Here is a 72,089-nt window from a genome sequence, read left to right as displayed (position 1 = left end):
TGTTGCATATACCCAGCGAGCATTAATTCCTATCAGGGTTCTATCTTTGCAGACTCCTGCAAGCAGCCAGACAGTCTGGGGTGGGAATTGGCATCCAGGGAGAGAGGGAGGAAGTGCTGTGCTTGGGGCACCAGATTTGAACCCACCCCCTGTTTCGTACTGTATTGTTTAATTCAGTACCTTGACGGCCTCCCAAAGAGTCTTTGGACGCTTTCTGATGAATGTTTAGTGATCACCTTTTTTAAATCTTTATAATTCAAGGCAAGAGTTCCTACAAGAAAGAAATAATAAAGAGCAAAGACTAAGCAATTGATTTTAAGAATGCCAAGATAACTGTCTTTCAAAAGGTAAATTTCGCTTTTTTTATTTGAGGTTGCATCTCAGGATTTGACTCTTTTCTACACATACCACCAAATCATATAAAATAAAGAATAAGATTTAAATCAATTTTTTTTTCCTGAAGACAGTGCTTTTTGACTAAATCACTCAGTCAACTGGACCCAGCAAGTACTAGCGACTAGGTGCCTGGGACACTGAGCATCCCCCGTGAGATGAGGCACTGCTCTAAATGCTTTATGAGCATCAACCAGGGTCACCTTGAAGACAACTCTGTGAGGTGGGTACTTTTATTACTTTCTCCGTTTTCTAAATATTAGGGAGGTAGAGCACAGAGAGGTTAAGTCAGTTCCTCAAGGTCACAAAGCCAGCTTGAAACCCCAGCCATCTGTCTCTAGGACTCTGGATTCTTGGCCACTTGGCAAAATTCTCTCACCAAAAAAAATAGTTCATAGATCCAAATCACCACTTAAATTACTCTCCCTAAACAAGGGATGGTCTACAGTTCATTTTCAGGTTACATGGGAACCTGCATAAATGCGTGTGTGCCTGCTGTTCTCGGGGATTTCAGACCCGGGGCTGTCCCTCATTTCGCCTGCCTTGTCAACCACATTCTTCTATGACGGGACGCTCCCACTAGCATACAGACGTGCTCTGGTGTCTCCGGACTTTGGCCTCCCTCTTCTTGGTCCCACATCCCCTGACAGCCCCCCTCATCCGCTCAGGCCAAACTCCTCCAAGCAGCTATATTCACACGCTCTCTCTACGCCGTCACGCCCCATGGATGCTCCCACCTCTTATGAGTCTGCCTCCTTCCCAGCATCCTATGCTGTATTTCTTCTTTATGACTGATGGAGTAGAATTAGAGTGAATGGGTAGAAATGATGGGAAAATAGAGGTTAAGGTCAATAAAAGGAAGGCCTTTCTAATGATTAGAGTTATCTAAAAAAGTGAACCCCCCCAAAAAAAAATAAAAAATAGAAAAGTGAAACCCATTGATCTATAAGATAGTCATCTTCCGATTGTTCAAACACATGCCTTAAGTGGCAGAGAAGAAATTTAGATACTGGTGACTGATTGGACCGGATGACTCCCTTTGCACATTCTAGGACTCTGTCATAAAAGCCTTAACAAAATATACATTAAAAGCTTTCCTGGGAGTTCCCATCCTGGCGCAGCAGAAACAAATCCGACTAGGAACCATGGGGTTTCAGGTTCGATCCCTGGCCTTGCTCAGTGGGTTAAGGATCCGGCATTGCCGTGAGCTGTGGGGTAGGTTGCAGACGCGGCTCGGATCTGGCGTTGCTGTGGCTGTGGTGTAGGCTGGAGGCTACAGCTCTGATTAGACCCCTAGCCTGGAAACCTCCATATGCCGTGGGCGTGGCCCTCAAAAAAAAAAAAAAAGACCAAAAAATAAAAGCTTTCCTACTAAAATTTTTGTGTGAGGTAATAATGAGATAAACATCCATAAGAAGATTTCTCTCTACACTCTCATGCTTTGGAGATCTTGATTATGCAGAAAATAAAAATGTTAAACATTTCTTTTTATGATTAGAAAAAGTGTCTATTCCAAAAATCTAAATTCTGTCATATATTGATGAAATAATATTGATCTCAGAGTGAAAAGACTTTCATCAAATGCTTCACTATGAGGCATATTTTCTAATATCGTTGGTTTCTAGAATAATAAACTACATTAGCTATGGTTTTTACTCCTGCATTTAATTAATCTTTTAAACACACTGTAAAGGAGAAAAAATTACTCTTTAGAACATAACAGAAATGGCCTTCAAAATGTGAAAGGCTAAACAAACTGTGGCACATTCATGCACTAGAATATGACTCAGCAATAAAAAGAAATGAGCTATCAAGCCATGAAAAGACACGAAGGAACCTTAAATGCATATTGCTAAATGAAATAAGTCAATCTGAAAAGGTTACATACTGTATGATTCCAACTATATGACTCTGGAAAAAGAAAAACAATGAAGGTAGCCGAAGATCAGTGGTTGCCAGCAGTTCATGGGGGAGAAAGGGAGAGATGGACAGATGGAGCAGAGGGGATTTTTAGGGCAGTGAAGCTGCTCTGTGTGATACTTAAATGGTGGATATATTCGTACATAGACACCAAGAGTGAATCCTAACGCAAGTGATGGCTTTAGTTAATGACAACGTATCTTCATGGGCTCATCAACTGTCATAAATGCATCACCCTGAGGCAAGAGGTTAACAACAGGGGAAACTGGTGAGGGTGGGTGTGTGGGAGCTTTTTCTTTTTAATTCCTTTGGCCACGCCCATGGCATGTAGATGTTCCAAGCCAAGGACTGAACCCAAGTCACAGCAGTGACAATGCCAGATCCTTAACCACTAGGCTACCAGGCAACTCTGTGGGAATTCTTTCCACATCTGCAAAAGTGAATAATACGAGATTGTGACAATTTGATATAAACCATATGGTATTAAGTATCTAAAGACAAGAAGGGGAGGAGAAAGAGACAATATGAGTTCAAAAAAAAAAAAAAAAAAGCAGATCCAAAATCTGAAGGATTCTAAATTGGGGGAAAAAACTGATGAAAAGGATACAATCCAGGCTAGTGAAACAAAATGACTGAAGGCTCAATAGGAGAAACACTATAGGGCATGTGCATGGTGAACATTATAAACATTGCTTAAAGTACAGTGAAGAAGTTGACCTTGGCTGAGCTTAAGACTTACTGAAACATTCAACAAATATTTGTTTGGGCAACACACCGTGATATGATGATTGAGAATTTCCAGGTGTATGAGACAGCAACCCTGCTCTCCAGAAGGTTGCTGGAAGCTGAGAATTCCATGATCTCATAAAATAAAAGACAGACCGAAACCAGTGGGCCCTGGAAAAGGCTTTCTTGTTGTCCTACCCACTTGTTGTGCTAAGACTGAAGTGTGCAGCCACGATAATAGGGATTATCGTGTCCATCTCACTGCTTCTTTCGGCACAGAAATGGTGCTGTTTAGACCTGAGATGTTTCTTCCCTGTCTCTATTATTTTTCACATAAAGAAAATCCCTTTGGAGAAAAACATTCCAGAAAAAAAGGCCATTCTAGTCTCAGCTGGGCACTTCATGAGACAGTTCACATCAACCTGCAAAGTTCTGATGCTTAAAGTCAGAGGAACGAGAAACGATGAGACTGTATATCTCAGTTTAGTTCTAATTCTTGTGCTCTAATTCGCACAAAAATCGAACTCCTTTTTATATAACAGATATTTGCCTATTTGAGGACAATAACTGAGTGCTGATTTATTTCAGTGACTCTTCATTATATCATAGTTAACACACCCGTGAGTGACAAGAGTCCCTCTGTTCCACGTAAAAACTTGCGTTGGAAGCCCCCAGGTTAAACTTACACCCTCCTGCAAACACTTGTCCTTTGCTTTTCTCCCCCGTCATCAACCTGAAAGGAACTTGGTCATACTGAACACACCATGATTAAATGCATGACGACTGCCCAGACCAAAAATTACACATAACGTAAATATACATGAATACAATATAAATGTAAGAATAAAAGCTGTAAGTAAAATATAAATATACACGGACAGACTAAGAAAGAAGTTGTACATTTTACATAGCCTGAGCCTGAGCCCCTGTTTTGGCTGAATCTAGTTTTTTCAACTATTTCTTAGGAGAAATCTCTAAGATGTATCATTAGATGAAAGAAGCCACAAGCAGAAAATTATGTATTATACTATCATCCCAAGTCTTAAAAACGCAGATCTCTACATTTCCAGGCAGTATTCATTTTGCTACATTGTTTCCTCACCACGTGATCAAAGAGCATCAATGCTGTCACTACAGCACAAAGCCCAAGACTGAGTAATCTAAGCAAGATTTAAAGCCATGCCTTGCTGATAATCACTCACTGCTCAGAATGAAAAAACATCTTTAAATAACTTTAACTTTGTACCCAGAGCATTTAACACTCATACCCACCCGCATGCTGTGATAAACACGTAATTTCACATCAAAGTTGATAGATAGGCACTGCTAATGATAAGGGTTATTTCCAAACCACAAGTCCGATTCCATTTATTTACAATCACTTTGGTCCTGCGAGTGTATTAGCTAATCAACTCTCAGACCGTATTGCTTCAAAACTCTTAGCCCAGCAGGATGCTGACATCAGAAGCAAGGATGAGTCTTTCCATCATCGTCATCTCCGATTCAACAGAGTGTGTTTCCGGGGGATTACCTGGCTTACGGCAGCTAATGCAATTCAAAACTGAGTTGGCTGCTTAGATGGTCCACACATCCCATCCTCCTCAAATGTGTGCCAAGCCATTAAAACGTCCACAGGTATGTCTGATAAGAAGCAAAGTAGCCCAGGACGCCAAACTTCTACTCCCAAGGTGCCAAAAGATCAAGTCTGGCAATGCCACAAATAACGCTCACTCTCTCAGAGTAACTGAAAATGCTGTGTCAATGTGATCCACTGGCTTTTAAGGAATACTAACACTACTCCTGTCTCGGAACCTATAGGAACAGATAATCATCAGTGGGTATCGCCCCCAAAACATTTTAAGGAGAAGATGCAGCTTGTGCACAACTCTTGCTGTTTTCAACGTTCTCACAAATAATGACCTTTGGGAGGAGGTGAGAATGCCACTTTATTTTTTAAAAAGGCTTTAACATAATCTGAGTCTTATTTCTTAGAGTGCTGTGCACTCTGTCTCCCCAGAATCTGGTGTTTTTCACCAAGGTTATACTCAGCAGCATGTCCTTGGAAATGAAGCCCAAGTCTCAAGTTTAAGTGCGTCCTTTGTTCAGCCGTACTCACTCCCAGTCCCTCATGCTTTATACAGTCACACATGTGAAGGGAAATTCTCTGACCTCATAAGCCTGAAGAATACACTGTTTTCATTCCATCATTTCCAACAAATTTAAGACCAAAAAATTAGGGGCGGGAGGCAGGAAAGGAAAAAGGCTATCTTCTACATCAGAGTATGCTAAAGAGGAATAAATTCAAACGCTATCAGTTTTCTCCGAGCTGTTAGTCCCCAGCCTTTTCTTCCCCAGTGAACCCAACAGACTATTGGGACAAGATGAAAACTGTAACAAATATTACAAGTAATATTTCTCTTTCCGTGTTAGCCCTATTGCAGATAGTTTAAACGTCTAAGTGAATGAAAGCTAATCATTCTATTTCTAAAAGAATCTACATTGCTATTAAGAGCCAATCACATTAAAATAATCACACACAGTATAAACAGAATAACAGAGCCTTTATTCGAATTGGATAGATGGACAGATAGATAGACAGACAGATAGCCAAATAAATGGATATATGTACATATCTATATATCTATATCGATATAGATATCCAAAGAAACAAGCTTATTTTATGAAAGGCTGTTGTGATGAAATTAAACTAGAGGCAGCTGAATCATGGTCCCAGATTACATGGTTGTAATGGAAAGTGATTAAAAGAATTTCAGAGGGGATCTGCTAAGAGGTTTTTGGGGAAAAAGACTTCAGCTAGTTGCTGAAAATTCAACAGTTCTGTTAGCAATTTATGGACTTGATTATACCTTCAAAAGAACAATAACACAGGAGAAGATACGAAATTTTTATGATATGGAATAATTGGATTGGCAACCGCAGGTATAACAGACCTGTGAATAGGTATTCAAAGAAACAATTCATGGTGAACATAGATGAGTAACAAATTTCTTACAAGAGAAGATAAAATCTCATGTTTAAGGCTAATTCAAAGAACTGAGAAGAGGCTTCACTGCATTAAACCTCATCCTTGATTTACTCGTCATTGATTATAATATTTCAGTTTAAGGGCTTAGCATTTAAGTGAAGGAAGCAATTATTTTCTTAAAACTTATACACAATATCTTAAAAGATTCTAGAAAATAGACACAGCATAAACCTCTCCAGACTTGATTTATTTATTCAACTGTAGAAACTTCTCCAGAGTACAGAGGAAACAGAAATAGGTAAAAATCTATCTTTGTCATGAATTAGTCCAACATTAGCTATAAAGAGAAACAGAATAGAACAGAACAAATTTTCTCCTAGTTCTTTGAATCTTTGTTTCTTTGGAATGCAAAACTACAGTGTATTTATAAAGCAGTTTCTATGTCAATTAATGGGTATTATTTTACATATCACATTATATTTTTTCATCTTTTTAGGGCCACACCTGTGGCACATGGAGGTTGCCAGGCTAGGGATCAAACCACAGGCGTTGCCGCTAGCCTACACCACAGCCACAACAACACAGGATCTGAGCCGTGTCTGAGACCTAGACCACAGCTCATGGCAGTGCCGGATCCTTAACCCACTGAGCAAGGCCAGGATCAAAATGCGTCCTCATGGATGCTAGTCAGAGTCATTTCCACTGAGCCACTACGAAACTACAACATTATTATACTATTAATTTCTTGGCAGAACTTCACTATGCATTCTGCAAGCTGATTTGAGATGCTTTACCTACTTTCTAGTATTAAATATAACAAATTGTCTCTAGCTGCAATTATAACTAAGCAAATATTATTGAGACTGTATAAATCAGGCCAGTATTGTAATAAAAAAATCTTCCACTTTACTTCAGAAGTCAGTTAAAAAATCTAAATAACACGCAATAATACATTTTATAGTCAAATGAAATCTTTGATACTAACCATAAATTTTTTTCTGTCTTTTTTCTTAACGGCTGCACCTGCAGCATATGGAGGTTCCCAGGCCAGAGGTCAAATTGGAGCTGCAACTGCAGGCCTACCCCACAGCCACAGCAACACCAGATCCGAGCCCTATCTATAACCTACCCCACAGCTTCCAGCAGGGCAGATCCTTAACCCACTGAGCGAGGCCAGGGATCAAACCCGCAACCTCATGGATACTGGCTGTGTTCTTAACCTGCTGAGCCACAAGGGGAACTCCCTAACCATAAATTTTGACTTTATTCAATGGTATCAATCAATAAGAACTTGTCATCATTTACACGGAAACATCTTGGGCAAAATTTGCTGACAGATTTCTCTTCTTGGAACCAGTACAAGGCTGACTTGTGTGACACTAGGTTTTGCTAAGCAATCACTGTTTTATTCCAAAGTTCAGAGTAGACATCTAATCTGTGCTGCCATGTTGTTTCCTAAGACACCAGCAGGAAAGGCCTCAAGATGTGAGCGTGGTGCCCTGGCCAAGGACATGCCCCAAACTCAAAGTCCTGTATGTCTATGCAGGACTATTTCTACTGCAATCTTCGAAAATATGAGGCAATCAATTTCAGACAGAAATCTAAGTTTAACCTGCTTTAAAATAATGTTGTAGCAGATCTCTCATTGGAACGACTGCAGAAACAGCTTTAGAGTGTTGAAAGGAAAACATCTGCCATCCTAAAATTCAAAATCTAACAAAAATAACAAAGGTGAACTAAAGACTTCCTTACATAAGCAAAGTAACTCAAAACGGGCTCACAGACCTAGACGCAGAACCTAAACTATAAAACTTCGCCAGGAAAACAGAAGAATAATCTTCCTGATTTTGGGTTACGTAAAGATTAATTAGATACGATACACAAAGCACAGCCACAAAAAATTACAAATTATAAATTGAGACACATTAAAATTAGGAACTTCTACTCTGCAAAAGACACTGTAGAGAATGATAAAGGAACCTCAACGTGGAGGGAAATATTTTAAAATCTCCTTTTTTTTTTCTTGCTTTTTAGGGCTGCATCCTGCAGCATATGGAAGTTCCCAGGCTAGGGGTCTAATCGGAGCTACAGCTGCCGGCCTACACCACAGCCACAGCAATGCCAGATCCAAGCTGCGTCTGCGACCTACACCACAGCTCACGGCAATGCTGGAAGCTTAACCCGCTAAGCAAGGCCAGGGATTGAACCCACAACCTCATGGTTCCTAGTCGATTCGTTAACCACTGAGCCACGACGGGAACTCCAAGCAAACTAATTTTTAATGAGCAAACTATTGAAGCAGATACTTCACCAAGATACACAGAATGTCAATAAGCATGTGAAAAGATGCTCAATATCACTTGTCATTAGGAAACTGCAAATTAAAACCACAGTAAAATACTACTACACACCTATTAAAATGGCTAAAATTCAAAACACTGAGCACACCAAGTGTTAGCCAGGATGGGGAGAGACTGGAATTCTTGCTTGGTGCTGGTGGGACCATGAAATGATATAACCATTTTGGAACAGTTTATCCATTTCTTTAAAAAGTTAAATAAACACCTACTCTATGACCCAACCATTCCACTTCTAGATAGCTACCCAAGAGAAATGAAAACCTCTATCCCCCAAAGACTGGTGTATGAATACTCAATAGCAGCTCAATGCATAACAGCCAAGCCTGGAGACAACCCAAATAAATGTCCATGAACAAGGGGAATGATAAAGTGTACAAAGCAATTGAATATTACTTAGCAATAAAAAAGAATCCACTGTTGATAAACACAACATGAACGAAACGCAAAATAATCTGAGTGAGGAAAGGCAGACCGAACAAAAGTAGATAACACAGGTTTCCATTGATTTGAAATTCAAAAACTTCTAAGTAACTGACAGTGATATAAAGTAAATTAACGGTTGCCTACTGATTAGAGGAGCTTTCCAGCTCTCATGGGGAGCCCTGAGTTGATAGCTGGCATGAAAGTTTAAAAAAAAAAAAAAAGCCAGAAAAACATTTCCCATCCTTATTAAGTACCATTACCTCTTTCTGAATAGGAGCCAGAATGACCATGAAGACAAAGGGTTCATGTCCACCTTCAGCCCTCCCACCAGAGGTAGGAAGTACCGTAGCAGCCCTGACACCACAGCACACCAGGAGCTGTCCCTTTTTCCCTCTGACTGGGGACTGACCCACTTCCAGAGGACGGAGAGGCTGCATTGGAGACTTTCTCCTTACACCAACTTTCCCAGCTTGGCTGCCCTCCCGAGAGATAATCTAAGACAACTACTTGTGTGCGGCCAGGTCCTTTGGGTGGTGACCCTAGCGAGGAGCAGTGAAGGGATGGAGAGAAAGACACAGAATATGATATGAGCGTGTTATTGAAACTGCTGCCTTGGGCAAGCAGGACCTCTTGAAAAGCACAGAGAATGGTCGTCACAAAACTGTCTCGTGAAAGGCTAAGAGACAAGAACCTTTTTTTATCCATGGGCTCTTGTCGCCTGTGGTTGAAGGCTGACCCAAGTGGGTTAACTTACCAAGGCTTCAAAGCCGTGCAGGGGTGAGCTGAGAGGGCTATGGCCTCGGGGTCCGGCCTCTGTGTCCGCACAGTCAGATGAGCCTCGGGGTAGGAGGCAGAGCCGCCTGGCAAAGGCAGAGAAGAGAAGCTGTCAGGGAGAAGAGCGGATGCTCTGGTGGAACTGCCCCCCCGGCCCCCCTGTGGGTCAGAAGCTGGAAGGGATGCTGAGACTGTGAGTCAGGATGCCAAAGTCTTTTGACACAGCAGGACTACTAATTTCTTAGACATGATAACCAATTCATAGCTGCACATCCTTAATTCTGTTTGACCACAAGGGTTATCACAGGGGCAAATGGGCAGCAATGTCCTGGAGTCAGTATTGGTGAAATACCTACTCTATAACAAGTACTCTCATCCAGTCACATCTGACCAGGAAAATTATGTCACTGACTGCATTACTTTGCCAGGACTGCGCTAACAAAACACCACAGATCAGGTGGCTTCAACAACAGAATTTACTTCCTCACGGTTCCAGAGGCTAGAGGTTCGAGATCAAGGTACTGGCTGTGTCTTTACCTGGTCTTCCCTCTGTACGTGTCTGGATCCACAGCTCCGCTTTTTAGGAGCTCGCCAGTCAGAATGGGTTAGGGCCCAACCTTGGGACTTAATTTTAACTTAATTTCGCCTTATAACCACCCTATGTGACTGTTCAGATACAGTCACATCCTAGGGTCCTAGAGGCTAAGACTTCAACATGAGAATTTTGTGGGAGATACAACATTGCCCATGACATCAACTTTTACATCAAAAAATATCTGTAATATTTTGGAGTTCCCGTTGTGGCGCAGTGGTTAACGAATCCGACTAGGAACCAGGAGGTTGCGGGTTCGATCCCTGCCCTTGCTCAGTGGGTTAACGATCCGGCGTTGCCATGAGCTGTGGTGTAGGTTGCAGACGTGGCTCGGATCCCGAGTTGCTGTGGCTCTGGCGTAGGCCGGTGGCTACAGCTCCGATTCAACCCCTAGCCTGGGAACCTCCATATGCCGTGGAGCAGCCCAAGAAATAGCAACAATAACAACAACAACAAAAGACAAAAAAAAAAAAAAAAAAATCTGTAATATTTAATTAAAGTACTTATTTGATTTAATATAAAAGTCACCCTGGATTCCTAAAGACCAAGTCCCATGATAAACGCTTTGATTACCAAAAAGGCCACAGTCTGGCTGACCTCTATGATTAGATTTATGAAAACCACTGATGACTGGTATCCACTTATATAATAAGTAATAAAATAAATTATGTATATGGACATATATATATATATATATATATATACATAATTTGTCGTATTTACATCTAGTGGTTCAAAACCTTATGGCAAAGAATTAAACATACTTCATAATGAACAGTAGCTGACAGATACAATCTAAGAAGGATGGGATTTGCTGCTAAAGAGAGAAAGATAAACTAGCCTTGATGAGACAAAGTGAATTTTCATGGACAGGCCATTAGCACTTTCCTACTTGGGTCATACTTTTACAGGTCAGCATTTAGCATTACTGGGGAATCTGATGACTGCTTTGTCTAGGGTCTCTGTTTATTCTGGTGGACTCTGCTTAGATGGCCTTTCCTTGCCCTCTCCCCCTTTCTAAACGCTGCCCCCCCCCCTGCAGGCTGAATTCTCCTCATCATTTAGATTCTGCCTTCGAAAGGAAACCTGTGCAAACCACTCAGGCCAATATCTTACTTCTGAATTTCCATATTACAATCTTAACATTTATTGGGCACTTAATCGTCTTCATTCACCACGTATTTACTGAGTGCAGACCATGTACCGAGGAGCACTCTGTTCTAGATGATGGTGATACCAGCTGGGAATAAAGGAGACAAAACACCTGCTCTCACGGAACATTCCAGTAGGTGAGGTGAGGGAGACTAAACAGTAAACACGCGGGACGTGATCACAACTTCTAGGAAAGCAAGTAGAGCAGAGGGAGGACACAGGCCTCCCAAATGAGCAGTCAGGGAAGACCTGTCAGACGAGTCACCTCTGAGCAAGACGGCACCGTCTGTGGGCACCTGGGTCTGGGGGTGGGTGGCGATGGGGGGCAGTGTTCTGTGCAGAGGGCACAGTAAGTCCAGAGTGGTGCTTGTCCTGCTTAGAGAGGGTTAGATGGGCTCAGAAGAGCAGCTGTGGGTGTGGTTTATCCAGATCAAATTTTTCTTGAAGCCACATGAAGGCTTTTGAATTGTAATCTGAGTAAAACAGTAAACTATTAAAGGGATCTGAGCAAAGGAACAGGTATATTCTTCCCAGGTTCTGAAAGGATCATTCTGGCTGTTGAATGGAAGTGGAAGCTAGGTAGAGAAATAAAGGAGAAGTAGAAAACCTTCGAAAGACGACCAATTGTTCGGGTACAAGGACATGATACCTTAGAAGCCTTTCATGTTGTCACGTTGTTGTCATGTTTCCCGTGTCTGTAACTCCCTGAGGGCAGAGAGCTTACACCTGTAATTTGTGGATGAGGCACAAAACCTATGTTCTGCGAATGCCTAACAGTAGCATTAAACACCCATGATTCGAGGAACAGCATGGCACCATCGAAAGGCTGTCGGTTTCTATTTCTTTAGGAAGTTTCAATTCTCTAAGCCATAGTCAACATTGGTAAACCACTGAAAACCCCGTCGTAACAATGATTAAATGAAAACATTTAGCCTGAGCCACCATTTACCGTGGTGCTTCGGGATAGACCTTCATTCCCCCATTCCAAACACAAATGCCACCCTCTCTGTATAACGCCTGGGAAATTCTGAAAGCTGTGCAGAACTGGATGGAGTTGATATATATATTACATACAAATTGAATTCATTCCTCTCCTGGGTCTCCAAAGCATGCTCTCAAAAACGCTCCTTCCTATGGGAGTCGTTGCCTTATCATTTTAGCGTCACCCCAAAACAATTCAGCACCGACCCCACCTTGGTTTTTGCATCCCCACATCTCAGTGACTGTAGGTGTGACCCTAACTGCAGGGTAAATGTTTAGCTTGAGGGCTGGCAGAGCTGTGGAATTTGCATTCTGAGTAGGAAGGGGCCTGGGCAAAACAAGGGAAAGGCCGGTGCTGCCGTGGCCACACGTTGAATTATTACGTCGATTCGCCTTCCCCCCGAAGCAGGTAGAAGACGGAAGCAGAGAAAGGTACCGTGTGACGTTACCCCATCTCACTGGGATCAAGCAGAGGGAAGAGGGAACCCCAAGGCTCCTCTCTCCATGCGGGTTCAACTGTCTTCACTTGGCTTCCTTGTCAAATTCCAGCGCAGGTGCCACCTGCGTGGGCGCCCACGGAGCGCTTGCAAGCTGGGGGGCTGCCCAGGCTCAGAGGCCCGGAGACTGGACATACGAGGAGCACGCGTCGGAGGATAAGAACACGCCACCCGACAGGCCATCGCCGCCCAGACGCCGTGTTTAGCCGGCAAAGAAGAACACTTTGGAACCGAAGGGCCACCTCAGCAGCGCTCGGGCCCCGGGCCCGGGGAGGAGAGCGCATGCGCGAGACCTGAGCGCGCCCCCGCCGCCGGGGGACTGAGGGGGCGGGGCCACGCAGCTGCGCACGCGCAGCTGGACACATAGGCGGAAGTGGCCCGCAGGCGCCGGGGATGCGAGCACCTGCCGAGGAGGCGCGGCGTGGTGGACGGTGCCGGAGTGGGCGAGGAGGAGAAGCAGGAGGTGATGGCGACGGACCTGGGGAGGGGGAGACGCTCCGTCTGGCTGAGGCGCCTCCTGGGCTGGGGTCACCCTTCTGGGTGACACACTGGCTCGGGAGTGGACCTGCCCCGCGGGCCTTTCGCCGTGTTTGGGACCCAGGGAACCTTGACGCCGCCCATCTTCATCCTGAGGAGCGAGCGGGAGAGGATGAGTCGGGAGGCTGGGCGGGTGACTCCCGATTTTAAGGAATGGAAACCTGCTGGCGGGGTTTTCAGGGAGGAGCATGTGCGGCACCTCGCCTTTCCGCCCGCCGGCTGGCGAGAGCTCGCTCCGGCCTGTGTGTGGACTGTCAGACCGAGGCCACCTCCGGAGGGGCCTTGAGGCTATTCTCAGGGCCTCTGGACGACTGTCAGTCGCCAGGGCTCCCCCAGAACAGCGTGTTCAGATGAGGACTACTTCCGGGTTCTCCGTTCAGCAGGGTGCTGTGTGGTACCCTGCTGTCCACTTGCAAGCAACGAGATTATTCTCATCGGGCTCTTAGATTCATGTCATAAACTTCCCCGAGTCGTTCTCTAATACCTCCAGATTTTGCAGCTTAATTCTCTCTCCCACCTTTTTATTAATTTATTTTTAAAGAAATACTGAAAGAAGGCAGAAGGATTTGGTGTGCTTTGTTTGTTTTTTTGATGTTGAGCGTATGCATTTCTTTTACAGCAAGATATCAGACGTCTAGAGTTATTTTTTGGATAAACGTTTTTCTAAATGAATTGGGATAGTTTGAGCCTTGGAAGACAGAGATACAGTGTTTGAAAATAATTTAGATAGGTGTTACCTGTACCCAACCTCTTCATATGTCTGTTAAATCCTAATTTTAGTTTTCTCCCTTGGAAAAAAAGAGTAACCTTCAAAAATCAGCAGTTTATTGAACTTTGTGCAGTGAAGTGTATTCAAAGAAATGGGACAGGATTTTGTTTTTCTCTGTTTATAGTGTTACTCCACAGGCCATGATAAGTATTCAGAGTCCAGTTAATCTTGATATAACAGCAAGACTCGTTTAATTGCAACACAGCATGTGGGAAAATACAGAATCAAGTTTTTTCAGCTACTAACACCATAATGACCTATTTTCCTCCTATTCTACCTTTTGTAGTGGGAGACTTTTCATCTAAAGGTTGGGAAAGAGTAGATTAAGAAATTAACTGACATTTTGCAACAGTAGTCATTTTAAATCAACGTTGTCACCACTCATTTATTTTTAAATTGCAATATGTGCTAGAAATGCTACCATCTCATTCCATTTTAGCAGTTCTCTGCAACTGCAGGTAACTAAAGTTAAATGTCTGTGTTGACTTTAGAAGAGACCTCAGCCAGTGATTCAGACCTGTGTTTTTGTTTGTTTGTTTGTTTTTGTACATTAGCTTCAAGTGTTACATGAACTTATAAATTAAAGCAAAATGTTAATTATCGCTGAAAGCTGATTTTAATTCTGTGCTTGATTTTTTTTTTTCCTGCACCACAAGGACATTAGACCAAATTCTTTTTTTTTTTTTTTTAAGATCAGTTTCCTTAGATGGTGGTTAGAATCCATCCTTAATGCCTGAAGTGGAAGGGAGATGGCAAACATTCAGGATGACCGTCCCGGGGTGTCACAGTGTCATCCTTCCTCCGTCACACCTCCGGAGGGGTCACACCTGGCCAGCGATGTTCTGGTTAATAAAACGGCATTCTCAATGCAAAGCTTTTTGTAAGGGCAGGTTTTCGGGTGCTGGTGCCTCAAGTAAGCAGAGGAAATTAATTTATTTCCGTCTCCATTTCAGATGCTTTGTGGGAAATTTCAGTAGAGATGTCAGTACTTTGGTGCAGATGTGCAAGAAGAGACCATGCCGGAGGAGTTTGACTGCGTGTCTGGCGCAGATCTGCAGCTTCTAGGATCGTGAATATAGGTGTGTTAGAAATAGCAGAGTGTTGGGAAGGAGCACAACCCTAATGGTGATGAAACAGTGTTTAGTAAAGTGCAGTAGAGGCCTTCATGTAATATCCTGACTTTTGTTGGGTGCTAGAGCAGCCCACAAGGTAACATCCTCTCTTCCCTTAAGGATTTCATAAACTTGGAGTTCCCGTCGTGGCGCAGTGGTTAACGAATCCGACTGGGAACCATGAGGTTGCGGGTTCGGTCCCTGCCCTTGCTCAGTGGGTTAACGATCCGGCGTTGCCGTGAGCTGTGGTGTAGGTTGCAGATGCGGCTTGGATCCCGCGTTGCTGTGGCTCTGGCGTAGGCTGGTGGCTACAGCTCCGATCAGATTCCTAGCCTGGGAACCTCCATATGCCACGGGAGCGGCCCAAAGAAACAGCAAAAAAAAAAAAAAAAAGGATTTCATAAACTTGTAGGAGAGGCAGACATAAAAGCAAAGAAGTTACATCGTTATGATTTAGACGTTTGTGAAAAATAGCAAGTGCCCCATGAGTCCAGGGATGAACCAGTTTGTCATTTACAGGCCTTTAATCAGTATAGCATTATGAATTATTATAGAATTCGTGTTCAGCAATGTGAGAGAGGGAACAGGGGAAAGGAGGTTTTATACAGGCTAATCTAGGAATCTAAGCAGAGAAGGTGGTGGCTTAGTGGTAGGGTTAGAAACAGATTTTAGATGTATGTATGGATATAGTAGCGTCCACAGGAAACTTGGCCAAATAGAGAATGTGAGGAAAGGGAGAATCTCAGCCTCCAGGTGTTTAGCTTGTGTTTCGCAGTAGTTACTGTTAAGTGAGGTTGGGCACACAGGAAGAAGAGCAGGTTTCTTTTGAGGGAAAGTAATAGAGGTGTCACAGAAGCATTGGGAAATACGGTCAAGCTCTCAGGAGAGAGGTCTGGGTCAAAAACCCAGGTTCAAATTTCCAGCCACACATCAGAGAGGTGACTCCACATCAGAGAGGTGATCTTACCCATGGTTCTAAAAACTGCAGTAATGACAGCTACTATTTATGGACCAACCTAACTGTGTGACAGGCACTTTTACATTGATTTCATATAGTCTTAAAAATCCTATGATAAGCACACATTTTGACCCCCCTTAAAGATGCACATCTGATGTTCAGAAAAGTTAAATAGGAATTCCCGTGGTGGTGCGGAGGAAATGAATCCGACTAATATCCATGAGAATGCAGCTTCGATCCCTGGCCTTGCTCAGTGGGTTAAGGATCCGATGTTGCAGGGAGCTGTGGTGTAGGTCGCAGATGTGGCTCGATCTGGTGTGCTGTGGCTGTGGTGTAGGCCAGCAGCTGTAGCTCTGATTCGACCCCTAGCCTGGAAACTTCCATATGCCAGGGGTGTGGCCCTAAAAGACAAAAAGACAACAACAACAACAACAAAAAAAGTCTTAGCAGAGATAACGTTCATTAAATGTAGTGTGGGAAGCCAGAACGATGTACAGAAGAAGAGGAAACAGGCAAAGGAAAAGAAATACAGTAAAATTTCTTAAAAGTCACACCTTTTCTGTTTAGAAATATGGCAGGTATCCTGTACAGCAAATGTTCCTTGATGCCTGTGTGTGATTGTTAGTTACCGGTTGTATCCAGAGCCTTGAGTCCAAGTTTAAATTACTGAAGGCGGCTACTTAATCCCTTTAAGTCAGCAAAAGAGAAGGGATCAGGAAGCAACGATTCTGAATTCTTTTCCAGAGGAGAGGTCACTGTCAAAATCGTTTTTATCTATCCTCTTCCCTCAACTAGAATCTACATTTTAGTTCCCACTGGGACTGAGGCAGACAATGGTCTTTTCTAAGAAGTTTTCTTAATAAGTTTATGCTGTTCTTTAATAGTTATAATTTGTCACTCTTTCTTCAGCTCTCACACGGAAATTATTTTTCAGTTCATATAAATCCAAGAAAAATCGATGGCCGTCCATGGAGCCTTCATGATATTTTTTCCACAAATAACAAAAAATGATGTGTTTTTAAGCTTTTTGCAAGCCCAAGGACTTTTTTCTTTAAAAAAAAAAAAAAAAAAACAGCTTTATTGGGAAATAATTGATACAAAAAATGCACATGATTAGTAGATGCAGTCTGATGAGTTTGGGATGATTTGGGCATATGCATGCACCGGAGATCCCATCTCCATCATCGAGCAATAAACCTATCTATTGCTTCCAGAAGGTTCCTTGTGATCCCTTTGTGTGCATAGGTAAGCGTGTTTAACATGAGATCTACCCTCTTAAAGGTTTACGTATGCACGATACCACATTGCTGACCAGAAACACTGTGTAGTGGTGCTTCTGCGAGAGAGTTCTAGAACTTAATCATCTGATGTAACTGAAACTTTACCCATTGAACAACTGCCAGGGGCAATAATTTTCTCTAAAGAAAATGTTTTCTTTTAACCTCAGAGATGCTATTGCTAAAGCATAATATCCTTCCTGTAATCTCTGATAAATTTAGCTTTTTACATAACTTGTAGTTGTCTGACTTCATTTTAAAATGTCATTAGCAAATAAATGTTACCGTTATCTTAGAAGCTAAAGGAGTTTAGATTGTTGTTTACTCTTCTCCGCAATGAAAGATTGATTTTAATGTTGAAGACATTATGCTTAACACCCATACTGTGGGCTTTAAAACTGCTATCCTCGGTACAAATAAAAATATAATAAAAGCACATTTACCTGTTTGATGAAATAAACACAAGGTTAGCTTTTGGTTTGTTGCTGTGGAAGTAAGAATGGTGTATATTGGAGCTCCCATCATGGCTCAGCAGAAATGAATCTGACTAGCATCCACGAGGATGCAGGTTTATTCCCTAGCCTCATTCAGTGGGTTAAGGATCTGGCGTTGCCGTGAGCAGTGGTATAGTTTGCGGACTCGGCTCGGATCTGGCATTGCTGTGGCATAGGCCAACAGCTACAGCTCCGATTGGACCCCTAGCCTGGGAACATCTATGTGTCATAGGTGCGGCCCTAAAAGACAAAAAAATTTTTAAAAAGAGAGAACAGTGTATATTTAATTTAGTGGTATATTGGTCTTTATCAGGCGAAGATAAATTGTTTGGTTGATTTAAGCTTGAATAAGAGCATTAATATATTAATATCCAGAGAGAATGACTTGTATAATTTTCAAAACGTGATTTGAAATATTGTCTGGGGTAGGGTACTTACTTTATGGTCTATATATTTTGCTCAAATTACTTATTTCCTGCTGCAGGACTTGGCTCAGCAGACAAAAGAAAAACTGAACAAAGGAGAGGAAACCAACAAACATCCCGCTGGAAATACTGAATGTGGCAGAATAAGAACAATGGATCTCAAGTTCAACAACTCCAGGAAATATGTTTCTATCACTGTCCCATCCAAAACCCAAGCAATGTCACCACACATCAAGTCAATAGATGACATTGTGGTGCTTGGCATAAATCTCAGCAGATTTAACAAACTTACTCAGTTTTTCATATGTGTTGCTGGAGTTTTTGTATTTTACCTAATTTATGGATATTTACAGGTGAACAAATTAATTATTTCCTTTTACTGTGTTCATATGTTATAAACTTTTACCAATTGAAGTCAGTGTGGGCGCTGCTAATAGTTTGGTCCAATGTATTTCCTTTGTAGGATAGCAAGTTTATTCACACATTTGAGGGTTTGAGTAAAGCAGTAGAAAAGGGTAAAGAGTAAATCAGCTGGAAACAGGGATCAGGATATTAGAATTAAATGTTTTACATGGGGGGAGGGGAACAGGAGACAATCTTTAAAAATTAAAATTACAAAAAAAAAAAAAAGCACTGTTATGTTTTGTAAAAGGTAGGTAATAATTGCAGCCGTATGTTAGTTTTTAAAAGAAAATGACTCAGGAGTTCCCGTTGTGGCTCAGTGAAAATGAATCTGACTTTTATGCATGAGGACACAGGTTCGATCCTTGGCCTCGCTCTATGGGTTAAGGATCAGGCATTGCCATGAGCTGTGGTATAGGTCGCAGACATGGCTCAGATCCCATGTGGCTGTGGCTGTGGTGTAGACCGGCAGCTGCAGCTCCAATTCAACCCCTAGCCTGGGAACTTCCATATGTCGTGGGCACAGCTCTAAAAAGACAAAAAAGACAAAAAAAAAAAAAAGATTCAAGTATTAATTGGTGTTTTGGAGCATAATTCCCACATAGAATTGCATGATAGCACAAAAGCCATATTCCAGCTCACTCTTGATTCCTCAAGCTCAATGAGAGGTCATTTTGCAGAAAAAGATCAGGCTGTTGTCTCTTTTTCCAAGGGTGTCTCTCAGTCACTCGTGTTCTGAAGCACCTGCTGTGTTCTCAGTCTTCTCATTCTTGCTGGTTTCCTCTTCTGTTCCAGCTTTGCCGGAGCCTTATTTCTCTGTGGTTTTTGCCCATGCAAAACCTTTCTGATGTGTCCACAGTTTGTCTCAGAGTTACATTGTGTTGTGGGATAGTTGTACGTATTTGACCAGCAGTAAACTCCTTGACCTTCCAAGACATGAGCTGGATGGGTGAGGATCCAGGCTAGTATCAACAGACTGTTTGAATGGGGACTGATATTATCAACCATCAGCTCATTAGTGCATATTTTTAGCCGTTACCATCTTTCCTTTTCTATGCAACTTCCTAACATGAGAGCATCTTTTGTAATTCAGGAAAAGGAAAGTGGTGTGTTTCCTTAAAACACAGACAACATTACTGATATTATTTAATGAGTTAGAGTGATCTTAAAAATTACTGTACTCTTTTCCATTATCTTATGGAGATGAATTATAAGAGTATAAAGGAGAAAATAGAATTGTAACTACTCCTTAACTTTTGTTGTTGTTGTTGTTCTTTTTAGGGCTGCAACCGCAGCATATAGAGGTCCCCAAGCTAGGGGTCGGATTGGAACTGTAGCTGCCGGCCTACACCACAGCCAGAGCAACAAGGGATCTGAGCCGCATCTGCAATCTAAACCGCAACTCAGGGCAATGCCGGATCCTTAACCCACTGAGCAAGACCAGGGATCAAACCACAACCTCATGGATGCCAGTCAGATTCGTTTCCGCTGAGCCACGATGGGAACTCCTCCTTAGCTTTTAAGAATGCTATAGGGGGAGTTGCCATCGTGGCTCAGCAGTTAAGGAACCTGGGTGGCATCTGTGAAGAACGCATGTTTGATCCCTGACCTCACTCAGTGGGTTAAGGATGCATTGCCATGAACTGTGGTGTAGGTCGCAGACGTGGCTTGGATCCCGCATTTCTGTGGTCCTGGGGTAGGCTGGTGGCTACAGCTTCCATTGGACCCCTAGACTGGGAACCTTCATATGCTGCGAGTGTGGCCCTAAAAAGACAGAAAGACAAAAAAAAAGAATGCTATAGGGAGTGTTGGCGTGAAACAACATGAATTTTAAAATCTTAATACTTATGGTAGTAACTGAGTTTCCCGCTAGAAGGTGAATAAAAATTCACGTATCACAGTGAAGAACAATACAAGATAGTAAATTTTGTCAAACGTTGGAATTTCTTGTTGAGAAACATCTTTTTTCTTTCGAAATACCATCGTTACCAAATGGCTTGGGAGCAAAGTTAGCTATTTTAATGGAAAATGAATTAGAAATTTACAAATTTCATTAATTTTTTTCTATTTGATAAATCAGATTTTAATTTACAATAATATGTGTGTGCAAAGTTTCTTTTAAAATTAGATAAACATTATAATTACAACATGATCACTTTTGTGAGACCTGGCATTGCTCCTGCAGCTTATATGTAGTTACATATTAAAATAGTTTAAGGAAAATGTTGGGGTTTTGTAATAGATTTATCAGTATAGAAAGTAAAATATTTATCTGAACACCAAGATATTAATAAAGCTATTTTTATGTTTTATTGTTCATAAACCAGAAAACAAGATAACTTAAATACTTACTTGAACATGAAATCTAAATTTGGAGAATTAAACAGCATCCTAAATATACAAAGTCAATTCAGGGTCTTTTTAGAGGTTATGTTTAATTTTTCTTCAAAAATAAATGTATCCATCAATTTAATCTTAAATTTATTTCAAATACAGCTGAAATATACACACACACACACATATAGTGGCTGGATTGAGTTGTTCAGTTAAGCCAGGTTTTATTCGAATATTTCCTAATATTTCTTAATATGGAATCTCCATATGCCGCAGGAGCAGCCCTAACAAAAAGCAAAAAAAAAAAAGTTTATTAACAATATAAATGTTATTTCTTGATATAATATTATGTTTAGGAAGAGTAACTATTCCCTCTATAAGAAGTTTTATATAATCTACAGCACAAGAAATTCCAAAAATTAACTAATTATCAGTTCAAACTGATTATATTACTATAGGAAAACAGGCCTGAGGTAACAGACTTCTAAGGAAATATGCTTTTTATGCAGTCCATGAATTCTGGAATGAGCTCCCTCCCTCCTTATTTTGGGTGACTCTTAGGTTTGGTCTTTAAAAAAAAAGAAAACAGCGTGAGATGGGGTTCCCGGCTCACTCCCCCCCTTCCTGTCCTAGTGATGGTCACACCTGAGTGTCTTCTGTCACTTGGTGACGAGGCCCCCTCACTTCTCTCATTTGACCTCTGAGAGAGAGGCCTTGTGATTTGGACGGGTTTTTTGCTTTGTGGCAGGGGTGAGGCTTGGTTTCTTTTAAAATGCTGTGCTTATAGGAAGTCATTGTGAGGAAACTGGTCTGCCCCTTGAACTTACCAGTGTTCTCCTATCTCCTGACAGGAATTAATATTTTCAATGGAAGGTTTTAAGCCCTATGGCTGGTACCTGACCTTAGTGCAGTTTGCGTTTTACTCCATATTCGGCCTAATAGAACTTCAGCTCATTCAAGACAAAAGGAGAAGGTATGTGGTTTATTTTATCTTTTGGGCATAAGGAGTATATTATATGTAAAATACGTTTTGTATGAATAAAACATTTAATACCCACGCATTTTTACTAGTATAATGAACTTATTAAAAATATTAAATACAGTATTTCCATTATACAGCAGAAAAAGTGGTATCCCTTTACGTGTAATGTCATCAATTGAAAAAATGTTGCTTACGCTCAACTTGAGGTAGATATTCTTAAAACAGGAGAATGTATTTAGATGTGCGTATATGTCTTTATAATGGAAACAGGTGTGATTAACCCAAGACCCGTGATGTGAAGCATCAATACCTATTTTTACAGTGATTTTTAAAATGCGTAGCTAGTGTTTTGTGAGATGTATTCCATTTAACGTCATCATGTTTATAGTCGCCAACAGTAGAGGTCGCATCCTTAGACATGAGAGAAATTTCTTAATGTGCTTTTTCATCAAAACGAAAAGAGTTTATATGACAGTACCTTTTAAATCAATGACCACCTAGGTCTGAGAAATACCTTAAAATATTTTTTATGGCATATTGAACCCCATGCAATAAAAACCTAATCTCTTAATATATCAGAAGGTGGTTGGGAATTTGAACATAACATTTTCTTGGTAAATGGAAGTGTGGTTATCCTGTCATGTCAGACCCGAATATGTGACTATTTCATGTATATATTAGACACTTTAAATGTAATAAGGAGCTGTAATATTAACATTCTGTCTTCACTGATAGAAATGTTTACTCCTTCAAAGAAAATAAAAAATTTTCCCAGCTACTTTTTTTCATAGATGTTTTTGATGTTTCTATGAAAATAACATTTTAAGTATTTAAATCAGTAACCAGTGTTTCTTCATGGGTCTAATTTTACCTCTCAACCTCTCTATTGCCAGTAACTAACTCACTGTAGCAGTGGTATTAAAAATGTTTGAATCTGAAGATGTCTTCTTCGTTAGTTTCATGCCCTGAAACCTTAAGACTTAGCCATAGGTGACAGAATAGAAAGTAATTAAATGTTTCTGTCAAGACTAATACATATGGAAGCCTGACAGTTCATTATGTTTTGCAAACGGCTGGATCTCCGATTGCTTCTAAAGTAGGAGAACCTAATGCAGTGCTTATTAAATTAAAAAACACAAAGAAGATGTCTTCCGTTAACTTTAAAAAAGATACAACTCCCTCTCAGCTTCCAAAAAGAGGTGGGGAGTAAGCCTCTAGCCCTGTTTCTCCCCCCCCTTAAAACACGTGACCGTAACGTATTTAAAGTCATTTGTGTTTGATTTAAACGTAAGTGAAGGAATTAGGTAGGAGAATTTATGGATCTAGGATAATGAAATTCTAAATTGGATACTTCATTCCAAGGCGCATGACAAGCTTTTTTTTTTGGTTTTTAGGGCCGTACCTGTGGCATATGGAGGTTCCCAGCCTAGGGGTTGAATTGGAACTGCAGCTGCCGGCCTGCACCACAGCCACAGCAACGCAGGATCCAAACCACATCTGCGATCTACACCACAATTCACGGCATCACCAGATCCCTGACCCACTGAGCAAGGCCAGGGATCGAACCCGTGTCTTCATGGAGGCTAGCTGATTCCACTGTGCCATGAGGGGAACTCCCTACAAGCTTTTTTAGAGACAGTCTTTAAAGATGTATTACAATGAAAATGTGCCCAATCACATATTTCTGAATTTATTTCTGAGTAAACATCCGTCTCTCAGTTTATTTACGTGGCACTACTCTTTATACCTTTAATTAGTCAAATTCTTTGCTTAGTTTTTCTTTTTTCTTCCTATTTTATATGAGTGCTTGTGTACTTGAAAGATTTAAAGCCAGAAAACATGGATTTGAGTCTTGTTACTGCCTCTTACTAGTTCTGTCCATACCATAAGAAAGTTTCTTAAATTCTCTCTGACTCAGCCTGGGGAGCAAAGGTAGTGACGTGGCATGGAGCACGTTCTAGAGCGGAATACCCTAAATCTACTCCTTGTTTTTCACCAAAGATTATCTTGTAACCCAAGTGGTAATTACTCTGTGTGAATGTTTAACAAAGGAGGTTATCTGTCAGATTGGTTTCGAAGGGGTTTTTAACGCCACAACTTTCCCACCGTATCTAAAGTAGGAAGCAGTTGGGATATTAAATTACAAAGCAGAAACGGTGAGAAACCTGGAGGCAAGATGGTGAAATCTAGCCCCCTTCACCAGTGAGAAAGCAGAGCTGGAGGAGAGCTGGGATTTCCAGGACTCGTGCCGCAGGTTGCTGTCAGAGTTGGCGCCTTCAGCATTTAGGTTTTCTGAGTTCCAGGCTGCTTTTCTTTCTTCCTGTGCTGTGTGCTGCTTTTCTAACCGAGATTTTCTGCTCTTGAGAGTCTTCTGACTTGGGTTTTTATTTTCTGGCCCCTGTTTGCACCTTACGGATGAGGAAAGTTGCTTCCTGTGACTGAGAAGCGATGCTCTCCGCCTCCACTGCTGTCCCACCGAGTGTCATCCCCCACGGAGAGGGGAGACGCCAGCTGTGCACTGATGCCTGTGGGCGGGCCCAGACCTTTCCAGTGGATCGTAAATGTTGACCTCTGCCTTAGGAGTTAGGTAGAAGCAAAGGTCTCAACATTGAAATGCTAAGTGGAAATGCTGCATTTTAATTGAATTTTTCTAGTGCATTATTTAGCTTTGCACCTAGCCATCTAAAAAGGGTGGAGGAATTTTGTTGCATTGATTTGAACATGAACACAGGTCCCCAAATGGAAACTAGGTCTGAGAATGCCACCTCGTCTAATCAGAAGAATAGTACTTTCATGTGTCAGCCACGTTGATGTACGGGAGTATTATTTTAGACCGTATTAACTGTCTACTCTGGTTAAGCATGTGCTCACAGTCAGAGCTCCAAATGCTGAAGCTGCCAAATCAGGAATCTCCTTTAGGAAATCCAGGTAGCACCCAAAGTAGACAGTTTGGGATCATGAAGAGAGAGTCAGATTCCTCAGCCGAAAGTAGACAGTTTGGGATCATGAAGAGAGAGTCAGTTTCCTCAGCCGAAAGTTGATTCTTTCAACATTTTATCCAGTACAACATTAGAGAGGAATCATAAGATATCGTGGTAATAAAAATCATGTCGAGAGTTTTAAACCACCCTGTATGTTTTCTAGAGAAATTCTGCTCAGATGATTAGGATGTATTTTTCCTAATGCTAGATGGAAACATTAGGAAACAGTCACCAATTTAGAAGTTAAAAATTAGCTAAGGTGCCTTTACCATTATAGAGGCCAATGGTTTTTTTTAAATCAGTTTTTTTTTTTTTAATTTGGTCAGGATGGGTTTTGTAAGTAGCTAGAACTACTGTTAAAAACTCTTTTACCAGCCTTTATACTTTCAGTAAGAATCTCAGTAGCTCTAAAATAGTGCTTTTTCACACAGTTGAGAGTTCTCATTTATGATTGATAAAATAAGGGTACATTATTTTTTACCTACGTTCCTTTATACAAGTCAAGAGTGTTGTAGCTTTAAGCATAGCGATATTTTAGCACTATTTCTAGAAGTACTAAACAGAAATTAGAAGAGTAATTGGACATTTACACATTGTAAACACATTCTCTTACCATAGTATGAGTCGGGTCCCAAAATGAAGATTTTAAAAATTGTCTTTTACAGAATACCAGGAAAAACCTACATGATAATAGCTTTTCTAACTGTGGGTACTATGGGGTTATCAAACACTTCCTTGGGCTACCTGAATTATCCTACCCAAGTCATCTTCAAGTGCTGCAAATTGATTCCTGTTATGCTAGGAGGAGTTTTTATTCAAGGTATAGTAATGATATATTTTCATACTGTTTGAAACTAATAGGGTATGTTATGGCATCTGGCATTAGGAAAAACATTCAGCTTCAATTAGTATTTTTAATGAACATTCTAGGTACTGTTAACAATTCTGAGTGAGATCGCATAAAAATCAGGCATTGTAAAAACACTGATACGTCTCTGGTATACCTTAGCATATGAAATCAGTAATTCGGACTCAGGGAAAAATAAAATTAATGTTGTTTTATTCTTTTAATCTGGAATCGACTACATTTCCAGAAATGCCGTATGCACATATTGAAGGCCTAGCTCAGAAGGACCTGGAAAGGCCTTTTTTTTTTTTTTCCCCACTCTCCGGGGCTCTGCTGTCTATCCCCATTGTACAAATGGACGATTCTCATGTTGAAGCTTCCGCTAAGCCAAGTATTTTTTTACCCAACTCTGCGGATGTGGGCTTCCTAGAGCCCCAACTAAATTCCAAGCCCTGTGAGAGCAGGAGTGAAAGAGGAAGCCATCCGGTGGAATAAGCTGCGGAACAAGTTTTTGTTTTGTTCACACAACCGCCACGAGGAATATTCATGTTTTGATAATCATTAAAGTTCTTATAGCCTGGCTTCACTTCATGCAGTATAAGCCTTCCCCAGAGAAGTTTTTCAAATGAAATTGTGCATGTCGACTACTTCACATATAATTTCTGGGTAACTGTTCACCCAGGAAAGACTAATGATCTCAATCCCTATTAAAAAATCACATTTAACCGTAACTGACTTGGCCCGTCTATTTCTTTACAATCCTTCCGAAAAGTCATACGACGTGACTTTATTATTTAACTTTGGATGTGCTAACGTAAATTAATACTCACCAACCTAGAAGTTATCTGACTATGTGGTATTTGCAAACTCAGGTGTACCCTGAGTAATTACCCTGGTTGCTTTAAAAACTTATGACCTGTTAGAAAATGCATGGCCTTGTGTTTCCCATAAAGTAAAAGGGGCGCTCGTTGCCGCCAACTTTTTAAGTGTTGCGTTTACTTAGCATCATGGCAGATGAAGAAGGCTCTCGTATCTAACTTCTAAGGAAGGACAAGCTGGTGCTCACTAGTAATTTAATTGTCAAAAGCCCTCCTGGGACTGTCCCATGCCTGGACCTACGTGCTCCTCATCACTTTTGACACTGGATGTAAAAAGCCATCCTGCTTCTCCTTGTTTAAACACGTAGATCTAAAACTGCTGACTGGACGTCTGCCTCATGAGGTTGACTTAACGATTATCCTCCGCAGGAAAGCGTTATAATGTGGCCGACGTGTCTGCTGCCTTGTGTATGAGCCTGGGCCTGATATGGTTCACCCTGGCTGACAGCACGGTTGCACCGAACTTCAACCTCACAGGTAAGGCCTGGAATTGGTTCTTCCTAGATGGTGTAGGCATTTTGGTTGAAAGTGAGGATTTTTACAAATGGTACGAACTTTAGATGATGGTGTAGCATCTGTGATTCTCACATCTTACATAAAGCTTTGGGACTGTGCACATGAGATAGAGTAAAAATATCAACTCTGGAACAGTCACAGGCGGTGCTAGTACTCTTCTTGTGTTTTAACATCACAAGAGGCTGCTTGCCTGGTCAGAGTCTTCGTTATCAAGTATGTGATAGATTAATTTCTTATAGGCTGAATTGGAAAAATACACATGAATTAAGGAGAATCACAGCAGTAATTGTTAGTCTCATTTTCTTTAAAAAAGTTAAACTTTCCATTGTTTATGCTTAAAAAAGGCAACTGTGCTGTTCCTTAATATTGAACCACGTAATATAAATGTAGCCATAACCTCAAAGTGCAGCAAGTTTCCACCATAAACGCTTCCCTCATGCTGTGCCATGCGGAATTTTATAAATTAAATTTAGAGCCTTTATGAGAAAAACAGGTGTTAAAGAATGTTTAAAGATAAATAAGAATAAAAAATATGTGTTGGAATCTTGTTTTTATTCGAAAGCTCTCACAGAGAAATTGTTTATTTTGTGTACGATATTATCGTTCTTAATCTGTTAATTTCACTTATACGATTATTTTAGTATTGTCCCATTTTCTAACCTGACATCTGACAAAAATAATTCCTTGAAAGGAACTCTGAGAGAATTGGGGGGGGGGGAGGAATAAAGCAAAACAAAGCAACAGAAACAACAGGAGAACATTCCGATACTTTATAATTAAGAAGAATCCATGAGCACTTATCACAGTCCCTGATCTGTAGAGTGTATTAAATAAAGGAGATTAAATTAGCTAGGATTTAAGCTGGTTATTTAAGATAGACATAAATAAAACTTGGGATGTATGGATTGCATATAGCAGAATTTACTTACTCAAATAAATGTCCTTCTTTAAAAGAGTCCCCTTAGGATGCAAGTCGTATATTTTCATGCTCTTGCCACTGTGCAGCACAGTCTCGGGAAGCCTCTGAATAGCCTCTGAATAGCCTTTCAGGAGCAAAGATGTTGTTTTCGGGGTCTCCAATAATAGCATGTCTTTTTCTCTCAAGGAAAGATTTGTATTTGAAACAAGGAAAAGAGCATATCAAAATCAAGTATTGATTATGAAAATGTATATTTATATAATAAGTGCCAAAGTTAGATGACAAGCTAAGCTGAAGAATAAGTATGAAAACTTGAAAATTCTCAATTAGGCGCACACACATATGCATTTATTTTTTGCTACCTTTGATTGCTTCTATATTTTTAAAAAAATAGAAAGAAGAAACTCCCTTAAATCTCATCAGACTCACAGGTGTAACCCAGGCAGGCCTTTGTTCGGTCTGTAAAGCACCATGCCTGGTGGCCGGTGTCTCATGAACACCGGCTTCTCAGGTACACATGTGTGTTTTTTGTGTGGACCTTGGAAATCATAGGGTCTGCCTGTTCTGAGAGCAAAAGAGGAAGTGCAAAATTTTAGTTCAGACCCATACTCAAACAAGAAGCCTTGGCAACTGTATCATGTTTATGTTTTAATAATATAGGTAGTTTTTTTATGCTTTCCCTCTTCATCTGATTGTTTGAATTAACTGACTACTACTAATCCCATTAGATCTTCTAAGAATCTCTTCTGTGTTTGTTTAATGCAGTGTTTCTTTCAAACATATAGCCTACTTTAAAAGCAGAACAATTGTTTGACGTGATAGCGAAACCCAAGGTGACAGTGTTAATGCAGTTTACTGGTGTTAGTTATTGTTTTAATAACATCACCTTGATGACCGCTACAAATGCGTGTAGATAAAAATACTAAGCTCACTGAGCACATGTGCTATAAGGTCTGCTTTTGTTTTTTTTAGCCCAATTAAATTTCTGGTCAGTCTTGATTATCACTCCTATGTTCAAATAAGGAGGTTCTTTTCTGTCTTATGCCTTCCTGAAGGTGTGATCCTTATTTCCCTGGCACTGTGTGCAGATGCCGTCATTGGAAATGTCCAAGAGAAAGCTATGAAACTGCATAACGCTTCTAATTCAGAAATGGTAAATACTCAGTGCTTTTTCTTCACATCAGACGGACTAAAAAATGATGATATACTTACTTGCATGAAATAATTATGGTGTTCAGTACTTGCGTTGTGTTTTTAAACTGGTGTATCATTATTGTTTTCCTAAAAGTAAATAATTTAAATATTACAAGAAGGTAAAAAGTGAAAACCTATTACCACCGCTAATACCTTATTGCAAGTATGTGATAAATTTTTCCATCTTTGATTTAGGGAATTTTTGGCATGTTAAAAAAAAAAGTCCGGAGTTCCCATTGTGGCTCAGCGGTAACAAACCCCACTAGTATCCATGAGGACGTGGGTTTGATCCCTGGCCCCACTCTGTGGGTTCAGGATCTGGCATTGCCATGAGCTGTGGTATAGGTCGCAAACGTGGCTCAGATCTGGCATTGGCTGTGGCTGTGGCTATAGGCCGACAGCTGCAGCTTTGAGTCAGCTGCTAGCCTGGGAACCTCCGTATGCCACAGGTGCGACCCTAAAAAGACCACCCAAAAAAAAAAAAAATCCTTTGTTCTTTGTCGTTATATCATTTTTCTCCTCTCTTTGTATTTGGTCCATTTAGAAGTTTGTGATTTGTATGTGGTGTAGTTTATTTTTTCCTTCATGGGTTCTGGCTGTATATTATGATTGAAAAGGGCTTTTCCAACTCTTAAGATTTAAGACTATTATGCACATTGCCTACTAGCTTTATAATTTGTTTTTTTTTATTATTATTATTAAATCTTTGATCCAACCAAAACTAAAAACTTCTTTCATATGGCTACCCATTTGTCTCAGTATCATTTGTTGAATAATCCACTCTTCCAACTCTTAGTTTAAATGCTCTCTTTTATCCTGTCCTACCCTAATGTAAGGGTCGGAATTGTATTCTTTCAAGTTTATTTCTGCCCCAGAACCATATGATGACAGCAGCTTTATCACCATACATTTACCATCTGTTAGGACTAGCCACCCTTGTTCCTTTTGTTTTTCAGAATATTACCACCCGTAGTTATTCTTGGGTGTTCAAATCCCCAAATAAACTAGAAATCCCATTGATACTGTGATTGGTATGGCTTTGAATTATAAGTTAATTTAGGGAGAATGGCATCTATGCACTTGATTCTTTCAGTCGAAGAATAAGGTATGACTTTCCTTTTATTCAAGTGTTTCCTTTAAATGTCCCTTATATTTTAAAGTTTCTTCTTATAAATCCAGTTTTTTTTTTATTGGCGTTATTGTTAGGTTTTTTATCTTTTTGCTGTTACTACTGCAAATAATGCTTTTTTTCAATATATATTCTAACTGGTTGGTATTTTTACATAGGAAAGGTGTTATATGCATGTGTTTGTATTAATTTTATAGCCAACCACCTTGCTAGACAGCATACAAGACTGGTCTTTCCTAGCAGACGAGGGCATCTTTGCGGAGTCCCTAGGAACATGGGAACTTTAATCTTGGTCCGGAGTTTTCCTGGTCATCATCGCCACTCTTTTTAGATAAGGAAAGGAGCAGAGAATCAAGGAAGTGTAGTGAGAAGGTGTATTACAGTAGGCTCTGAACTAAGATAGCCTTAGTGCTGCGGTAGCTTTATTAGCTCTCCCGTGGGGAAAATGACTTAATCTCTCTGAGTTTTCGTCTCTTAGTTTCTTCATCCACACATTGGAGAGTGGTGCTTACGAGTGCCTACGCTTGTACTGGCTGTGAGAAATGGAGGAATCCATAGGTAGAGCGTGATTGACACGGGACCCGACATGCAGCAGGTGCCTCAGTTGAGGATGATGCTGACTCTGCTTATAAGCAACACAGAACACTAACGAGCCAGGATAGAAAGCTTGGTGGAAAAATTGGGAAATGAAGCAATGGATATGCCATATGCTGCTTATTTTATTTTCTTTATGTTATAATGCCTTTGCAAACTTCGCGTTTGGGTTTTTCATGTTTAATAAGTAGTTTTGAAGTGTCTTTGTTTTGTGTATGTTTTTAGGCCCTCTACATCACAATCCAGTTTGAGTCAGTAATTAAGCTCTAGGCAAAAAAATGAATAATTAGGCAACCATGTGTGATGCGATTGGTACTGCTGTGTTCATTGTGCATCAAATAATGTGCAGTGTTATAAACAAGATCAACCATCACTTCCAGAAAATTGGGCCATATTGAAAGAGTAATATTACTTTTAAAATTATTTCTTCTACCAAACTTAACTGACTAGATTAATTGAGCCAAATATTGAAAAGCCGTCATTTCCCACCTTTGGTTTCATAGCGGTTCTCTTCCCCTTTACTTTCACCTCCTCCAGGTCTTGTATTCCTACTCCATTGGTTTTGTGTACATTTTATTGGGATTGACATGCACTAGTGGATTAGGCCCTGCGGTAACATTTTGTTCAAAGGTAAACACTAATTACATTTTTTAAAATAAACATCTTCCATTAAAGAGTTTCTTCTGTATTCCTAATTCCCCTTGTTCAGAAAGGCTGTATTTTATGTAATTTGATCATTCCTTTTAACACAACATATGTAGATCAGAAGTTATTTCAGAAATGCAGTGATTTGTATTTAAATTTATTTTATCCTTGCCCTATCCTCTAAGTTTATTTTTAATCTGCTCATAATGTAGAAGTGGGGGTTTTTAATCTCTTCCTTATTTTTCCATTAAATCAGACCTAAATAAGAATCTTTGCTTGACTGAATCGTTGCATGACTTATTGTTGCTCAAGAAGTTGATTAAAATTTGTAGTTTTCTTTCATTTGTAATACCTCAGGGTTTGTTTTGCATTTTTCTAACAGGCTTTTTTTATATGTTTCAGAACCCAGTTCGGACCTACGGTTACGCTTTCCTTTTTTCCCTCACTGGGTATTTTGGAATCTCCTTTGTTCTGGCCTTGATTAAAATTTTTGGTGCACTGCTTGCTGTAACAGGTAGGAATGAAGCACTTGCTTCGATTCTGAAATAAGCATTTACATTTGCTCTGATACTCTCTTCCAAAAGATAAGGGCAGCGTCTACTCCTCGGTAAAAGGAAAATTGTCATATTTCACCAGTTTATTCCTTGGCTTATGGTATTTCTTTAAAATTCTAAAGAAAACGATGTTTGATCTTAATTTCTTGAAGGTTGAATTTTAAAATCAAATATCTGCATTTTCTAAATAGTAACTTAAAGACATTAAAAGACCTTTTAAGAGTTCCCATTGGGGCGCAGCAGTGACAAACCTGACTAGTATCTGTCAGGATATGGGTTCGATCCCTGGCCTCACTCAGTGGGTTAAGGGTCTGGCGTTGCCATGAGCTGTGGTGTAAGTCGCAGGTGTGGCTCGGATCCTGAGTTGCTGTGGCTGTGGGGTAGGCCGGCGGCTGCCACTCCTCTTCAGCCCCTAGCCTGGGAACTTCCGTATGCTGCAGGTGCAGCCATAGCGGGGGGTGGGGGGGGGGATAAAGACCTTTTAAAAAGTATGACCAGATGAATACCTTCAAGGAAAAATATTGTGGTTAGTCATGTTTAATTTATAACTGAAAATTACAGTTTTCTTACACTCATAATAGGACAGGTATTTTGAAGTAAAGCTCTTTGGACCTTCCATGCGTACCCTTTCTGGGGCCTCGATCAGATTTGCTTCCCTTTTCGCTAATGATGGTCATGCACCTGCTCTGCAGGGCCTTTGCCTGACGTGTTTGTCTTGCTCTGGAGGCGTGAAGAGTGCACGTGGGGGCTGCAGGGGAGGCCCAGTGAAGGGGGCAGCTGACCCCATGTGCTGCCTGGTATAGTTTTGCTGAAAGAACAGCCCCCTGACACATACTCTCAGCATCTCCCCGCTGGAGAGGCCCCTCCGGGGAGCCCAGGACTGGAAGTTGTGATGCAGAGCACGGCGTTGGGGTGTCCGAGAAGGCGGGGCCCTGGCCCAGCGCTGACCTTTGGTGACCTGGAGGGACCCGAGTCCCTCCGCTGCTCTCGGTTTCTCTTTTGAGAAGTGACTGGGGTTGGGCAAGAACGTGCCCCTCAGAGCTCTGCGGAGCTGGATCCGGAAGGCCCACACGCATTGTAATTTCTCACGGTGTTCGAGGAACACGGACCTGAAAACCACAGAATAGATTAAACAAGTGGATAAACAGCCCTCTCTTTGTAAAAGTGCACTTGCTCCCTAACTGTTCTGGTTGCCTACACATGAGGCTTCTTTTTGACGTTTGCACCCCTAGTGGTAGAAGGAGGGAGCTTATCTGGAGATCAGGCCTGGTCAGTAACCTCCTGAATCCTCTCAGGCTGTTACAGACTTTGCTCGGGTTTCGGCGTTGCTTGCAGGATACTCACTGTTCCAGAAGGGTCTGATATCCATCTGTACGAGCCCTGTGGTTGGTATAAGGAAATGTGAGATGCCATCCTTTGTCCGGAAGGCGCGGGCAGGTTCTCTCTCTCTCTCGTGTGAAGAAAATCCAGAGATGCTGAGAACACCAGCTAACGTGTTCTCAGCACACACCCTTAGTCTGTGCTGGGTGCCATGGCAGGGGTTCTACGTAGATTCATGCTAACCTCACAGCGGTCCCATAGACGAGGCACCACCCTCGTCCCAAGTCACAAATGGATCAGCTGAAGAAGCCCGGGGAGGTTATGTGACTGGCCAGTAAGTTGCAGATTCAAGATTCCCCCTGAGGCATCTGGCTCCAGACCCACCTTTTAACCCTGAGCTGGTGTGGTGGCTGCAGCTCACTAGGAGCTTTATCCGGCTCTGTCCCTCTGCCGTCTGCGTCCTCATTCTGGGGGGCGCGGGGAGAAGATAGGGACACACCCTTCTCTTCCCGAGGCCTTCCCAGAAATCACCCTCCTGCCACAGCGCTTCTGCTCACGTTTTGTTGACCAGGCATAGTCCTGTGACCACCCCTGGCCGGAGGAGAGGCCTGAAAGGTATCCCAGCTCAAAACAGGGGCCTTTTATCTTTTTCCTTTGTAGAAGGAGAAGCAGATTTGGGGAATCGGGCTCCAGAACAGTTTCCTCGTTTGTGTTTGCTCCTTCATGCTTTGAACATCCAGTGCGGGAAGCCCTGGCGTCTCGGCTGCGAGGATGCCTGGGACAGGGAACCAGGCAGGGCACGCGGTCTCGTGGGGGAAGGTACCCAGAGCTCCGGCTGGGGCGAGGGCGGAAGGTTTCAGACCTGTCATCCCTGCCTTGGGACAGCCAAGGGGACTGTGGAGGTTACTCTCGGTCCTGTGCCCGCCAGTAGCATAGCAGGATGTCCTTTAGTGCGTGTGCCGCTGTCAGAGACTAACCCCAGCCCTGCCTATAGCTCATCTCCCTTGGAAAGCCTTTCTTTCTGCCAGGCCGGGCGCCACAGCTCTCTGCAGGATGACGTGCCACCGTGCAGCGCGGCCGCCCTCTGGTACCACCTCAGTTAAAAGCTCACGTCTGCAGCCCTGCTAGCTGTCCCCTCCATGCAGCGGGAGCCGTGACTTTCTGTTTGTTTGTGGTCGCCTCTGTTTCCTTGGCACCTCACAGGAGGCTCTGTAAATACTGGTTAAGTAAATGATTTCCAAAATGTTGCCAAGACAGTAGGCACAGTCTTAAACCAACCTTTTTCTCCCTGCAGTGACGACGGGAAGAAAAGCAATGACCATTGTACTGTCATTTATATTCTTTGCCAAACCCTTCACATTTCAGTAAGTGCTTTTTTAATTCAGTAAGTTTCTCCAATTTTAGCTCCTTTGTTTCCCATTTTCTCTTCAGTAGTTGTAGTTTCTTCATAAAGAGTCTTTTTCCTCTTGACCCAAATTTATCGATAGGTCTTCTGCTAGTTCATTATTTCGAAGAAACCGTTTTGTACACTTAAGTTGCCTAACAAGTCCCAATGCACATGCGACCCTGTTTCCAAATAAACGAATGTGAGTGCTGTGTTGAGATTAAGGGGTTCCCCTTGCCCTGGTGCAGACATGCGAGTTAGATGTCTAAGTATATATATAAGCATGTGTGTGTGTGTGTGTGTGTGTGTGTGTGTGCGCGCGCACGTGTGTGTATTTTTATTGTGTATTTGCTGCCTTTCCCTGTAGAAGATTTGAGGTAGACATGTATTCTGGAACTTGCGCCCTAATGATTTTTTAGCTTTCGGCTTTTTGTGGAAGCTTTCACTTTTAATTACTGTCTAGTGTGTTTTTAAAGTTAGCATCATTTAAACTTACATTGGTTGGTATTTGAGAAGATTCAGACTTAGAAATTATCAGCGTACACTCGTCCCTCAGAATCCACAGAGTTCTGGCTCTAGGACCCCAGTGGGTCCTGAAGTCCAAGGATGCTCAGGCCCCGTAGAGTCAGCCATCGGTGTCTGCAGGTTCTGCATCTGCACAGACAGAGGGCTGACTGTATATTTATTGGAAAGATTTGCATATAAGTAGACTTGTGCAGTTCAAACGTACATTGTTCCGGGGTCAGCTGCATAAGCTTAAAGGTAACCACAAAAATAAATTTCTGTCAGTGAACATTCGGTCTGTCTACGGGTTCTGTAGCTGCAGATTCAACCCTCTGCAGGTCAAAAGTATTCACGGAAAAAAAATTCCAGGAAGTTCCGAAAAGTAAAAATTGAATTTACCATGCACTAGCAACTATTTACGCAGTGTTAGTCATTATAGTAATCTTCATAGATTATAAGCAAATGCTCTGCCCTTTTATTTAAGAGACTTGAGCATCCACAGGTTTTATTATCTGCTGGGGCGGGCGTGGGGGTCATAGAACCAGTCCCCTGCTGATACTGACAGCTGTGGTGGTTGTTGTCTATAAATTGGTGTCTTCTTCTGCATGTGCTGGGTGTTCATTACAGTAATCTAGGCCAATTCTCCTACTTTCTCAGGACGAGCCCCTTCTTATCTCTTTATATTCAACTAGGATAACCAGTTGAACTGCTGAATTGAACTCCCAAGACGGTCCCTGGCAGGTTTCCGTGCCCAGCACTCTAAGTACACTCTTGAGGCTTTGGTAGAAGTGGGACTTCAAATTTGCTCAAACTACATTTAGTATTTTGTAAAATACTTTTTGTAAATATATATATATGTATGTATTTATCATAAAAAACATATAATTCTGTCTAACCTAAATATTATTTGTAAAATAAAATACTATTTTATTGAAGCATTACTGTGACCTCATCATCAGATTCTGCAGTTGATAATTGCTCCTCTGATATTGCTCTTTTTTTCCTTATTTCATTTTCTTAGGTATGTATGGTCTGGTTTGTTAGTTGTCCTTGGCATATTTCTCAATGTCTATAGCAAAAACATGGATAAAATAAAACTGCCATCACTCTATGATCTGATAAGCAAAACCATGGAAGCGAGAAAGTCAAGAACATTGGCACAAACTGTATAGGCAGTGATGTGTCCTGTTTATGAAATAGAATTCTAAGGGAACAGTCATCAGTTAATGAACTTTCCAAAAGGATTGTTGTGCGAACCAAAGGATCTAAAGGCACATTCTCCGTCTGTGGATGGATTTTACACACGGCGTTGGCCTTTCCTCAGACCCTTGTTTGTTTGAGTTCTGAAGCGCTCAAGAGCTGCACACCTGACACACCGTGGAATAAAGCATGAATATGAAGGACCGATTCTTACAGCCTGTTGAAAATTTCACTGGAAATGGACCATGTTGCAAGACTACATAATTACGACATATCAAAGAAATTGATATGTAAAAGCAGACTTTTTTTCATTCCATTTCGGTGGTGTTATTTAAATCAATTCTCTGTTGTAAGAGTGAACTGATGATTTAAAATCCAGAGAGCATAACTTCATTATAAATAAAATGATTCTGTGATTTTTTTTTTAAGAATGTATTTGATAGAATTTTGTTATGAACAGGGGGTATGAAGGTTGAATGTTGCTACGAAGAGAGGAAGTAAATTTTACATACACTTTAAAACGTAGGCTCTTCTCTGCTCATTTAAAAGTATTCTTTGGAGAAAACATGCTGTGACCTTCCTGCGGGATGTAGGCCCTGGAGTAAAAAGCAGTCGGCCTCCTGAATCCTGGAAGTCTTTATCACAAGACACATTTCCGACCCTTCATCAGAGGTGCTGCAAGATCTAATGGTTTTCCGTTTTTGAATTGAAGGGAAAAGAACTGGTGTCTTAAATGATTATGAAGTAATAAAGCTGTAGTTTTTCCTAAAAGTAAAATTTAATTTAGCAACGAAGATGAAATAGGATAAATTCCAGAAACACGAGTAGATTTAGCAAATTTGCACAGTGTGTCGCAGGGTTTTGAGTCGAAACTCAGAAAGATTTTGGCCTTGATTTTTTAGCAGTGAGTTTTAGAATTGCTTCTACTGTATCAAAAGTCCTATTAATCTCCATTTTCAATGTAAGTGCTGTTGGCTGAAGCAGCTCAGTGTCTATGCTCTTGGTGATATCACTTATATTTGGCGAGTATGGTATGTTTAGTATATTTAATCATAGTCTTAAAATTCCATTGTATTCTGATGGCAACCTTATACCTGTTATGTGCACTTGTGGGTGTCACGGAGCCCATGAAAACGTAAGGATTTAGCCCAAGAAATTCTGATTTTCATTAGCCATATTAAATAAAATACTGTGGGGCATATTTTGAAGTGGAAGGAATGTTACTTTGTGCTTCATTCTGTTGCCTTAAACTCTTAAGACCATGAGGATTAGTACTTTAAAAAAAAAAGTCAATTTCCTAATAGTATAATTTTAACTTATCAAGACATCCTTTTATGAAGCCCATACTTACCTTCCTAGTTTTTTTACTTCCTGCCCATTATCAACTCCTCATCCCACTCACCCCACCCCCTTTTAAACAGTTTAGCACTTGCTTCAAAATCAGTTTGCCAGGCTAACCATTTGTATACACCATTTCCTTGTTTTACCTGCTGTCAGAAAGAGTTAAACTTCATCTCACTTATTTGCATCCGTGGAGTAGTAGCAGTCATCTAAATACAGATTTCTGTAGTAAAGGAAGTCAACATTTGAATGTATACTTTGTGCCAGATTTAAAATACAATCTTTTATGAATTTTATCTCATGTCATCCCAACAACCAAAAAAGTGATAATAAGGGAATTTAAAATATTTATCTCATGTCATCCCAACAACCAAAAAAGTGATAATAAGGGAATTTAAAATATTTATCTCATGTCATCCCAACAACCAAAAAAGTGATAATAAGGGAATTTAAAATATTCACTGCAGGAGTTCCCATTGTGGCTCAGCAAGTTAAGGACCCGGCTAGTATCCATGAGGATGCAGGTTCAATCCCTGGCCTCGCTCAGTGGGTTAAGGATCTGGTGTTGCTGCAGCGTAGGTCATAGACGTGGCTCGGATCCCGAGTTGCTGTGGTGTAGGCCGACAGCTGTAGCTCCAATTTGACCCCTAGCCTGGGAACTTCCATATGCCACAAGTGCAGCCTTAAGAAAAAAAGAAGTCACTGAATTGCAGTATTTAAGTGCTTGTTAGGTACCTGACCCTGTTGCAAGTGCTTTATATGCAATAACTTATTTATATCCTCCCATCTCTCCAAGGGTCAGTATTGTTATCCTCCTTGCTCGGATGAAGAAGCTGTGTGGGATTGTGCCCTTCGTGACCTGACTTAGCTGGAAAGAGCCAGAGCCCCTTAAGCAGTCTGGCTCCAGAGTGTGCCTTCTTTCTAAATAGAATGCGATTATTCATGTTTACATTTTTGCAAATGATGAGGACCAGGGTGAGGACTGACTGGCTCACGATTACAGAACACGATGGCACAGGACCCGGAGTCAAACCCCATCACACGCCCACGCGTGTTTTCTGTTCATTGCACCGTCCTGTGACCATTTAAATAACCTGATGAGTGGTGAAGTGTTCTCAGTAGACTTCGTGGATTGCAGGTCAATGTCTTTGCTTTAAGCTGTGTGTGGAAATAAATTGTTTCTTCATCTCTGTCCACCTTAGATGCCTGTCATACCCACTGAGTGGGCGCTCCGTCGATAGCTACGCCAGACGACACCAGTTAATACCGTTACAATTCTGATAGTCTGAATCCTGCCATATTATGTCCCCTTTCTGACATAATATTCAGGGTCACAAAATAACAATAGCAGGAAAATGCGGCCAACATTTGTGGGTCACTGTATTAAGATCGGACCTAGAGGGAAGCCAGCCTCGCTAGAATCCCCACTGAGGCCATGTTGTATATCTGGCCGATGCTTGTCCTTGGCTTCTGGGAAGGAGCTTCTAGGCTCTGGAATAAGAGTTGTTGGTTGTGGTGGGTGCAGGGGTGGGCTTCCCGCCATCCTGGAAAGACTAATCATGTGACTATAGAATTAGGGTTTTGAACTCACCAGATTAGCCCACCCACTGCAGGGGAGGAAGGGGTTTGGAGATTGAGTTCAATGTGCATGGTCAGCAATTCAATCAATCACGGCCACATAGGGAGACCCAGTAATAACCCAGGCTTGGGTTTGCTCCCCTGGTGGGAGAGCCACGTGGATGTGCCAGGAGGGAGGCACATCCTCAAGACACGGAAGTTTAGTGTTTGTGATCCTCTTGGACCTCACCCCGCGGGTGTCATCTTCTGTCCATGCCTGATTTGTATCCTTTACGATATAGTGGTAGAGGAATGTATAGTGCTCCCCTGAATTCTGTGAGATATTCTAGCAAATTAAGGAAACCAAGGGGAAAATCCCCAAATTTGTAACCATCTGGTGGTCAGGGATCCTCAGAGCTTGCAGCTGGTTTTGAAATGAGGGCAGTCTTGTGGAGACTGTGCCCATAACCTTGACACTTGACCTACCTCCGGGCTTTGGGCTTAACAAAGGTTATTAAGTAACATTCAGACAACCCAGATGTCCACTGACAGGGAGTGGATCAAGATGATGTCCATATACACAATGGAATATTACTCAGCCATGAAAAGGAACGAAATACCAGCATTTTTAGCGACATGGATGGACCTAGAAATTATCATGCTAAGTGAATTCAGTCAGACAATGAGATACCTACATCAAATGCTATCACTGACATGTGGAATCTGGAAAAAGGACACAAGGAACTTCTTTGCAGAACAGATACTGACTCACAGACTTTGAAAAACTTACAGTTTCCAAAGGAGACAGGTTGGGTTGTGGGGGGATGCGCTGGGGTTGTGGGATGGAAATCCTATAAAATTGGATGGTGATGATCATGGTACAACTATAAATGTAATAAATTCATTGACTAATAAAATATACATATAATTTAAAAAAGGAAAAAATTTTTAAAAATTAAAAAAAATTTTAATTAAGTAACATTTAGCATCCTCTGAACTGTTATCTAAGTTTCTTAATTTTCTGAAGTGATTGTTATCTGAAACCTGCTTTCCATGCTAGATTCTTCCTTGGTCGAGGAGCACAGAATTCTAGTAAGATTTAGAGTTCCTGTCATGGCGCAGCAGAAACGAATTAGACTAGGAACCATGAGGTTGCAGGTTCAGTCCCTGGCCTCGCTCAGTGGGTTAAGGATCTGGTGTTGCTGTGAGCTGTGGTGTAGGTCACAGATGAGCCTTGGATCCTGCATTGCTGTGGCGTAGGCTGGCAGCTACAGTTCCGGTTTGACTCCTGGCCTGGGAACTTCCATATGCTGCAGGTGTGGCCCTAAAAAAAAAAAGAAAGGAATTCTAGTAAAATTTGACCAGGATAATGTACCAACAATATGGCTTAGCGTGTGAACTGGACTTTGGCCCCTGCCATCAGCCTTCACAAGGATTAAATCATGAGCCACTGCAGCTTCGGACCCACAGCCCCCCCTGAGCAGAGCTCAGGGTGGAGACCAGAAGAGGCCCTCTGCGCTCCTGGAAAACTAGAAGAACAGGTCTTCAGATGGTTAAATGTTTGTAGGAGATTTTATGAGCCCAATTCGTGCATCTCCTCATAGCTAGAAAAACACTAAAATCCTTCCATGATGACTGCTGTCTGTGACTAGCAGTCCCCTGCACGAGACCAGCAGCAAACTTCTGCAAAATGTGTGCCTGGCTGCAGGCACCTGCCCCTTCACCTTTATCACTTATATCTGGGTATTCCCCCTTTCCTCTTTGGGGTGCTCTTTCAGAGCTGGCTGTAGTAAAGTGGACAAAACCAAAAATGTCCTGGTCATCTGTGAGTGCGGTCACCGGCGAGCCCTGAGGGCATTCGAGAAAGAAACAAAGAAGGCTGGCCCACAGCTCAGGTACAGATCCAAGGAGTGACTCCAGGAAGCTCAGACCTTTACATCTTCCCATAGAAATTGGTTTTCTGTAAGTCTGATTATCTGCAAATCTTTTGTTCCCACTACCTTCCCTTTATTGCAAAAACTCTTATATCCTAGCTCCCCCCCCCCGCCCCCCACCTCTCAGGACTACCTGAGATGCTGTCTCACCAGCTTCAATCCTAATTTTGAGGTAGAATATTAACTCAGGGAGTCACTGGAGGAGCCTGGGCTTCCATGCATTCGTTGATGTGGCCATTGATGAACATTTGTGGCTTAAGGGCTCCAGGGAGTAACATCCCCACAGGCCTTGTGTACTGTAGGGAATGTACCTACGCCCAGATGGACTTTAATCTTTAATCCCCTGTGACTCAGTTTACAGGAAGAAAAGGACAAAGAAACGATGAGACTTACGGGACACTTCCACCCCTAAGACCCTATTGGACAAGGACTGATACGGGTAACTGAACAAGGCCAATGGGAGAAGACCACATCTTTCTGGACCCCACATTGGTACCTGCCCCCAACTTTAAGGAATAAAAACCCCTATAGGACAATAGAGAATGGGAGCTCTTCTCCCCGCTCCCGGCAACCCTGGGAGTTATCTGCTTTGCTTGCTTGCTGCCTGTGTGTTGGCAGAATTCATTCTTCAACTGCCCTAAACAAGAACCCGGATTCCGGTATCATCTTTCTGGTATCAATTTCACCCCAAATAAAACTGAACTCTCAACTTTCAAGTTGTGCATTGTTCTTTAAGTTGACAGCAGGATGAAAATCTATGCATCCCAGTATCCCATTTGCTCTTTAAACTGCACAGTTATCAAATTACCAGGTTAAGCATTGCGGTGCTCAAAACCTTTCTGTGCATCCTCCCTGATTAAGCAAATGACAGTTGGTTTCTATGATGTGTTTGAGCAAAAGTGTGTCTCAATTTCACCTATTCTGCTTTTCACGTGTGCCCTTTGAATGTCCTTCTACTTGCCCCTTGACCCAACCCTCTTAATCATTTAACAGATAATGCAACATCACTGGCTTTGTAACCAACCTAGTGACCTGTGGGACTCCTGGGCACACAAGCTTTTCTGGGTCCTCCATTGCTTGTTTTCAGGGAATAAGCTGCAGCCTCCATGACCTTCACTGAGTTCCAAAAGGCAGTTGCTAATTAAGACCTGGGAGAAGCAGTGCGGCCCTGGGGCAGGGTCCAGGTTCCTCCTCAAGGAATATACATAACAATATCTTCTTGAGCTTTTCTGTACAACTAAAACCCCCAACAAATGGGGGAACTGCTTGATGAAGCATTCTTCATTCAGGAAGGAGGAGGACCACCAGAACCTGTCCTGGGGCCACTAAACACCAGTTTTGAGAAACAAGACAGGCTTGCCTCTATCCTGATCCTTGTCTATGGCCCGGATCCTTCTTCCACTCCCCAAACTATTAAACCACCTCCTAACCCCTTCCAAAGGGGGCACAGTCTTTAAGGCATGAGCCTGCTGTGGTTCCCTTTGCCTGGCAAAGCAATAAAGCTTTCTTTTTCTCCTTCACCCAAAACTCTCTGTGTTTCAGTTCTGCACTGGCAGACAGAGGCCAAATTTCGGCAACAACTTGACTGCTCTGTTTTTATTTTAATGTCATTTGTTCAACCACTCTCACTGAACCAACGGGATGTGAGCTAAGCCTTATGCTAGATGCTGAGGATGCAAAAAAGAATCAAGTACAACCCTAACTCTTAAGGAACACCCCTTCTAAACAAGATTTGCTTGGATCCCTACAGGAAAATACACAAACTATGTGGCTCTTCCAGTCATAGAATATCTTCTTAGCCTCAAGTTTTCAAAACTAATAATTGCCCGCAGTGGTAGTGCTTCAGAAACATTACTGTGTTCATGAATCATCTGAAGATCTTTTTAAAAAACAGGATTTTAATTCAGTTGGATTGGCTTGAGGCCTGAGATTTGGCACCCACAAGAAGCAGATGCTGTGATCCATGGACCACACGACAGGACGGACGTCTTAGTTACAAACTCTGAATGTTTTCAGTAGCAGGACATCTTAAATTGTTGGAATAATTTTCACTTGATTTCCTTCCATTTGCTTTTCTTATTTTTTTCTTTTCTTTTTACAGCTGCACCTAAGGCACGTGGAAGTTCCCAGGCTAGGGGTCGAATCAGAGCTGCAGCGGCTTGCCTACACCACAGCCACAGCAACACAGGATCCAAGCCTCATCTGCGACCTACCGCACAGCTCAGTGCAATGCTGGATCCTTAACCCACTGAGCAAGGCCAGGGACCAAACCTGCATCCACTTGGGTATTAGTGGGATTCTGTTTCTGCTGAGCCACCACAGTAACTCCTGGGGGGATTTTTTTTTTTTTTTGCACCAACAGGGCTCTTTATTGTCTGCAAGACCTCTGGACAGGTCCCAGGGACACCCCGCCAGGATGCTCAGGGGCAGAGGGGAAAGGGGGCTCCAGCCCTCAGAATGGTCTTTGGCTCCCACAGCACTGTGTGCAAAGACAGCTACAAACTACCTGAATGTTTCTGGCTGGAAACCAGTCCACCCAACATGTTCCACAACGGAGCAGAAATCTTACTGTGTTGCAGAGTGGCTGGCATAAGTGCAAAGAGTTTTTTAATCATTGCAGGTGTGTGAAAGATTTAATATTCATTACTTTCTCCATAAATGTTACTTTAAAAAAAAATCTTCACGAAAGTGAGATAAACCCATAATTTCCTACTAGTCATGGTCTATTGTTTTAATTTCATGGCATGTAGTTAGAAGACTCTTTATGCTATTTTTGTAGTGACATTATGAAGAAAACGTTCACTTCAGTGACTTACCGCGGCTTCAGAATCAAGTGTGGATTACAGGGGGTTCGGGAAGTAGGGCTTAACACTTCAGGGATTCTTCTGAGACTTTAATCACAAAATGTGTTTTATTCAATATCTTAATCCTATGATAGCCCCCCAAATTTCTAAAACATAATTAATTAGACCAGTTTAATCAGTTTGACACGATTGATAAGATTCAAGTAGAGGAAATAAGTAAAACATGGATAATTATTCACAATAGATAATGATGGCATGAGATCTTGGAGTCCGATGGCTACAGATTTCCTTGCAGGTCTCATGGTCCCTTTTTTCTCCTAATGCCACTTACGGTGAAAGAATAGATCCATCCAAGTGTATATTGTCTTTTGTTTCTGACTCAACAGAATATGAACATTTGGGGGATCGGGTTTTTGTATGTTATGAAAATGCCCATTAACGTATCTTAATTGCGTAGGATATATTTTTGTCTGTGTACCCGGAGAAGATTCATAAAACCATGAAATCATTTTTCTCAGGTTCAACTACATCTTACCTGATAGAATGGTTCTCTGCCATGTCTCTGCTGAGCAGCACAAAATCATAAAGTCTCAGGACTTTTTTTTTTTTTTTTTTTGTCTTGAATTTTTGAGGGCTTCACCTGCAGCATACAGAGGTTCCCAGGCTAGGGGTCGAATCGGAGCTGTAGCCACTGGCCTACGCCAGAGTCACAGCAACGCGAGATCCGAGCCGCGTCTGCAACCTACACCACAGCTCAGGGCCACGCCGGATCGTTAACCCACTGAGCAAGGGCAGGGACCGAACCCGCAACCTCATGGTTCCTCGTCGGATTCGTTAACCACTGAGCCACGGGGGAACTCCTCCAGAAGATGCTTATTTTTAAACAGCTTTAAGTGTTTGCAGGGTTCAAAAAAAATTGAGGAACCAGAAGAGTGCCAGCCACAGCCAGCAGTGATGGACCCACACAAAAGAAAAATATGCAGGCTCATAATCACACACTGAGTAAAGAGATTTATCCTTTCAAATGTCCCAGTTATTTCATAAACTGTCAAAGTCAATCTAATGGGCATACATTTAATTATTTGTTTACTCAATTCTTAGCATCTGGCCATTCTGTTAAAACTGACACACAAGTAGTGATTTTTTTCTTAATTCAGAGGGCTTGTCTCTACAAAGTTTCTAAGACGGTCTAATAGTTCCATTTTTTTTTCTTCCTTTTCTGGGACTCCCCTGGATGTTGGCGCCTCTTTTAGCTCAGATTCCCCTGAGCTCTTCATTCATGGTTTCCGTCTCTTTACTGTTTCTGGGAGGTTTCTCAGCGTGATCTTTCAACACATTCTTCATCTATTCAGCCCGGTATTTTAAAATATATTTTAAAATACATTTCAACTATTCTATTTCCTACTAAATATTGACAACCTTGGGAGAAGGAGAAATTCTTATACACCACTGGTAGAAATGTAAAGTGATACAACCACTTCAAAAAGCTATCTGGCATTACCAAAATTGTATATATGCATACCCGAGGACCAGAAATTCCACGCAGAGGCACATATTACAGAAATATGTGCACATGTATATAAAAGACACAAGAGAATTCAGAGCAGCATCTCTCATAAAAGAAAAGGCGAAAAGCCATCCAGGTGCAGTAGCCACCTACAGGCGAATGGGTAGAAAAAATTGTGGTGTGTGCATATAAGAGAATGGATATGAAAGACTACTATTCATAGCAACAAGAATAAATCCCATATTTGAAATGTTGTATGAAAGAACATAGATACAAAACAACATAAACTGTGTGATTCCATTTATACAAAGTTCAAAAATAAAAGGGCAAGGCAAAACTGTAACATCTAGGGATGCAGGATTTGATGGTAAAATTATCAAGAAACTCTAAAGATATGATAATGTGGAGTTCCCCTTGTGGCTCGGTGGAAACAAATCCGACTTGTATCCATGAGGACGTGGGTTCGATCCCTGGCCTTGCTTAGTGGGTTAAGGATCTGGCATTGCTATAAGCTGTGGTGCAGGTCACAGACTCGGCTCGAATCTGGCATTGCCATGGCTGTGGCATAGGCCAGCAGCTCCAGCTCCGATTCTACCCCTAGCCTGGGAACCTCCATATGCTGTGGGTGTGACCCCAAAAAGACAAAAAGAAAGAAGCAAACAAAGAAAGAAACAAGCCAACAAAGAAATAAGGAAAGGAAGGAATGATAACATGAAAGACAGTTTGGAGATCCCATTATAGTTACTGCCATGGCTTGGGTCACCACTGTGGCATGAATTCCTTTCTTTGTCCAGGGACCTTCTGCATGCTGTGGGTGTGGCCCAAAAAAATTAAAAGACACTTACATAGGAGGGGCAAGGGAGGGATGAAGGATGGCAGGATAGGCTTGTATGGTGCTTGTCGTGGTTCTAGTGCCCTGTGTGGTGATTCCATTGGTGGCCCTCTGAGATTCATCACTGAGCTGCACATTTTTAGTTGATGTGGTTTTCTGTATGAGTGGTACATTGCAGAAGGAAAGAGTTTTCTAAAAGAGGAAATGAAAGGGGAGGACAGAAACCATCTTTGGAAGATGACTTGACAGCTCTCTAAGGAATGTGGACTCTTGGACCAGCCTGTGCTTGCTGTTTCCTCTTAAGTCTTGTTTTCTTCTTCCAGCAAAAGATCCATCCCTTCCTTTTGAACTGCATCCAACACTTTTGTTTGCTTGTTTTCTGTCTTTCTCTCTTTTTCAGCCCGTACCCGTTGCATATGGAGGTTCCCAGGCTGGGGGTCCAGTCGGAGCTGTAGCCACCAGCCCATGCCAGGGCCACGCAATGTGGGATCCCAGCCACGTCTGCCGCCTACACCACAGCTCATGGTAATGCTGGATCCTTAACCCACTGAGCCAGGGATCGAACCTGCATCCTCATGAATGCCAGTCAGGTTTGTTAACCATTGAGCCACAATGGGCACTCCTGCATCAGGCACTTTTAAAGTGAGATTTTTTTTCTAACAGTGCCTTCTCTTTATTGGAGTATCTTTAGCAAGCTAAAGGTGCATGGAGAAAAAGTCGTTCTTTCCTTAGTGACAATAGCAACTGTTTAAATGGATGTAACTTACACATGCTTATGTACGTATATCTGTTTATTTGTTTCAACTCTTCTTCAAAGGCAGTGTATCTGATTATAGGGATGTAGTCCATCATTAGATACTTTTCATCACATGCTGCATTAAGTGTTTTCCATTTTGAAGACAGATCTAAAACACCAGTCTTATCATTCTTCAGTTTGCGATTTAAGTATAAAATCCTGCCAGTGTTGCATTCATTAAAATAAAACCGTCTTCGAAATTAAGCACTAATTTCCCCTCAAATGGCCATTGCTGGTTTATTCTTTCTTACTTTCTTTCTAATTACCATTGTAATGAAATAGCCAGTGTTAGGGTAAAAAGTGATTTCAAAGGCAGCAATTTCTTATTATGAATCAAATACTTTCCCCACCACCCCCACCCCTGGGAGTCGGCCCTAGTTATAGAAAATGCATGTGCAAACTCTGTCTCTGCTGAGACTAAAATAGTTTTGAAATAGCAAATCATACATTCAGCACAAAGAGTAGGCTTTCAAGCATTTCACTAAAGCAAAGAGGAAGAGGAAACCCATTATATATCCACTATCAGATCATTTCTGATCCCTCTATTCTGCTGCTCTCAGAAACAGATTTTCAACCTCTTAAGGCACAGCTATAGGACTTCCCATAGTGGCTCAGCAGGTAAAGAACCCCAAATTGTGTCTGTAAGGATGCAGGTTCAATCCCTGGCCTTGCTCAGTGGGTTAAGGATCCGGCATTGCTACAAGCTGTGGCATAGGTCACAGATGAGGCTCAGATCTGGTGTTGCCATGGCTGTGGTGTGGGCCAAAGCTGCAGCTTCAATTCAACCCCTAGCTTAGGAACTTCTGTACGCCACAGGTGTGGCCATTAAAAAAAAATTAAAAACACAGCTATAATAATAACACATCTGCTGGGGATAACTAGTATCAAAGCAGATATGAGCACAGACACTTAGAAAACTATAAAGCAGTATAAAAGCATTAATGGCTCACGCTCTCATCTGGCCACCCTCTTCCACACACTTGGTCACACAATTCACTCTGCTTCTAACACAGGATGCTCTTTTTGCTTCCTGTAAAAAATGAGTCTCGGCCAAAATATCTTGCTTTCATCAGTTAAGCAGAAATTTCTTTTAACTTTGATCTTATCCCATGTGGACGTCTGCTTTATCTATGATGGAAAATTATTTTTCATCAAACGTGGTCCAGCGACACTACTTCTGCTTGCACTTTGGTGCTGGACAAGAGAAATGAATGTCCCTCCTGGGCACTTTTGGGTCTATCTGCACCTCATTTGTCACCAAGGACCCTTTTTCCACCTGCAACTTCAACTAACCAATAATGTATTCACTTTAAGATGATGGGAATAGCAAATGCAACCTGATCCTTGGGAGAAAAAAAAACTCTACAGCTAACTAAAGACATTCAATCTATGAACATGTCCTAATTATGCAAACTAAATATCATGGATATATTCTTTCTTCATTTGAAGAAAGCAAAGAGAAGTTCCCATCATGGCTCAGCAGTAACGAACCCAACTAGTATTCATGAGGACTCGGGTTCGATCCCTGGCCTCACTCAGTGGGTTAAGGATCCGACATTGCTGTGTAGGTGGAAGATGAGGCTCAGAGTTGCTGGCAGCTACATCTCTGATTCAGTCGCTAGCCTGGGAACTTCCATATGCCACAGTTGTGGCCTTAAAGAGACAAAAAATTATAATAATTTTTTTAAAAAAGCCATCTGTCTAAAAAGGTAATGAAATGTTTTGTTCAAAATATAATGTTGGGGTAAAATGACAGTGACAGTAAAAAGATCAGTGGTTGCCAGAGGTTGAGGAACAGGGAGGGAGGGGAAGGAAGGGTGGAGAGATGAGCACGGATGAAATTATTCTGTTCGAAATTGTAGTGGTTGATGCAATACACACATTATGCTGTAGTCAACACCCTTCGCAGTTGCATCACAAAGAGTGAGCCTTAAAGTAAACCGTGGACTAGAATTAATCACGGTGTATTCACAGTGGAGCATTAACTGCAATAAATACACCACATAGTGAAAGATTTTGTATTGGGTTGTTTCCTTGTTATTGAGTTTTGGGAGTTCCTCATATATCCTGGATACACATTCTTTTTTTTTTTTTTTTTTTTTTTTTTTAATACCCATTTGTGGGTATAAATGATTTCCTAGCTAAGACAGACATGACAAGAACATTGACAGGTTCCCAGCAGGATGGAGCCAGACCCCCAACCCCCAAATGTGGCTCCCATGGCATAAGGAGGTTCCTAGGCTAGGGGTCCAATCGGAGCTACAGCTGCTGGCCTACACCACAGCCACAGCAACGTGGAATCTGAGCCGCGTCTGCAACCTACACCACGGCTCATGGCAATGCCGGATCCTTAACCCACTGAGCAAGGCCAGGGATGGAACCTGCAACCTCATGGTTCCTCGTCGGATTCGTCAACCACTGCGCCATGACGGGAACTCCCTGGATACACATTCTTTATCAGACACATATTTTGCAAATATGTTCTCCCAGTCTTAATTTTCTCAGCAATGTTCTTCAAAGAACAAAAGTCTTTAATTTTAATTAAAGTCTAATTTAATCTTTTTTGATCTTTTTCTTAATCATTTCCAATAAATCTTTGCTTTACCCCCCAATATTTCTTCCATGTTTTCTTCTAGTTTTAATTTTACATTTAGATCTAGTTATCCTTTTTGCATTAATGTTTGTATAGAACATAAGATATGAGTAAAAGTTCATTGTCTTGAATATGGATATTCAATGGTTCCAGCTCACTTTATTAGAAGCAAATTCCCTTCTCCACTAAACTGTCTTTGAACTTTTTTCCCCAAAATCAATTGACTGTATAAGCATGAATCTAATTCTGTATTATATTCCATCCATTCATGTGTCTATCTTTTTTGCCAATGCTACACTCTCTTGATTATGTAACTTTAAAATAAGTCTTAAAATCAGATCGTGTGAGTCCTATTATTTTGTTCCGCTTTTCAAAAATTACTTAGACCAATCTAGCTTCTTTGTATTTTCATGTACATTTTAGAAGCAACTTGTCAATTTCTTTTTTGACACACAAATGCACACAGATGTCGAGTTATAATTCTGTATATCAGAAACTTACATAAGTAAAAAATTGCCACTAAATTTTGAGTGAGGTTGCATTGAAACTGTAGATCAATTTAGAAGAATTAACATCTTAACAATATTAAATTTTCCAATCCATGAATATTGTTATTGATCTCCACTTATTTAGGTCTTCTTTGATTTCCCTCATGAGTCTTGCAAATGTCAAAATATATATTTTGCACATGTTATTAGATTTATACCCAAGTATTTCATGTTTTGGGTGCTCTTATAAACTGTACATTTTATAATTTCAATTTCCAATTGTTCATTGCTACTCTCTATAAATACACTTGATTTTTCTATATTGATTAGTATTTCATTTTTAATGACCAGTTTCTCCCTGGACATAATACATATTCTAGAACCACGGTCCTCAAGCCTGGCTGAACCTCAGAATTGCCTACAAAACTATAAATACACAGATTCTCAGACCACGTGTCCCACAAGTTCTTAGTCTATAGTTATGGAACAGGTCTAGGCATTTACGTTTGAAAAGCTTCCCCAGGTAATTCGGATCTTGGAGAGGTTTGGGACTCCACATAAAGCATTTGTGGGTATAAATGATTTCCTAGATAAGACAGACATGACAAGAACATTGATCAGTTCCCAGGAGGATGGAGCCAGACCCCTAACCCCCAAATGTGGCTGTTCGCCTTGGAGACCTGCTGTGGACACCCTCTCCCAGAATGTTGAGGCTCAAGTTGGGCAGGAAGAAATGACGGTCTTGGAAAACCACTGTCTGCACAGATTAACCCCCTGCAAGGATTAACTGCCCTCTCTCATGGGACTCGACCCCTCCCCTCCCTTGACCTCCCCCTCCCCCTCCTTCTTCATTCCTGCCGCAAGGTCCCGCCATGAACTCCAGCCACAGATTCTCACCACACATCCTTTATAAGGCCAGCACCTCCTCACAGTTGGGGCTGGCACCATCTTGAGTCCCCCCCCCCAATGCCTTAATAAATCTCTTTTGCTTTAGTAACTTGGCCTTGCACGTTCCTTCCTCAGCAAACCCAACGAACATAACCCATTTCCTATACTGACACTCCTAACCTACACTCACTGGGTATCTTCAGTTGGATTTTGAGCGAGAGATTTTCAGTGAGGTGTCTGTTTGGAGTCCTAACCACTTCTTTTAAACCAATGGCATGCATTTGTTGGATATTGTGCCAAATTACCAACTGGGGTGAGAAGCTCGTTGAAATTCAGTCTAAGGCCATGTTGGGCCAGATTAGCACAATATTGCTGACTATTTGAACAAACGGTGTACAATTGATTTGACAGGGGAGCAAACAAGGGGACACGGGCTGAAAGGGTAATAAAAAGTGGTTATGTTCTAGAATGGTTTGCCAAGGTAAACTCTGATGATAAAGGGCTTGTTGAGAGCAAGAGCTACAAAGTCCTATTTAAATGGTTTGTCAAGAGAGTTGGGGTCGATTTATAACCAGGATGTTAGGAAATCTCTTGGAAGAATCCAAAGGCAGGAATTTCGCACTGGCCTCCCAGGGGACTGAGAGAAAGATAAAGAGAGCCATCAGCACCCCAGGCAGTTCCTCCCTTCCTCTGTCCACAGAGTTGTTTCTAGCTTCTCTCTCTCCCGTTTTCTTCTGGCAGAGTCTTTTTCAGCTCTCCGTCAATCAAGAAACCCCCTCAAGGAGATCCATGCCCTGCATCTACAGGACTCCAGAAGCCGAATCCATGTCCAGCTAAGAAGCTCTCAGGTCAGGTTATGAAATGGGCCTCAATTAGGTTATGGAAACATCCCTTAATATTGACAGAGGGCGGTTACAGGAAATATCCTCTGGGAAAGAATAAAGCATCCCGTTTGATTCCCATCTGCGGTCTACGGAGGCCATATATGGAACCTCAAAAAAGGTACGAGTGATGGCCACGTAGTGATATAAAATGTGTCTATCGTGTCATTCTGCGATGGTGACATACGTCCCATAGAAGTGTCAGTTTTTTGAATGTTCTAATACACCAAGGACAGCATCTGCTACATAGAACTCTAAGGCTGGTAAAGAAAACCTTTTGTTCTCAACACAGAGAGAGGAAATTTGGTCTATCTTTTTTAACAGGAGCATTGCAGAAACAGTATTGGGGTAATTAAAATTAAATTACTTTTAAATAAATGAGCTGAATACATAACAGGCTTGTGGAAATAAGGCCATTTACTTGGATGCTAGACTATGGGGTTTGGTTTCTTTTTCTGTTTTTTTCTCCGATGACAGTAGTTTCCAGATCATAACTTAGAGTTCAATTCCTTTAGCACAGGCTTGGCATTCATTCAGAGATACTTATATCCAAGAAGAGAAGGAGGAATTTTATTTTATTTTATTTTTTTCATTTATAATGATTTTTATTTTTTTCTGTTATACCTGGTTTACAGTGTTCTGTCAATTTCCTACTGTACAGCAAGGTGACCCAGTCACACATACATGTACACATTCTTTTTTCTCCCATTATCATGCTCCATCATAAGTGACTAGACATAGTTCCCAGTGCTACACAGCAGGATCTCACTGCTAATCCATTCCAAAGGCAGTAGTTTGCATCTATTAACCCCAGACTCTCAGTCCATCCCACTCCCTCCCCTGCCCCTTGGCAACCACAAATCCATGAGTTTCTTTTCTGTAGAAGGGTTCATTTGGGCCATATATTAGATTCCAGATATAAGTGATATCATATGGTATTTGTCTTTCTCTTTATGACTTACTTCATTCAGGATGAGAGTCTCTAGTTCCATCCATGTTGCTGCAAATGGCATCATTTTGTTCTTTTTTGTGGCTGAGTAGTACTCCATTGTGTATATGCACATCTTCCTAATCCAATCATCTGTCAATGGACATTTAGGTTGTTTCCATGTCCTGGCTATTGTGAACAGTGCTGCATTGAACATGCGGGTGCATGTGTCTTTTTCAAGGAAAATTTTGTCCAGATATATGCCCGAGAGTGGGATTGCTGGGCCATGTGGTAGTTCTATGTATAGTTTTCTAAGGCACCTCCATACTGTTTCCCATGGTGGTTGTACCAATTTACATCCCCACCAACAGTGCAGGAGGGTTCCCTTTTCTCCACACCCCCTCCAGCATTTGTTGTTCGTGGACTTATTAATGATGGCCACTCTGACTGGTGTGAGGTGGCACCTCCTGGTTGCTTTGATTTGCATTTCTCTCATAATCAGTGATGTGGAGCATTTCTTTCATGTGCTTGTTGGCCATCAGGAATTTTCATTGTCACATAGCGAGGGTTCTAGAAATGTGGGGATGCCCTGGGTATTGCCAACAGGGAAGCGGAACCGGCTCTTCCTTTTCTGATCAGGATGTGGGGCCGAAAAGCAAGAGGCCTGGACTAGGTTAGTTCAACGAAGTTAAGTCTCAGGGTCAGAGAAACCAGACTGATATGAGTGGAACAAGGTCCTGGGGAAACCTACCCCTTGCTTTAGAGACGAGGGAGTTGCGGGCTCCAGGGATTCTAGGCGTTGGCTAAGATCTTACTCTGAGGCATTGGCAGGATTGGTCAGAACAGAATATCGATTTCTGTCTCCCAGCTGAGCTACCTTCTGTGAAACCATGTTTTTCCACTTAAAAGCTTTGGGCAGGAGAAAAGTAACAACAGTCAGCTTTTAAAAACCAAGCCTGTAGTTCTCCCCAAAGAAACCAGCCTGAACAGGGTTGCTTCTGCCCTCATTCAGCAGCTGATCCCCACACATATAAACCTCACCTTTATTTAACCTCCCCCCACCCTCTGGGTGCCTCAGCCTGGACTGCGCATCCACTGCTTTTGTTAGAATGCAACTTTAGGAGTTCCCGCTGTGGCAAAGTGAGTTGAGAATCTGACTGCCATGGCTCCGATTGCTGCAAAGGCACAGATTTGATCCGCAGCCCAGCACCGGGGGTTAAAGGACCAGGTGTTGCCACAGCTGCTGTGTAGGTCACAGCTGTGGTTAGGATTCAGTTCCCTGCCCTGAGAACTTCCAGAAGGTTATCAGGGTGGGGCCCTAAATCAATAGGACTGGTGTCCTTATCAGATGAAGAAGAGGTCCTTCTCCCTGTGGCTCAGCAGGTTAAGAACCCAACTAGTACCCAGGAAGACGTGGGTTCCATCCTTGGCCTCGCTTAGTGGGTTAAGGATCCGCCCTTGCTATGAGCTGTGGTTAGGTCACAGACATGGCTCAGATCTGGCGTTGCTGTGGCTGTGGCGTAGGCTGGCAGCTATAGCTCCTATTTGACCCCTAGCCTGCGAATTTCCAGATGCTGTGGGTGCAGCCCTAAAAAAAAAAAAAAAAAGAAAAGAAAAGAAAAGAAGAAGAGGAAGCACCTGCTCAGAGGAAAGTCCACAGAGGACAAGAGAGAAAGTAGCCATCTGCCTCCCAGAAAGAGAGGTCTCACCAAATCCCAACTTGGCCCCTTGATTTTGGACTTTCAACCTTCAAAACTGTGAGAAAGCAAATGCCTTTGTGTTAAGCCACCAGTCTGTGGTATTTTGTTACAGCAGCCTAAGCTGGCCAATACAATAATTGAGGCTGCAGATGATGCGTAGACGGTAAAATCTTTTCTGAGCTCCTAGGCAAGGCGCCTCTAATGAAAGAGAAGACGAACTATCTCTAGAACTCATTCTAGTATACATTTTGTAAAGTGTGTTTTCACGTTCCAATCTCACCTCTTTAAAACTGATGTGCATGCTTTTTCTCCCATAAAACTTTTGCTAGCTTTTTAAGCATTTTTTGTTTGTTTTTTAACTTTATATTTATTCCAGATGTACCATTTCCTAAACCCTATCCCATTGACTCACCTTTCATGTTATTTTTCCAGCAGTTTGGAGGTTTCATCAAATATTGTGACCGTTCATCTACTTTTCCTAAATTCTAAGAACAATGTTTAAAAAAACCTATTCTTTTAGTATATAAACATTTTAAGCAATTTAGATTAATTTCCTTTCCATCTGGCTCCTCTAATATTCCTTGAAAATAATCGTGTATGTCTGTTGCTTGAGCCTATTAGATTAGAGAGATACTACCAGTCTCATTTTTCATTATATCCGGACCCCACTCCTAAATTCGAAGAGGATCCATACTGACAATACTTTACCTACTTACTCCTGAAAGATACAAAGTCTCTAAATCACAGTGCATTCCATTTTCACCAATAAATCCTGAAGGCACACAGGAAGTTGCCAATAGCCGCATCACCCATCCGCAGGGCGTTCATGTGGGAAAGCTGCAAGGGCATTTTCCAGGCTGCTAAATGGCATAGCAAGACTGCGTGAGTTTATTTGCAGAAACAGGCTGAAGGATCACGGGGAAATAGCCCACTCTTCGTCCCCCTTGTACATTTCCATTTTCTATTCACCGACTGTTAAAAGACCAAGCAAATATTCTCGATTGATGAAGGTCAAGGGAGGATGTCCACTGACTTTTCACAGGTCTAATATCGTGCTAGGGAAGCCGACTCCAAGGGTCTTTGGATCTACACAAAGCGACTCGAAACGCAGAAGAACGTCTCAGTTGTGCCGTTCAGATTTGCCGTAGCACATGGTATTTTGCACAAGGAATTTGAACCCTTCAGAAATCAGGACAAAACATGATTTGCAAAGGACTGGCGTTTGTGGAGACCATGAAGCGCCTAACGTTAATTTTCCCCTTGTCATCATGAGGTGATGTGCGCTACATCGGACAGTCTGACTTTGATGGCCCCTGTTCGCACAATCTGGTCTGATTATTTTGGACGGCTTGTTACCACGTGCATGAAAGTCACGTCAAATGGGTCTCGCAGAAATAAAGGCTAGAATAAGTACACGAACCTGCAGTGATCACGTTAAACTCCGGGCTCGAATCCTGAATCCTAACTTCTTGTGAAAGACAAGGCACGTCTTCCGTCATCTTCCCTGTCCTCTTCCTTCTTTTTCCTCTCTCTTCTTTTTTCTTTCTTTCTTTTTTTGGTCCCTCTCTTCCTTCTTTTTTTTTAAACCTCACAGAACCCTCTTCTCTCGCCAGATCTTCCTCCTCGCTGTACAGGAACATGGCTTTTGTTCCCGACACGCTCAGGGTGAAGTCAGGATTCTTTACTAAAATGTCCCTGGTCCTCCAGCCTCATCACTTACTGTCCTATGAGGGCACCTGTCCTGGCACACACCCCCTCCAGCCAAACTGCGACATATGATAGGTTCTCTGGTGTCTTTCCTCTAGGTGTCACCAAATGATTCCATCTGCCTGGAAAGTCCTTCCTCTGGCTAATTCCTTCTCGTCTTCGGATTTCTCTGGGGGGAGTTCCCTGAGGGCTCAGCAAATTAAGGATCTGGCATTGTCACGGCTGTGGTTCAGATCATTGCTGTGGCACAGGTTTGATGCCTGACCTGGGAACTTCCACATGCAATGGGCACAACCAAAAAAAAAAAAAAAAAGATTTCTCTTGGGCATTAGCCACTCTGGGAAACTCTTCTGTGCCCTCTTGTCGTCCCCCCTCCACCCCCACTGTGCGGTGCCACCGCCCTCCTCTGGGTGGTAAGGATCCCTTGCTCAGACCCAGCGCGTCACCTCCCATTCTGCAGACAAAACCTGCCAGGGTCTGTTGTACCTTTTTTTTTTTTTTTTTTTTGTCTTTTTAGGGCTGTACCTGCAGCATATGGAGATTCCCAGTCTAGGGGTCAAATCAGAGGTGCAGCTGCCAGCCTGCACCACAGCCACAGCAACTTAAGATCCAAGGTGCGTCTTTGACCTACACCACAGCTCACGGCAATGCTGGAACCTTAACCCACTGACAGAAGCCAGGGGTCGAACCTGCATCCTCATGGATACTAGTTGGATTCGTTACCGCTGCGCCACGACAGAAACTCCAGTTCTGTTCTACTCTTACCTCTACATCTTTTATCTCTGAGGTCCCCCCACCTAGAACAATGAGTGGAACAGCGAATGTGTATTAAATGATTCCCCAACATCGTGTCTCTGTTTAAACTCTTCCTTCCCTCTTGGCCCAAATCCCCTCCTTTTATTCGCCCATCCCAACCTTTCTCTTCTCCCCAAATCCCACTTAAGCCCCATCCCTCTTGGAAGCACCTCTGTTTGCCTGGAGCATGTCGTCTGTACCTTTAACTACTTTGTGAAAGTCTTATAGACCCAAACCCGTCTAGAAGACCTTCCAGGTAAAGGTTGCCTCTTTATTCCTTCCGTGCAGCCTGATGCTGGGCACAGAGAAGTTTCCTAATGCTCATTGTTTGATTTGCCCGAATGGGGAAGGGAACCCTCTGAAAATATGGTAGAGGGTCAACACCTTCCAAAGCACAATGATTTGTCAAAGGCCATGGCACCCTTTCCAGATAAAGGGATTCCCTTTGTTGAAGCAGCAGGATCATCATTACTGGTTTTATTATTATTATTTTTATTTGCCATATAAAACCCATCTATCCTGAAGCCAAGGAAAGCAATAAGACTCGTGACATGCTTTGAGTGCTTTTATTAGTCAGAACTCTGGTCTATTATATGCCAAGTCTTTAATATGCATGAAACAGTATTCTCTGATGCAACAGATGATTAAAGGACTATATTAAAGCATTCATTCTGAATGGAAATACATGGACAAGGAAATTCCCAAGGCTCAGAGCAACTACAGGGAGGAATATAAGCTAAAGTAGGCCGTTTCTCCCCCGGGAAATTCTATGGAGACCACTTTCGATTTGGGGTTTTAAGTCTAAGAAGTTGTGGCAGAAAGCATTGAAAAATCGGGTCTGTGGCTTGTTCACCTGCAAGCGCTGGTGGGTTTTTTAAGAAAAGGGAAGAGACGTCCATGCTGAGAAGCAGCTTTCTCACAAGCGTTGGGTGGGTGTTGAGGCTGCTGGTCTGTGATGCCACCTCTGCGATATGATTATCTTACAGGTTCTGGGTCACTCACCCAGCCGGTATGAGGTTTGATTTTGTCACAAAACTGCCCCTCCTCCTGTCTCGTTGTGTCCTCTTATTTGTCCTTGAATGAAAGGTGTCTCTTTTGTAGGTTCCAAGTTTTTTTGTCGACAGTGGTCCAGCACTGAGCTGTGATTTGGGTGTTTTTATGAGAGGAGATGAGCTCAGGTCTTTCTGCTCAGCCACCTTGTTCTTCTGTGCAGCTTTCTCTGTGGTTTGCCTTCTGCAAACCGTTTGCTAGGCTCACCTCCTAAGGCTCCGAAACCCCCCACCCCCGTCCAGACCGACCCCTCCGTCTGTGAGAGGACTTCCCAGGGTGGAGGAACCTTTTCTCCTTCATAGCTCCCTCCCCAGACAAGCTCAGCTAGTGTTCTAAGAAACACTGTTCTACATTAAATGGCTAAACAAATACCTTTGCCCTTTGTAGTTTGTAAACTCATATAATTCCTTCACTTAATGACTTGGGAGGAAATTTCACCATTTCGTAAAATTTGTATTAAGAAAGGAGACTCAAAGGCTGAGTCCCAAATTCTCATGTTGTTAACCAACTTCTAAACAGGCAGGGAGGGGAGTTCCCATTGGGGCTCAGTGGTAACAAACCCGACTGGGATCCAGGAGGATGCAGGTTCGATCCCTGGCCTCACTCAGTGGGTTAAGGACCCAGCATTGCTGTGAGCTGTGGTGTAGGTTGCAGACTCGGCTCAGATCCTGTGTCGCTGTGGCTGTGATGTAGGCTGGCAGCTGCAGCTCCGATTCAACCCCTAGCTTGAGAACTTCCATATGCCGGGGGGGGGGGCCCTAAAAAAATAAATAAATAAATAACCAGGAGACCAAGAGAAGCAAGAGGAAAGACGATGCAGTCTTGGAAAGGATTTGATCATAGCCAGTTAAGAGAATCAGGAACAAGACCACAAGCAGGTGAGCTTTGAATGGGCAGGTTTGAAAGATGGAATTGGAAGGGGGTGAGGTAAGGTATCATTTAGCACCATCTAAACCTGGACTTTTGAAAGTGAAAACAAGGATAATTACTCCAAGGAAATAAGCATAAGTTGGTCAGTCCAGGCTAGAGAGAGGAAGTGAGTTGACTTCCATTTACAGAGACCCCCTCTGCAGGGAGGGCAAAGAATAGGGAATTGTCTAACCAGCCAGGAGGACATTGGGTCGGTGATCTGGTTCCCAGCTAGCTCTCGACTTCATCTTCTGCCCCTCGGTCTTCCGCCTGGGCAGTCCCACCCCCACCACCCCCACACCACGCCAGGCTTTTCCAGGGTCCTTGCTCTCAAGTTCCTCAGGTATCCCCATGGCTTATGCCTTCATCGCATTCGCATCCAAACAAGAAGTCCTTGCTGTGACCTTTGGAGTATGATGGTTTGTGCCCGAAAGGAGTGATGATCTCTGACTTCCGGTTTTAAAGGATCACTGCTGTCTGCCGTGTGGGAAGAAACAGGCCAGACGGAAGCAGAGATCCAGGAGGAAGGCAGTGCACCTGTCCAGGTAAGGGGTACAAGGTTTCCTCTGAAAGATTGGTCTAGCAGCCACGTGTAAGAAATGAAGTGTGAGACCACAGGGGAGGATTGGCTCATTTAGACAAGATGGGTTGAAACCTGAATTGGGCGTCTGGAGGTGACCATGGCAGACGAAAGGGTGGAAGCAATGGGCTTGGCATCTGACTGCACTTGAAAGAACAAAGAAAGCCAGGTGCCTTTGCTGAGTGTGGGATACGTGTTTGAAGGGAAGACAAGAAAATCCATCAGATTGGGCAGTGAGGTGGTTTTTTGTGATGTGAAACACATTTCAAGACAACTGGAGAACAGTGAAGTCAGCAAAGCATGGACAGCTTTTTCAAGAAATGGATCAAGAGTGACAACAGCTTGAAGGAGAGGCTGAATTTAAAGGGGAAAAACATATTCAAATGTGGGGATACCTGAGTTTGCTTGAAGCCTGAAGGAAAACTCTTTATGGAAAGTAGTGACAAATTCCTATAACAGGACCCTACTACAGGACCCATGAAACTGGACCCACCCCAGGGGTCTTCCCAGGTCACAAATCTAAGCCCATGTCACCCTGCGCCTACAGGAAACACTGGACAAGGAGACCTAAACACACCCATGACAATCCTCCAACTTGGCCTCAGCCAGCTCAACTGACCCTAGAAAACAGCAGCTGCCCGCCTTGTAAGGAAACCCCCAGTCTCCTAGCCAATTAGGCCTTGTCTCCATGCTGCCTCCTCTAAGACTCTATAAACCTCATCCTTGCCCAAAATCCCTCAGGAAGAGAGCCCCATGCTTGTGAGGCACTGTCTCCCCCAGACCATGGATTGTTCTCCCTCAAATAAAGGACTTCAAGCTCATGATCAAATTGTTTTTGCTGTATCATTTGACCCAGGTAATGAAAGTGAACAGAGAGAGCGGACCCACGGCCAGAACTTGCAAGAAACTTGGGTACCACCTTGTCTGAGTCATCCACTCCAGGATGCAAGCCTGGCTCTCAACCAAGTGGACCGTGTTTGCATATTGACATCTGAAATACCCTCCTCACTGCGAGAAGGACCAGGAGTGGGAAAAAACAAATGCTTGTCGATTGATTTTCTCAAACGCATCCAAATGAAGCCTGGAGGCTGAGTAAACAACCCATCAGTGATAGGCACCAGGCTGGGCTCTGAAGATACAAAGAATAGACACACACAGTGTCCACCTTCAAGAAGCTTACCGTCTAGCATCTAGCCAAAGTCTGAGTCCAGCATTTGCCTTCAATGGTGGGCCTTCATTTGGTCTTCAACGGCTAACCAAAGAATTTGGTGCACTCTAGATAAAATCTGTTGGCAAAACAGACTACGGGCATAGCATTTGTAAGTCATCAGACAAGAGGGCACAGGGACCACCTAGGTGGTATTTTTAGATCGCATTTTTAGTAAATATTAAATAGTGGCAAGATAAATTTATTGATTTGCATTGTAACTCATCACAGCTCTTTTTAAAACACACCACTTTCATAAACAATGGTATCTTTGCCGTATACCCCTCTCCACTGTAAATTATTTCCCTGTGTATTTCCTCATAGTACAGTAGAAATATTAAACTGAAAACATTCCTAGAGTGAATCATGAACTACAACTGGCTACGAAATGCCTTCTGAGTTCAAAAAAAAAAATGTATCTGTGCCGGTTAATTACATATTTAAAAATAAATGGAAATCTGTCCAAACATATTCTTTCCCTAAAAATATCTGGCAAATAAAAGAACCATAAATACAGTTTTAAATAGGAATAAAAGAGGGAGAGAAAAACATTTACAACATTAGTCTGCAATAACAAGTAATTTTCAGTTAATCTAAGGCCTACCATTGTTTTTTTCTCAGTGAGAGAACAAACATGGGTAGCTATTTTTTAAGAAAGCAGTTTCAGACACTCTATAACTTGGAGGATAAAACGACCATTTATTTTTTTATCTTTTTGTCCTTGTGTTCTTTTATGGCCATACCTGCGGCATATGGAAGTTCCCAGGCTAGGGGTCAAATCAGAGTTACGGCTGCCGGCCTACACCACAGCCACAGCAATGCAGGATCCAAGCTGTGTCTGCGGCATACACCACAGCTCACAGCCACGCCGGATCCTTAACCCACTGATCGAGGCCAGGGATCGAACCCGTGTCCTCATGGATGCTAGTCGGGTTCATTAACCACTGAGCCACAACAGAAACTCCTAAAATTACCTGTTTTAAAGTGCACTCCTTGTGTATAATACTCTAAACCATCATATGTTCAAGTAGAAACCCTTCTGGTTCCACCCAGACTGAAATAAAATGTTATAAATTAATTAAATTCTGGTGAGATAACAAAATAGCTTTTCATATTTATATGTTGAGTTCCTCTGGGGCGCTATTGCCAGTGACATCAGTATTGTATTTTCTGAGGAAGAGCAGACTAATTTGTGTTTATACCTGGGTTTACACCAGGGTTAAAAATAATTGGGACGGAGTTCCTGGCGTGGCGCAGTGGTTAACGAATCCGACTAGGAACCATGAGGTTGCAGGTTCGGTCCCTGCCCTTGCTCAGTGGGTTAACGATCCGGCGTTGCCATGAGCTGTGGTGTAGGTTGCAGACGCGGCTCGGATCCCGCGTTGCTGTGGCTCTGGCGTAGGCCGGTGGCTACAGCTCCGATTGGACCCCTAGCCTGGGAACCTCCATATGCCGCGGGAGCGGCCCAAAGAAATAGCAAAAAAGAAAAAAAAATAATAATAATTGGGACAATGACGATGGTGATGGTGGTGAAGATCGTGATGGTGATGATAATGATGATGTGAGGATGGTGAGGATGGTGAGGATGGTGATGGTGATAGTGATGATGATGATGTGATGATAATGGTGGTCGTAGTGATGATGATGGTGGCAATGGTGATGATGGTGATGGTGATGATGTGATGATGATGATGATGTGATGGTGTTGGTGGTGATGGTGATGATGATGATGGTCGTAGTGATGATGATGGTGGCAATGGTGATGGTGATGGTGATGGTGATGATGTGATGATAATGGTGGTCGTAGTGATGATGATGATGGCAATGATGAGGATGATGTGGTGGTGATGAAGGTGGTGATGATGATGTGATAGGAATGATGGTGATGATGTGATGGTGGTGGTGGTGATGGTGATGATATGATGTGATGGTGTTGGTGGTGATGGTGATGATGATGATGGTCGTAGTGATGATGATGGTGGCAATGGTGATGATGGTGATGGTGGTGATGAAGGTGGTGATGATGATGTGATAGGGATGATGATGATGATGTGATGATGATGGTGATGATGTGATGGTGGTGGTGGTGATGGTGATGATATGATGTGATGGTGTTGGTGGTGATGGTGATGATATGATGTGATGGTGATGATGATGGTGATGATGGTGATGGTGATGGTGGTCGTAGTGATGATGATAGCGATGAAGAGGATGATGTGATGGTGTTGGTGGTGATGATGATGATGATGATGGTGATGGTGATGATGATGATGGTGATGGTGATAGCGATGAAGAGGATGATGTGGTGGTGATGAAGGTGATGATGATGATGTGATGATGGTGATGGTCGTAGTGATGATGATGGTGGCAATGGTGATGATGATGTGATGATAATGGTGATAGTGATGATGTGATGGTGTTGGTGGTGATGGTGATGATGATGATGATGATGGTGATGGTGGTCGTAGTGATGATGACAGCGATGATGATGATGATGTGATGATAATGGTGGTCGTGATGATGATGGTGATGATGATGATGGTGGTGGCAGTGGCTTCAGAAATAACAAGTGTCCCAGCACTCCTTACTCTGTTCTGAATTGTTTTAGAAGCATTCCCCTGCTTGTGTTTTGCAGTAAAGGTCTATCACCCAGTTTGGTCCATTGCCTTGTCAGTTACACACAGACACACAGACACACACACATGCAGGCATGCACGCACACATGCACGCACACACACACACACAAATGAGCTCCTAACACTTCATGTCAGAACACAACAGCTTGAGTGGCACAAATATTCTGCAGTCACTCATGAAAAGAAATTTTTAATAATAAATATCTAACAATTAATGGGCTGGTAGCTGCAATTGTCTTCAGGGCATACTATCTAATTTCCTGGCAATGTTTCATAGCCTTACTTTTCACGCTGCAACAGTCTATCATTAAAACCAAATGCAGGTTTCTATCACTTTTATTTATTTTTCAAATCAACTTATAAATCAGTGCCAGGCCTTGTTACAGATGAGTTCCAATAAATTATCGGCGGTGGACAAATTCTGAATGTTAAACACTTTCTTTCTCTTCCTCCTGCCCTTGGTCTCTGTCTGTCTCTCACTTTCTTGTTTCTCCTCCTCTCAGCTCAGAGACAAGCCCCCTAGGCCTGCCTTCTTCACTGGCTGTGCTTTGAGTACAAGGAAGAGAGAACTCAGTGCTTGATTATGTGCTATTTAAATCATGCAAGGAGACATTTATTTTGCAGAGAAAAATATCAAGATAGGAGACAAGCGTCATCTCACAAGCCTTGGGAAATTTACCTTTCTGAATTTCAAAAGTGAAAGTGTTCTCATTAGAAATTGTTTTATATCCTCTCAGCAGCCTGAGACTAAAGACCCGAGGTCTGTTTTTCACAGATGTCAATCTGCTAAGCCACTCACCTCCTTTGCCAAACTGACCTGTCACCACCTCCAAGGAGCCTTTTGGCTTGCCTGACGGGCTCCTGCTAATTCTCCCCAAAAAGATCAAGGGCACAGTATCTGGGTTACTCCTGCTGACCTGGGGTCTGCAGAACATACAGAAAACATGAGGCACCCTTCCTATAAGATGAGGGAACGGAGAATCTAAAGAGACGCAGTCGATTACAATAAGCCAGGACTGTCACATGCTCCATCACATTCACACACACGTGTGCAATGTGTGTCTGAACTACTCACATCTTAGCTGGAAATTAAGAAAAGCGCTTTCAGATTCTGAAGACAGCAAAACCCTTTCACGAGCTCTCTCTTGCTGCTGCTGTAAGTAGATAATACAATGCCCTTCACTTCTTGACATAACCGTGCCACAATTTTGACCTCAGATCCATTTTATAGCAGGAAATGGAATCTACTGGATATTGTTCATTTGACAAACTCAGGAAAGAACATGGAGCCAAGCATGGGGCCCATGAGCTCACACCCCGGAGGTCATTAGAGGACAAATTGCTGATGAAACCCGGAAGGATCAGGCAATGGAAATACGGAAAGATGCAGCGGCAGCAAAGTGGGAGTGGTCAAGTGAGCCCGAAGCTTCTTGGCAGTCAAGTAAGAGAAAGACAAGAGGTTTTAGTGGGGATTTCGTGAATGGGGATTTTTCAGAACCTTAAGGAAGGCTACTGTCGTGGGGTGGAAACAGAAACTGTAGACAACTTTAAAGCGTATTTTTTTAGGAAAAATTGCAGACCTCCAAAATTAGAGAATGGTACAGTGAACTCTAATAACCCCAGAACATAGATTCAACAGTTATCAGGATTCTGCCACGCGTGCTTCATCTATCATCGTGTTGCTGCTGGTGCTTCTTGTTTGGGGAGTATTTTAAAGTAATTCCCAGAAGTCAGGTCTTTTTACATTCATCGTGCATCTCTGAAGGTTATCTAGAACCTAGTGCCCTTACCACACCAACAAGAATATTAACCCCTTGGAGTCAAGGATACTAAGATCATAGGCAAATTTCCCGGGTTGTATTGAATGTGGTCCATAGACCAGCAGCATGGGCATCACCTGGGACCTTGTTGGAACTGCAGCGGCTCAGGTTCTATTCCAGACCAACCGCATCAGACCCTGCCTTTTACAGTATCCCGAGGGGACGCCTAAGCCATTAGGCTATTTGTATAAGTCTGCAGCGCAAAGGCACTTTCCCCATGCCTGTCATTTTTGCAAGTTCCTACTCCTACACAAGTATATACACACAAACACACACACACACAACTACTGTTACTAGTTTTGTTTTTCCTTCCAACATTTCTTTTTGCATATGTAAGCAAATGGAAAGACATGCATATTTCCCGTCTTGTCCTATAAAAGTTAGCTTATTGCTAATCATCATTATGAGTCTTAGGCGTCTTGCTTTTTTTTTTTTTAAGGCCGCACCTGCACATATAGAAGTTCCCGGGCTAGGGGTCAAATCAGAGCTGCAGCTGCCTGCCTACACCACAGCCACAGCTGCAGCGGATGCTCAGCTTGCAGCCGCTATGAGATCCTTAACTCTCTGAGTGAAGCCAGAGATCGAACTCCCATCTTCACGGACAGTATGGCAGGTTCTTAACTCACTGAGCCATGGCGGGAATTCTGAGTCTTGCATTTTAACTTACCAAATTTTTTCTTTTTTTTTTTTTTTTTTTTTTTAGTTGCAGTCAATAAGAATTTTACTTGTTTTAAAAAAATCCAAATGCTGGCATTGTCCAGAAAAATTTAACAGGTTTATTTATAATTGTTATAAAGTTGAACTGCTGAAACTTGTTCACTGACTTGCATTAATGCTTTATGTCCCCGCATTTATATTAAAAATTCACACACAAATGAAAATGGAAAAACTGCCAATACCTGATTTCTGTCCCCTATTTTTCCACTTGCAATCATATACTTAGGTACCTTTTGACCCCATGGAAAAAAAATATCTAACATTCAGAACTACCAATAACAGGAAGAAGAGAATTTTTTTTTTTTTAAAGAATGAAATGTTTCCCATCATAGTGGATTCTTAAGCACGTTCTCCACGTATGCAGTGTGCTAGCTGGATGTCTTTTGGCATAATTGTTACACGTTTGGCATGGATAGCACACAGGTTGGTGTCTTCAAAAAGGCCAACCAGATAGGCCTCACTTGCCTCCTGCAAAGCACCAATAGCTGCACTCTGGAAGCGCAGATCTGTTTTGAAGTCCTGAGCAATTTCCCGCACCAGACGCTGGAAGGGAAGCTTGCGAATCAGAAGTTCAGTGGACTTCTGATAACGTCTAATTTCACGGAGTGCCACGGTACCAGGCCTGTAACGATGAGGTTTCTTCACCCCTCCAGTAGAGGGCGCACTCTTGCGAGCGGCTTTTGTAGCCAGTTGCTTCCTCGGTGCTTTACCACCAGTCGATTTGCGGGCGGTCTGCTTTGTACGAGCCACGGTAGAGACCTCCTTACTTACCCCCTTCTCCTTCGGCTGGAGCTCGGCGAGCTAGAGGCGGCGCTGGCGTTGGCGAGCGATGGCGGCGCGGCGGCGGCTGCGAACACAATTCCCAAAATTATTTGTAAACAATTACAGGCTCTTCTTTTCTCATGTAAAGAAGGGTTACCATAAGCCCTGTGCGTCTTCACTCTTCTTCCACCCCTTCTTTTCCTCCCTCTGCTCTCGGCTTTGCTGACTACTGGCTGGGAGGCATTTGCACTCTTTCACTTTAATTATCCACATCCTGCCATCGCCAGACAGTGGTTCCGCAGATGGCATCATCCAGGACTTTCTTATTATGAAACCGGAGAAGCCAATACAGGAACTGAGCCTATTCCCACTAGAAACGGGCTTAATCTGAAAAGGCTGTTGCAGGACAATTACATTTGAAAGAATATGCTATTTCATGTCCGCACAGAAGAGTTGGAGGTCACATTTTATTTTACTCCATGTACGCAATCGCCTTTCTCTGGGATTTTCCAACCGCCACACCATTTACCTGTGCCATTATTCCTGCTAGAATTACCTACCCCATCACTGGAAATCCTTTATGTATGTCAAAACTCAGCTCTAATACTAACCTTTACCAAGAAGACTTTCCTGGAGTTCCCGTTGTGGCTCAGCAGTAATGAACCTGACTAGCATTCATGAGGACGCAGGTTCGATCCCTGGCCTTGCTCCGTGGGTTAAGGATCTGGTGTTGCCCTGAGCTGTGGTGTAGCTTGTAGACACGGCTCCGATCTGACATTGCTGTGGCTGTGGCTGTGGTGTAGGCTGGCTGCTGCAGCTCTGATTTGACCTCTAGCCTGGGAACTTCCATATGCTGTGGGTGCAGCCCTAAAAAGACCAAAAAAAAAAAAAAAAAAGAAAAGAAGAAGAAGAAGAAGAAGAAACTTTTCCTGACCATCCAACCAGAAGAGCTTCCTCTATCTTCGGAAACCCTGTTTTTTCCCTTGGATGTCACTTTTCTGACATTTCACACCTTCTGCACAATTACCTGTGAACGGAACTTTCCCTTTACTCTACTGTGGACTTTTGAGGGTGGAGAAGTGTCTTAAAAATCTTCATATCCGGGAGTTCCCGTCGTGGCGCAGTGGTTAAAATGAATCTGACTAGGAACCATGAGGTTGCAGGTTCGGTCCCTGCCCTTGCCCGGTGGGTTGACAATCCAGCATTGCCGTGAGCTGTGGTGTAGGTTGCAGATGCGGCTCGGATCCCGCGTTGCTGTGGCTCTGGCGCAGGTTGGTGGCTACAGCTCCGATTCGACCCCTAGCCTGGGAACCTCCATATGCCGCGGGAGCGGCCCAAAGAAATAGAAAAAAGATAAAAAACAAAACAAAACAAAATCTTCATATCCACTCCTATTAAATTGCAAGATACAGCATAGGTTCTTTTTGTTATTGAAGTATAATTGACTTACAACGTTGCCTCAGTTTCTAGCATATAGCAAATGATTCAGTTACATATACTTATGTAAACAAGTTACAAATACGTATAAACAAGGATATATATATACACACACATATATATACATATATATATACACACACACATATATATATACACACATATATATGGTTGTTTATCCCAACCTCTTAATTTATCCCCTAGTCCCCTTCCCCTTTGGTAACCATAAATTTGTTTTCTCTGTGAGTCTGTTTCTGTTTTATAAATATGTTCATTTGTATTATATTTTCGATTTCACATATAAGTGACATCGAACAGTACTTGCCTTTCTCTGTCTGACTTATTTCATTCGGAATGATGACCTAAGTGTAGGTTCCTGATAAATATTTGTCCAGTGGTTGAGTGAAACTGTGTAAAGCATTTATGTGTATAGTCCTGTGCTAAGCTCTGTATCACCCACTTTGCTCTCTCCTGCCCTCCAAACTTGTTCTAACCCTCTGCCATCAGACCACATCAACTCTGCCCTGAGAGCCCAGCAAGCTTTATGCATAAATCTCTCCAATGTTAGACTGTTCACCAAGTTAACATTTTCTATGTATAGAAAGCCTTTTCCCCATGTGTTAAAATATTTTAAAGACAATTATTTCATTTTGCCACTAATACCTCTCTGAGATAAAGACTTGAAAAGATGCATTACCTCCTTTAGAGATTCAAATTTGCAATCATGATGGAGTCATATAGAATCCAAACAAGTTACAAAAATATGACACGTGAGTATATAATTTCCTAAGTTCTTCCAACCTCAGATTCAATAATCCTTTGATGTGCTTAAACTAGACTTGTCATAAGCTGACATTCCTAAAACTCAGATATAGCCCACCCTTGAGAAAACTGATAAAAATACAGACAACACGGGATGCAGCACCAGCATATGTGTTTGAAGATGGCATGAATAACTACATTTAAAATAAAGGTTGACAAAAAGTGCTTTAACAACAAATTAATGTCTGTGTAACATAGGCTACATGTATAGTCCTAGAAATACCTTCAAGATGGGAAGTGAAGATTATAGATGCCACAGAATCAAAATCGCTCTACAATTTTAGAATTTGTGAGGTATCTCAGAGTCATTCAAAACTATTTTTACAACGAAATCTTAAAAGTCAATATTCTGTCTGCAGAGGGAAAACAAACAAACAAACAGTCATGGATGCCATCACACACCTCAGCAGGAACAATGAACTTCTCAGCCACGTCCCCCTCCCCCTAAAAAGCAATTTAATGCACCACTGGAGGTTGCCTATTAATTGGACTAGAAATAAAGTAACCTGTGAGGGTTGGCCGGGGAAAACAGAGTTGGTGTGTGTGTGCACGTGTGTGTGTGTGTGTGTGTGTGTGTACACATATATAAGCATTTCTGTATATAATATTTCACCCACAAAGTAAACAAGCAACACTAGTCATTTTCTAATTACAGGGCTGTTTCCTAAGCTCTAAATGCTACCAGGGGAGAGGTAAATCACAGCAATTTAATTAATAAAGCAGTTTAGACACTTAAACCCATATGTGCACCCCTGGGGGGCACCACATCGATATCAGAAGCTTGCAGGCATATTTTAGAAATTTTATGCAATCATTTGCAGATCTTGTAGTCAATAATTGTTACAAACTGCCTTAACTCTTTTCTTGCTGTATCTGAGGAGAGCATTTTCAGCTGCTACACGTCCGTTGCTCTTTGGATGGTCTCGGGGGGTCACTAGGAGTAAGGAGGATGGGGTTTCTTTCCCTGGATTAGCAGGACTGAGTGAGCTGAGACACCCCCTCCCAGCCAATGGCAAAGTGTGGCAAGTGAGAATCCTGGGAAGGCAGGAGCAGAAGCCTTCCATTAAAGGGGAATGTAGAAGGTTGTTAATGCCAGAGCATGGAATTTCCACCTTTGGATTTGTTTATTTTTAGATCCTTTTCTCTTTCGACCTTTTTTTTTTTTTTTCCTCTTTTGTCTTTTTGCCATTTCTTGGGCCGCTCCTACGGCATATGGAGGTTCCCAGGCTAGGAGTCTAATCGGAGCCGTAGCCACCGGCCTATGCCAGAGCCACAGCAACGCGGGATCCAAGCCGCATCTGCAATCTACACCACAGCTCAAGGCAACGCCGGATCGTTAACCCACTGAGCAAGGGCAGGGACCGAACCCGCAACCTCATGGTTCCTAGTCGGATTCATTAACCACTGCGCCACCACGGGAACGCCTCTCTTTCGACCTTTTAAAATTACATCTATGAGGCTCCCGTGTATTGCTGGTGGGAATGTAAAATGGCACCGTCATTTTGGAAACAGCTTAGCCGCTTCTTAAAAAGTTCAATTTAAATGTACCGTACCCTCAGCGATTTCGCTCCTCGGAATTTCCTGTTTCCTAAAAGCAATGGAAACATTTGTCCACCAAAAAACTCGATCACGCATGTTCATAATGACATGATGCATGACTGCCCCAAAGTGGGTATCACCCAAATGGCCATCAATTGATGAGGGATAAACACAACGTGACTATTCATTCAAGGAAATACCGTCCATGGATACAAAGGAGCAGAACGCTGGTGCCTGTCCCAGCAGGCTCAGAAACGAGTTAACTGAAAGGAGCCAGACGCAAAAGATGAAATGTCCCAAAACAGCAAATCAGAGAGAGAGTGCAGGTCAGTGGTCCCTGGAGCCAGGGATTGGTGCTGGCCCTAACTGTAGCCTGGCAGGAGGGGTCTTATTAGGGCGATGGAAATCTTCTAAGACAAGATTGCAGTGACGGTTGCACAACTCAGTAAATCTACTAAAAATCATGGAACTGTGCCCTTAAGATGGGTGGCTTTTATAATGTTTAATTATTCTTCAATAAAATTGTGTAAAAAAATAGTCTATAATTTTATCGATGTTCCTTATCATTCCTGACAAGTGAAAAAGAATTCATATTAAATTATATCCATGTGGGCGTTCCCACTGTGGCACAGCAGATTAAGGATCCAGCGTTGCGTCTGCAGCAGCTCAGGTCACTGCTGAGGCGCAGGTTCGATCCCTGGCCTGGGAACTTCCATACGCTGCAGGGGCAGCCAAAAAATAAAAATCAATTTTTAAATAAATAAATCATCTCCATGTATGATAATTCGTGGATTACAATGTTTTGTCACTGTATTACCACTGAGCCTAAACAAATGTAGTCTTTTTATGACTGTGTTTATCATCTGTACTCTTTGTACAAATTCAGGTCCGCAGTCACCAACTGACCATCGTCTTCAATTTTGCAATTCCCATCAGAGAGATGAGAATACGATTATTGAGGGCTTAAAGGGCTAGGCATGCTATGTGGTATTAATTTCTTAGTCAGTGTAATGATCCCTATACATCACTTGAATGTCCCCCAATTATGATGCAGTTGACGCAAAGAAAATGGATTCATTTGCCCAAGTTTCATAGTACTT

The 72,089-nt window shown here is 42.3% G+C and overlaps 2 protein-coding genes across 9 annotated transcripts in view; one reads left to right on the top strand and one right to left on the bottom strand.

Annotated features, from left to right (window-relative positions):
• SLC35B3 (solute carrier family 35 member B3) lies at positions 13,153–42,318 on the top strand. Of its 8 annotated transcripts, none has more exons than XM_021100161.1 (11): positions 13,160–13,267; positions 15,064–15,189; positions 18,436–18,729; positions 21,964–22,085; positions 25,741–25,895; positions 27,170–27,277; positions 29,291–29,388; positions 31,690–31,782; positions 32,200–32,311; positions 34,966–35,035; positions 41,946–42,317. In XM_021100161.1, the coding sequence occupies exons 3-11, from the start codon at positions 18,529–18,531 to the stop codon at positions 42,001–42,003; spliced, it is 1,017 nt and encodes a 338-aa protein (XP_020955820.1). In that variant the 5' UTR covers positions 13,160–13,267; positions 15,064–15,189; positions 18,436–18,528; the 3' UTR covers positions 42,004–42,317. The 8 variants fall into 8 exon arrangements, 7 of the variants coding, with proteins under 7 accessions (XP_020955822.1, XP_001928842.3, XP_020955820.1 ...); XM_013977413.2 differs by lacking the exon at positions 41,946–42,317 and adding an exon at positions 36,581–37,973; XM_021100164.1 differs by lacking the exon at positions 41,946–42,317 and adding an exon at positions 36,217–37,187.
• LOC100627410 (histone H3.3-like) overlaps positions 66,445–72,089 on the bottom strand; it is a 6,544-nt gene continuing 899 nt past the window's right edge. Inside the window, exons 2-4 of the mRNA XM_021100000.1 lie at positions 71,190–71,252; positions 71,004–71,038; positions 66,445–67,230 (exon numbers count right to left, since the gene is read on the bottom strand). Coding sequence (XP_020955659.1) covers positions 66,769–67,230; positions 71,004–71,038; positions 71,190–71,252 — 560 coding nt within the window. The 3' untranslated portion in view covers positions 66,445–66,768. The remainder of the gene's footprint in view (positions 67,231–71,003; positions 71,039–71,189; positions 71,253–72,089) is intronic.

Source organism: Sus scrofa, chromosome 7 (genome assembly GCF_000003025.6).
Source record: "Sus scrofa isolate TJ Tabasco breed Duroc chromosome 7, Sscrofa11.1, whole genome shotgun sequence".
NCBI lineage: Eukaryota > Metazoa > Chordata > Mammalia > Artiodactyla > Suidae > Sus > Sus scrofa.
Note: the sequence above shows the minus strand (reverse complement) of the source record. Positions and strands in the feature narration are given on the sequence as shown.

Coding starts and splice junctions, on each gene's coding strand:
- SLC35B3 (XM_001928807.5), top strand. CDS start 18,529: ATGGATCTCAAGTTCAACAACTCCAGGAAATATGTTTCTATCACTGTC. Junction 31,783..32,199: donor CGGTAACATTTTGTTCAAAG/GTAAACACTAAT, acceptor TATATGTTTCAG/AACCCAGTTCGGACCTACGG. Junction 32,312..34,965: donor TGCACTGCTTGCTGTAACAG/GTAGGAATGAAG, acceptor TTCTCCCTGCAG/TGACGACGGGAAGAAAAGCA.